The sequence below is a fragment of the Aedes albopictus genome, chromosome 2 (assembly GCF_035046485.1).
Source record: "Aedes albopictus strain Foshan chromosome 2, AalbF5, whole genome shotgun sequence".
NCBI classification, from domain to species: Eukaryota; Metazoa; Arthropoda; class Insecta; order Diptera; family Culicidae; genus Aedes; species Aedes albopictus.
Genome location: NC_085137.1, coordinates 157,181,815 through 157,253,903, shown reverse-complemented (window position 1 = coordinate 157,253,903; position 72,089 = coordinate 157,181,815). Strand labels below are relative to the sequence as shown.

At 39.7% G+C, this 72,089-nt stretch overlaps 3 protein-coding genes and 1 non-coding gene across 4 annotated transcripts; 2 read left to right on the top strand and 2 right to left on the bottom strand.

Annotated features, from left to right (window-relative positions):
- Positions 1-2,032: 2,032 nt before the first annotated feature.
- Positions 2,033-2,409, bottom strand: LOC109424200 (vitelline membrane protein 15a-1). Its single transcript, XM_019699288.3, has one exon. The coding sequence runs from the start codon at positions 2,330-2,332 to the stop codon at positions 2,033-2,035; it is 300 nt and encodes a 99-aa protein (XP_019554833.2). The 5' UTR covers positions 2,333-2,409.
- Positions 2,410-32,071: 29,662 nt separating this feature from the next.
- Positions 32,072-34,177, top strand: LOC109414339 (uncharacterized). The gene has a single exon (XM_019688156.3). The coding sequence runs from the start codon at positions 32,717-32,719 to the stop codon at positions 34,058-34,060; it is 1,344 nt and encodes a 447-aa protein (XP_019543701.3). The 5' UTR covers positions 32,072-32,716; the 3' UTR covers positions 34,061-34,177.
- Positions 34,178-43,257: 9,080 nt separating this feature from the next.
- LOC115258495 (uncharacterized) lies at positions 43,258-60,787 on the top strand. The gene is made up of 5 exons (XM_062847487.1): positions 43,258-43,408; positions 54,907-54,995; positions 55,064-55,270; positions 59,715-60,580; positions 60,641-60,787. The coding sequence occupies exons 1-4, from the start codon at positions 43,356-43,358 to the stop codon at positions 60,071-60,073; spliced, it is 708 nt and encodes a 235-aa protein (XP_062703471.1). The 5' UTR covers positions 43,258-43,355; the 3' UTR covers positions 60,074-60,580; positions 60,641-60,787.
- On the bottom strand, positions 43,410-50,156 carry LOC109414340 (uncharacterized). Its single transcript, XR_003893715.2, has 3 exons — positions 49,026-50,156; positions 44,077-44,213; positions 43,410-43,731 (listed from the first exon to the last, which is right to left on the bottom strand). It is a non-coding gene; the product is annotated as an uncharacterized LOC109414340 (transcript).
- Positions 60,788-72,089: the final 11,302 nt, after the last annotated feature.

The window sequence follows — 72,089 nt, the reverse complement described above, 5'->3', positions numbered from 1 at the left end:
AGTCCACTAATACGAGGTACGTTGGATCCCGACAGGGGGCATCTCGTACCAACCGTTCTGTGAAAAGGGAGAATTATATATCGCTTCGTTGGGAGTGACTTTGCTAAGAATGTTAATGTCACCACATGTCCTCTGGAATCCTGGGATGGGGCAACGGTATTTCCCCCGTATGCCCTGGCTCTCAAACCTAGGCTTAAGCGCCATTACTCGCTCTCTGAAACTAGATCAAAAGTTATGGTATCCATCCCTACCCAAATAAATATTTAGCCGTTATATTTGGATGTTACTGATACAGGATCAAATAAAAGAAAAACAAATCAGAAAATGAAGTAATCCTTGGAGAAATTCATACAATAATTCTTGGAAAAATTGATGAACGATTTTTTGGAGAAATTCCTAGACTAATACTTGGAAAATTTGCTAGAGGTACATATCTTGAAACAAATCCCAAAGGATTTCTTGGAGAATTTCCAGGATGACTGAAATTTCTGTGAAATCTTCGGAAGAATAATAAAATTACAAGGGAAATTCTCGGAGTAATCACAGCAATGTTTCCTTGGGGAAAGCCAAAGAAATGGTTCTGGTGGTTTCAAGGTAAACTTTTGGAAGGAATTTTTGAAGATTTTTTAGTAAAAATCTAAGAGTTTTTGAAGGAGCTCTTGGAGAATCAATGGAGGAAATCCCGAAGGAATGCTTGAAATATTTTCTGAAGGATTTTTTAGATAAATTCATAAATTGACAAATCGATGAGACTCTTCGGTTTTTTTTTCGTATTTTCCCCAAAGTTTGTTGTTTTCTTCTGAAAATTCCGTCATCCAGCAAAAGTTTAAATCCAAAATCACGGATGGCGTAGGATATCCCGAAAGTATGGAACAATATATATCATTCTTTATATGTCAAGTAATTTGAGTGGTTTTAATCATCTTACTTTCGCAACGTTACACCGTACAGCGAATATGATCGTATTTATCAAACTCGGCAACCCTCGTCGGATAAATGTACGACTCGTGTTGAAAAAAACATCTTTTAACTATTTTTGTCTTCGAATAGGTCCGGCAACCATTGTAGATTATGCAACGTTACTTTGTTAGTGGATATGGCTACTGTTATAAGTATAGATTTGAGGTTCCTAACTTTTAACTAGTCTGGACAAGCTGGATTATCATAATATTGTCAATGGGCGGCTTTCGAGTTTTCCAGAAACTCAAGAATTACAGCAGATTATTTAGTGTTATTATATGTTATTGAAATGAACAAAATTACTTCTGTAGATTGGAAGAATTTAATTTCAGGACAGTTTGCTCCATATATATGAATAAGACTATTGAAACACGTATGAATATGAAACACATCCTTAATCGGCATTCAAGGCTACTGGTGCATCGATTTTTTTTTTATTTATTTATTTTACCATACTTCTTGGTGTTCAGCGTTCGAGGTATCTGTAGGTTTAGTTAAATCAAGCGTTTTCATAATTCATTATATGGGTTAGAAATAATCAAAATTTCATATCATTCGGTTCATTGACTGCGAAGATATAACTGTTCAGATGAGGCTATCATGATAATATTAACGGCTACAACGGCTCTAACCTTATGCATAATAGCCCAATCTTGCCCAAATTTGAATCATTTATGATTTCGTGTTCGAATTTCTCACTACGGTCTTGCTGAGTAATCACGCATTCCTCGCATCGACAATATGGGCGCCCAAATCAACAAATTAGTGAAACCAACTTGAGTATAATTCTCGCAAATTATTACCATATTCGCCAAATTCCAATTCATGATTCTCAGCTGGCATCAAACTGTTAGTTTGAAAAAAAAAAGCAAACACTTGCAAATTACGCTCTGAAAAAAAGGTACTCAGTTTTGCCTCAAAAAGTAAAATTCGAAACATAACATATTCAGACGATTATTTTTATTTTTGCAAAACTAAATCAAACAACAAAAACAATAAATAGTTACTTTTGAAAACAACCCAAAGAACAAACATCACTTGAATCAAAATCATACGGAACCCAATAAATCAGTCAATGAGGGTAGTGTCCATGAGCCGGGGCATGGTGGTGTGCCGGAGCGTGATGATAAGCTGGAGCAGCGTGGTACGCTGGAGCCGGGGCAGCCTTGTTGCATGGCACAACGGAGTGGTGTGGGTTACAGTTGATCAACAGCTGGTGGCCACACTTCACTTCCGGTACCTTGACGGGGAAGGTGTACTCAACGGCCGGGGCAGCGTGGGCATGGCCATGATGGGCGTGGTATCCATCGGGAAGGGCCACCGCCACGGAGATGATCACGGCGACGAGTGCGGCAACAGCGACGGATTTCATTTTCGGTGAGTTTGCGTCGGAGTTTGGTTGGTGACAATTCAATGAGCCGGTCGTTGATTGAATGGCAGTACCTTCAAATTGCCTTGGATGATGACTAGAGCAAGAAGGTTGATGGGTGACTTGACCACTTCTGGCAACGGGTGCAGGTTTTATAGAATACAGTGAGCAGGAATGCTTCTTTGGCGGAATGGAAAGCAACTTAGATTGTGGCGCTCTACGTGCTGGTTGCCTGTTGAGTTAATAATTGCAACTTTTTTGGGTAGTTCAGATGTACGTTCAATGGTAATTTCAAATGATAACAAAATCAAATTGTTGGGTGTTGGGTCACGTCAATAATATTTTGTGTTTCATGTAAGTTTGAGTAAGTTTTACAACAATATATTATTAGTTAGGGAAGTGGAACCACTTCGGCAGGGGGTCCTATTTTAGCAATACATCGATTTGATCTAGCGTCACCCTATAAAAACTATAAGAAAATGCTACAAATTTGGTCAAACCAGTTTGAACGCTTTATCTTTTTTGTTTCAAATTTCTCATCAAAGTTGTCAAAGAACCATTTTTAGAGCTTTAATAAACGCACACTTTCGTGTGCTTAGAATATTGCTACGTCATTCCGTTCAAAAGATATTGAGGATTTTCTAGAAAAATTAGGCACTTTTCAAGTATTTTTCACTTGAGTTACAAAAATAGCACCCCTCTAATTTTTTGATATGTTTTATAACAATACTTCTTCTTTTGAATGCGAGCAAAAGACATTTTCTATGTTTGCCCCAACCCGTTAAAACACCTTTTTAAAAAAAACTATGTTTTTTTAAGAAAAACGCATGTAACTTTTCAACCAAAAGAGATAACGACCATCTCAGCGCTCGAAACGACGCGTCTTCAAATGCTCTACAAGTGTTTCTTGGGCGACTTTGATGAAAAATCGATACTGAAAAAGTTAACGCCAGAAAACCGGTTTTTATTGAACCACCCTAAGCTTATTCAGAAAAAATCCTCTAGATTGGTCAATTTTAAAGCTACATAAAAAGTGTCTTCAGCAAACTTACTCAAAATTGGTAGATCTACAACTTTTCCGAAGAATGTATATAGTTATTCTTGCAAATAAAAAAGTTTGGTTACCAATTTCTTTGAAAATATGGACCATCTTAATTTACATGTACATTAAAAAGAGGGCCTTATTTTTAGGAACAACTTTGTAGAAGGCCATATTAATCTTGAAAATCATTTGAAGGCGCTAAATGCATCTTTCCTCGTTAATCTGTTTCGTGGACCATTGTGCAGTGCGAGCTAACTCATCAGCCAATTCATTTCCAGCGATGGAAGAATGACCAGGCACCCATACAAGGTGAACAGCGTTTGCTGAATTCAGCTCCTTGATTTGATTTCGACAAGCGATAACTATCTTCGACCTGGAGTTGGCCGAAGCAAGTGCTTCAATAGCAGCCTGCCCGATTAGATGAACATTACAAAATTATAACAAGCTGTGTTATTTTGTTACAATATTTTTTTATAACAAAGGTTGTCATAAAACATGTACCGTTTCTATACAAAATTTCTATCAAAATGCCCACTGAAAAGAACAAAAATATATTAACTTTTATTATGATCATAACAAAAATATTACAAAACTTGTTTCATGAAACATGATAGAATTTAACAAAATTATAACAAATTGTGTTATAATTCCTTCGACACCTTTTAGGGTAAAAACTAATTTTTATACTTATTTTTTGAGTAAATATTTTTAAGTGTGTTATTCTATTTTTAGAAAAGTAAGAAACACAAAAAATAGTTTCAATACATATAAAATGTTCGGATCCGAACGGGATTCGAACCAAGATACCTACCATCTGTAGAAACCTGGCGCCTCTGCCAATGAGGCCATCGCAGCACTTGAAGAGGTTGGTGATAGAAGCTTTACTGGTTCTACGTATTGACAGTTTCCACAAAAGTGGTGACAAGACTCCCCCTTGGTGGCATCCACAAACACTCAATTTCCTAATCCCTGCTAAACGCAATGTCGAGAAGAGATATCGGTTTTTGAGCATTTGATGAATCCAATTGGAAATCATTGGAGATATACCATGACTCCGTGTGGCTTCCAATATGGCATAGAAAGGCACATTGTCAAAGGCACACTCGATATCTAAGAAAACACCCAAACAAGATTGTTTTTGAGCGAAGACTTTCTCGATATCGTAAACAACCTAGTGTAAAAGAGTCACAGTGGACTTACCAGATTGGTAGGCATGTTGGTTCACATGAAGAGGCACGTTGGCCAGATGAACATCACGGATGTGATGATCCACAATGCGTTCTAAGCATTTCAGAAGAAAAGAGGTCAAACTGATAGGTCTGCAGGGCTGGATCTAAGGGGGGGGGGGCGTTGGGCAGGGCCCCGGGCCCCTACATTTTAGGGGCCTCCACAAAAACCTTTTTGCTTGCTAAACATTAACAAAAACATAAAAAAAGCTTATTTGTACCTCCGAGGGGCCTCCACATACGCTCTGGCCCCGGGCCCCCACAATCCTTAATCCGGCCCTGTAGGTCTGAAACTCTTTGCTTCTTCATACGACGCACGACCCACTTTCGGAATTAACTTGACAGTAATATCTCGCCAGGATTTGGGAATACACCCTGTAGCAAAACTGCAAACAAGTATTTTTTTCAAAACATGTTTGAAATGATCAAATCCCTTCTGAAGCAAAATAGGATAAATCCCATCTGCCACAGGAGATTTGAAGATTTGAAGGAGAACTTTCCTGTAGGCCTTGCGAGCCGACCTGAAAGCCTTCAACCGTCGTCTGTTCCAACTCTTTCTACATTGTTTCCTGAGTTTCGCCAAATCAGAGTTCCACCAAGGGGTTCCTCTTGTAATCTTCACAGACCGTAGAGAGCTTCAAGAGCTTCCATGGTGAAGGTCGTTTTAGTATCACCGGCATCATCTAAATCACTTGGAGTGTCAATGGATGGTGAGTATCCATGAAATTTGGCCGCGACCAAATCAGTATAAAGATCCCAGTTTGTTGACCGGGGATTTCTGAAACGCAATGTTTGCGAATTAACATTTAAATGTCCAAAAAAGATGTGGCGATGGTCAGATAAAGATTCTTCATCTGACACATGCCAATTGGTCAGCTCGTGACTAATTCTGCTTGAGCAAAGCGTTATGTCTAACACTTCCTCTCTAGCAGATACCATGAAGGTTGGGCGGCTGCCTATGTTAAGTAATGCAAGATCTGTACTACTTAAGTAATCCATCAAACTGGAGCCTCTCAAGTTAAGGCTAAAATATAAACGACTCATAAGAAAGTGATCATTCTTCATAAATAATTACAAAAGTCCCAGTGAAGAAACAGGGGTGTAAGCAGTAATAAATAACAAAATTTCCATAAACAAATAAAAAAATGCATAAATAAATCAAAAGTTTCCATCAATAATTTACTTTTGATCAATTAAAAACGTCAAAAATGCAATGAATAATTCATCTGTTGCAATAATAAAAGCCAATTTTCCCACCAAAATACTCCGAATTTTCCATAAATAAATTCGATTTTTTTCATAATAAATTAGAAAATTCACAATAAAAAAATATCGCAAAAGCAATACATAATTCAAATAGTGCAATAACCAAAAAAATAAATCTATCTAAATATATCTATCTTCTAAATATATAAAAATGAATTTCTGTCTGTCTGTCTGTCTGTCTGTCTGACCGCTATGGAATTGGAAACTACTGAACCGATCGGTGTGAAATTTTGTATGTGGGTACTTTTGGGGCCGGGGAAGGTTCTTAGCTTGGTGCGGAACCTCTCCGGTCTCTGGAACGGGGGGCTCCTATACAAATGACCCTGCGGGGAACGTCCCTATCGAGCTGCACGTCAAAAATCACAGTAGGCAGGCAGTATGAAGTTTGCCGGGAAATACAAATGAGCGAACAGATATGTCAACAATGTGATCGTGTAGGGCTATTTTGGCATCGGAACCATCACCTCTGGATTACTGGATTACAGGTGGAAACCATACTCACGTAGGCACCGGAAAAGCATGTGCAGGATTCGGTTGTGTTCCGCGAGTGTTTTGATGTGCACCAGAATGTCGTCGAGGAAAACTTCAACGCCGCGTAGTCCGGCTAACATCTTCGCCATTAGCTGCTGCAACGCGCCGGGGGCTGATTTGACACCCGGTGCCAAACGGTTGAATCGGAATAAGCCTCAGTGAGTGTTGATGGTCACAAACTTTTCGGATTCGTCGTCGACCTCCACTTGCAGGCATGCGTCCGAGCCCATAAGGTCAATTCCGAAGGGGCGCGGAATGGCCGCGCTGGCATCCACCGACCGAGGAATTTAACAGAAACCTTTTTTTTTTTTAATATGATTTCTGCGAATCTATTCTATAAATAGTTGTTCTTAAACTTATCCTAAGCTTGCAAAATTTGCTTGAGAGCCGATTAAGCGAATGGAGAGCCTAGAAGTCAAGAGATGTGTTTCTATTGTGATGTGAAATGCCTCTCACTCTGCATATTTTAATATTTTCTTCGGTAATTCCTCCATAAGTTTTTCCAGGGATTCCTCCGGGAATTCTTCCAGGGTTTCCTTGAGGAATTTTTCCAGAAATTTCTCCTACAAGGATTCCTCCAGTGATTTCTCCAGGAATTGGTTCGAGTGATTCCTCCAGCAATCCCACCAGCATTTCCTCCAGGAATTCCTTCTGGGATTGGTCCAGGTATTTACCAGAAATTCCTTCAGGGATTCCTCCAAAGATTCTTCGGAGACTCCTCCAGGTATTCCTCCGATGATTCCTCCAATAATTCATCCAGATTTTCTTCAAATAATATTTCCTAGAATTTCTTTAGAAATTTTTCTGGAAATTCAAAAAGGAATTTCTGCAAGGATTCCTCCAGGAGTTCCTCTGGAGATTTCTCAAGGATTCCTCGAGGAATTCCTTCATGTATTTCTCTAGAGATACCTCATGAAATTCCACAAGGGATTCCTCGAGAAATTTCTCCAGAAAATCTTTAAAGGATTCATCCAGGGATTCGACCTGAAAGTTTTCCAGCGATTCTTCAAGAAAATCCTCCAGAAATTCCTCCTGGAGTTCCTCTGACAATTTCTCAAGGATTTTCTCTAGATATTCCTCCAGGAATTCACACAGACATTCCTTCAGGGGTTCCTCTAGGGATCGCTCTAGGAATTCCTCCAGGAAATCTTTTAGGAATACCTCCAGGCACTCCTCCAGGGAATTTTATAGGGATTCGTCCAGGTATTTCTTCAGGATTTAAATATGGGACTCCTCCAGAAATACCTTTATGAATTCCACCAGGTATTCCTCCGATGATTCCTCCAATAATTCATCCAGATTTTCTTCAAATAATATTTCCTAGAATTTCTTTAGAAATTTTTCTGGAAATTCAAAAAGGAATTTCTGCAAGGATTCCTCCAGGAGTTCCTCTGGAGATTTCTCAAGGATTCCTCGAGGAATTCCTTCATGTATTTCTCTAGAGATACCTCATGAAATTCCACAAGGGATTCCTCGAGAAATTTCTCCAGAAAATCTTTAAAGGATTCATCCAGGGATTCGACCTGAAAGTTTTCCAGCGATTCTTCAAGAAAATCCTCCAGAAATTCCTCCTGGAGTTCCTCTGACAATTTCTCAAGGATTTTCTCTAGATATTCCTCCAGGAATTCACACAGACATTCCTTCAGGGGTTCCTCTAGGGATCGCTCTAGGAATTCCTCCAGGAAATCTTTTAGGAATACCTCCAGGCACTCCTCCAGGGAATTTTATAGGGATTCGTCCAGGTATTTCTTCAGGATTTAAATATGGGACTCCTCCAGAAATACCTTTATGAATTCCACCAAGAATTACCCCAGGAACACCTAAGAAAATAATTTCGGGCTCTTGGATCTTCTCTAATTAGTAGCTGAATCTCAACTAACTCCTTGCTGCTTTTTACACGGTCTGGCATCTCCCCTAGCCGATTTCGTGTGCCGATGCTGCCTCTAATTCCTCCCACACTCAGTAGGAATTCAGTAGAGGTTGCCACCCACCATACTCGGGCACCAATTTTTACCATTTATACGTTGCGCTTCTCGGTCACCCTAGGTGTAGCGCTTTTAATTGACCGTTGGTAAATTACGCTATCTGGACAAATATTTCCCTGCTTTCCCGGACTCAAATATGGGTATCTTCAAGGGTTTCTCTAAGACAAAAAAAATGACAGCAACCAGATTATGGTAGTTGGTATAATAAAGAATGAGTAATTTTACGAAACACAGGTTAATAAACTGTGAGAGCGAACTGTTTTATTCCAGACATAAATATCTTGAAGTTAAGTCTATGTGAAAACCCTTCATCTTTTGGAACGGAGAGCTCCCATACAACATACATTTCTTCATTACTCGGGAATCAATCAAGGGTTCTCTTTGGCATATGGAGGTTTATGAAGGCAAGACATGTTTCTTAAATAGTGTGAGACCCCTCCCCAAGGAGACACAATACAAATGAAACAGACAAAACTACTAAAAATTACATCCGAAATGTTTACTTTATATCATCAAAGATGTATTTTTAGCGATCGAATTGTTAACGCCAAGGTTAACACTTTGGGAGATTTGTCACTTTAAGTTACATTATTGACGATTTTGCACCAAATACGACGCACAGGCAAATAAAATTGTCCTACCACAAAATGTACACGGTGGTTTCAAAATACATTGGTTGAAGTCGCCGCTACATTTTTTCTGTAGCGGATGCGTATTTTGGGGTGGTGTTTCGACTAATCGTTTTGATTACGCATTGTTTCCTTCGTTGTTGGATGTGAGAACATTGTGCTTTCAAAGATTGAACATTTGCACGATCGAACCAAAATCCTTGCAATGCTCAATACTAAAGAGTAAAGGTTGATAACCAAGCTGCTCATCCTAGATTTTCCTTCGTTTTTAAAAAAAGACCATTCTTACACATTACACTGTTATGAAAGGGTGGCCTTCTCTTAACAAAAATGAATCCAAACAACACAATAAAATTAATATTAAATGTGGTAGATAATTACGAAACAAAAAACTATAAGAAAACATTTTAAATGGGCAATACAAGGTTTGCCGGGTCAGCTAGTTATCAATAAATGTCAAAAAAAAAAAACGAGCAATACACGTAAATGCATTTTGAGCCTAAAAATTATGTATACCATGCGGCGAAGCCGCATAGAGGATTGAGGAACTGGGGCGGCAGAAGGCCGCCGAAGTTTCCGATATCCGATGCACCGGGACTGCATTGATTCGGTTCTTGGCAATCCACAGATCCAAGAATTTGCCCGGTATAATGTAAACATAGATGTTATCCCTTTTTTAGGTCCGACGAGCGATACCGAGTTCGGACAGCAAGCAATTGCTCGGTAAATTGCAATCATAGTTACGCAAGCTTTTCAGTCGTTTCAGTCATATAAGTGCGATTCAGCATTTCACTGTCTCATACTTTCCTGCATTTGTTTTTCATGGGTAATTTCGTCATTTTTTATTGCATTTTTTGAATTTTTTATTGCTTTTTCGATATTTTTTTATTGTGAATTTTCTAATTTATTATGGAAAAATCGGATTTAGGGGGATTAGGGGCATAATGGACACTCGGGGCGAAATGGACACCCCTGTTTTTGCCGAAATCGTTGACTTTTATGTAAAACTTTTAATGCATAAGTGTAAAGGGACAAGTCATTGTTCTATTTTTCAAAAGTACCATTTATATTTCTTCAAAACAACCAAAATATCATTGAAATTGAAATATGTTTTTCATATGGTAGATTTCTTATAATTCCGAAACAGTAGTAAATAAGGTATTACGAGTGTTTGAGTGTGTCCACCATAAAAACAAGTAAATTGTTAGCTTATCTACATGAATACGCAGATTTAGCAATGTATGAAGTATTATATTTTTTATTAGAACTTACTCAAAATAGCAATTTCAATGTTGTAGTCAATTCGGGGCGAAATGAACACTAGCAATTATGAATGGATGTACGCGCGTTGCATACTGTTAGGCGTTTTAAAGAGTTTGGAAAAAATCAATCTGATTATTTTAGCCTAAAATTTATTATATTAACTCTGATGTTATGTAAACTGGTCTAAGATGGAGTATGATATCTGTGGTATTGATCCCCGGAGGCAAATTACTTAACTGGTCGATATTTTCAAAGATACAGCATAAAATATGCAGGGGTGTCCATTATGCCCCGATGGGTGTCCATCAGACCTCTTCATAAAAAATGAAATTTCTCGTATTCAGCCAGTCACCCCCACATCTTAATTCTAATGCTGAAACAAGCTTCTGGTCAAATTTTCAGCTAAATTGGTGAAGATTTCGAGGTGCCTCAAGTCAAAATTGTGTTTTTTGGTCATTTTTCGCCTTTAAAAAATGCCCGTGGAGGCTAGAAGCCATATAAAATATCGTGGTAACCCTTAAATGAAAGATATATCTGTTCCTTACAACTTTTGTGAACATTATGTGCTGATAGGAGGATGTTTTGATCATGTTTATCCGTTTTTCAGACATGCAAGTATGCTAAAAAGTTATATTTTACAACAGTTTTTGTTCTACGAAATTCAAACACTCAATTTTTATCAAAAGTTTCAAACCATTATATGATTACCCACAATATTCTGAACAATATTGCCATACATCATTTTCATACCCGATCTACGGAAAAAATCACAAAAATCGAAAAGTAGAAGCTATCCTGAGTTTTTTGATACCTGGGGTTGACGCAACTGCTGGCAGGCGGTAAAGTCAAACAAAGTAGCTTTGCTTTTTCTTGATGATTGCAATGATTGATCATTGATTCAAGTGACAGGTTGGCACAAGTACACACTGAACTACAAATCAACCCAAATTTAAGTTGTTTTGACGCAATCCCAGTCTTCCGTGGAATAACTCAAATTTGCGTTAAACAGCGAAAGTGGTGAGTGAGTAGGTCTCGTTTGAGAGCGGCAAAAAAATTAACCCAGTGGTAAGTTATTTTTATTTATTTATTTATTTATTTAATGATAATTCAACTGACTTTTACAGTCTTATTGAATAATAATGCTTATACTAATATTACTAAATTCAGCACTAGTTACATTTCACTTATTACGGATAGGCAAATATTCTTACAAATTTCAACGACATAGTCTTCATAGTACTACCAGTGAATTAAATAACACACAACTTAAGCGTTAAAGATTAACCAAAATAACTATCGAAATACAAATTGTACGAAAACAAATAAAAACTTTTACAACAAATCTATTCATCTCCTGGTTTCCACGTACAATTTTTTCGAACGAATTCACGGTATTTGATATTTCTGGGCCACGTAGACGACGTTAAGGCTAAATTCTTCCATTTACTATCAAGAACGACTTTAAAAGATACATAGTCCAAGCTACTACTATCTACCCAACGCGGAACGAGTTTCCTCACATTACTACATTCAGTTTTATAGACACCTAAACATCGAGAAACCATGTGCTGAATTTCTCCTTCTGAAACCGTTCCATCAATATTCGACAACAACAACGCAAAGGTGCCATCAGTGTCCGCTGGATCGGATGAGTGTAACGAAACGTCAGGCGTAGATGATATTCCAACGCGAGAGAATGAGTTCTCTCTAGGTGCATTATCAAGACACGATGATGAGCATGGAGTCGAATGGCGTTCCATAGTCTTCGTCTTCAAAGTGTGGGTCACTACGGTCGAGGCAAGTGTAGACATAATTGAGGCCACTTTGATTTTCAACTCATCCACGTCTAGCTGCAGTGCAGACTTTGTTTCGGGAACGATCGGATCGGCTACTTTTTTCTGTTGATAAGCTCTCCACTTTACGAACTCGATCAAACATGCATCGCACATCCAACAGCTGTTTTTGTTCGGCGGAGATACTGCATCCAGTTTTACTTCATCCAGTCCTACACAATCGGCATGGTACACTCGGCTACACGGACCAGTACACACAATGTATGGCTGCTCTTCCATTGTGACGAGAAGACGGCACTTTTCACAGGTTTCACAGGTCATGGTTCAATCAAAAAAATCAATTTTGATACACAATACTTGCATAAATGAACTTGCCACACAATGTTATGGATAAAGCGTTATTAGAAACGACTTTTCTTAGTGATTCGGAAATTTAGCAGTAATACATCAACAGTATTTTCGTAAGTTCAAAAGCCAAGAATTTTACGCGTCTGAATCAGGCATCAACACACACACATATTATTTTCACCCAACGGAGGCCTCAAATGACGCAAATTTGGGTTAATTCAAGAAAACCCAAATTTGGCTTCTTCCACGGAAGAGCAGCGGATGCGTCGGTGCTTCTCTCTTTGTTTTCGACAACATTGCGGTGGGGCGAGGGAGAAAACAACCCAACTTTGAGTTAAAACTTTAAGCAGTTTAGCCAAATTTGAGTTTTTAAAACTTATTCTTTGGGTTATAATATTTTTCCGTGCACATTGCCTTAACAAAAGTGGCATATAATATACCGTGGGTACACAGTCATGGATCACTTAGTATTATTTTTGACCTTCAAAATTCAATTAAAAATAATAGAAAATCAAAACTACGACTTTAAAAGCACCGTTGGCTATGTTTTGATTCGAACTTTTCATTACCGATCCATTTGAAGTATAATCGCAAGTCATTTCCGCGTAAAAAAGGAATATTTCACTGTTTACAAAATGCCGTATTATGGATCAGCTCCACAGAGTCCCACATATTATGGATCAATTTTTGCCATATTATGGATCAGTGTAAAATTACTCAAAATTCCAACTCTAATAATAAATTTGCGTTTGTAAGGCTAAACTACGCAGTGTATTGATTATTTTACTGATGGAGTACCCGATTTTACAACAGGAATAAGAGAAAACATTAAAAAGTCCCGAATCTATTTACTTCGATAGAGGTGCGCCATTAGGTTTCAGTGATGCTCTCCATTTTAAGTGTTATTATTATAACTCTGTGTTTCAAGACTCTTGGTTTTCAAGGTTACATGTTTTTTAATGATACTTTTGATACTTTAAGGTAAGAATATTGTATCAAGAACGTTGAGTGGAGCAAAAATCTATATTTGTTTAAAGTGATCCATAATAGCGTCAAACGATCAGTTTTTGGGTCACATTATGGATCACTGCTGCAAATCACATTATTCTAGTATTTGAATCCCAGAATGAAATAAAACTTCTTTTAATAGATACATATATATATCTTATCCAACGTGTACGATCGATTTTTATATAAAAATTGATGGATTTCGACACTTTTAGAGCTTACCGCTGCAGGAGTAGCTTCTTATGGAATTCGGCTGTTTACTGGCAGGTGTGAGAGAACAACACTATCGTTGCATTAAAATACATTTTATTTTTAGATTGAACTCTTGTAAATGAATTTTTATCTCAGAAAACAAATAGGATCATGCTACAAAAATGAATTTCGTGCCGAAATATATGTTTTGTGCAAGATATTCGACTTTAAACATCAAAGTGATCCGTAACTGTGTAGGGACGGTACATCAGTAGAATATGAGAAATGGTTCAGATGGTAAGGCTTTGGACTGGCAAACCAAAGGTTCAGAGTTTGAATTTATGTCAAATGTGCTTTCCATTTTTTTTTTGCAATGGTTATCCTACAAATCTAAGCGTTAAACCTAACGTCGAAGCTCGCGTCGGAAGATGTCATCCGACGATGTGGTTTGATCCTTATGAGCGGATGTGATCGGCTACTCAGCCAACCAGTCCGACGTATGAACCGAAGTACGGATTAAGAAATAAATTAGTTATTTAGCATGTCCGATTTCAACTACGCACACAATGAAGGTTTTATCATTCTGTCATAATGATGCGTACATGCATGCGCTAGTTCATGCGGTTTCCCCTACGCTAGACATCATGCATGCAAAGTTTAGAACGATTGAAAGGGATAATAATGCAAGCAAAATGAAATGCTAGTTGATATTACCAGCTTGACAACAAAAAAACTAAACAAATGGTCTTATATTAAAACTTTGAACCTTTGGTTTGCCAGTCCAAAACCTTACCATCTGAACCATTTCTCATATTCTACTTATGTCCCAGATAACCACATATCGCATAAGGATATGCATTCGAAATCGCATTTACTTGCAGCGAAAATCAGGATCGCAGAATATACTAAATCTTGCGGCAAGAAAGTCAAACCAACTTGTATGTAAATCACAATTGCGATTTATTTACAACAATTAGAATTGGAAACACGACATGCCGTAAATAACACAACTCAAAGTCGCTGGAGCTGGTTATAACTAATGGATCGCATATTAGATCAAAAAATGTCGAATGCAGTCACAGGGACTTACAGAAAATTGTCACCGTCAAATTCCGGCTGCGCCTTCACCGCGGTACCAAATTATTGCGCAAGCTTTTTCATTAATGTAATAACAGTAGGTACTTACAGATACTTTTCGCTAAAAACGATGAAATCCCCAAATGCACCAGCAGTCGTTCTCAGCATTACTGGTAGCCTCGATCGTCTTCCCCGTTCCCATTAAAATCATTGAACCGGACACTCCCCCCACTGTCGTCTCAGAAATATACGTAACTGTAATTGCACTCGGCCAGTTGTTTGGCCACAAGCCCCACATCAGCACAAGCATATTAACACGGGATCACTACTTTTGCCCCGGATTTCCACTCTGCGAAACAGCTGGTTACAAAAGTGGGTGACGGCATCCGATCGACGTTTTCCTTCCGACCAAAACAAAGTTCTTCTCGGCAGGCGGGAGCAGTTTTTTCAGCTGGTATTCGGGATACATTCCGTGATTTTTCTGCCACCGATGCCCGCATCAAACGCAGCACTGATTGGAAGATTTTACCCGGTAAAAACTAGTTTGCGAGGCCATAATTTAATGATTTTTTCCGCGACGACGCGACGACGTGTACGCGATACGGATATTGAAAACAACACTACCGTGATTCGGATTCGCTAGCTGACGGATCATAATAAGGTACCTACATCAAATCATAAAAATGTTGAACGGAATCGTTTTCACTTAGGGAAAATTGTCCTCCAGGTTTCATATCCACGTCGATGGAAATATCACAAAGCATTGGTCACCGGTTACGAAGCTTAACTTTATATTTGTGGTAGACGGCTCAATCCGAAAGTATGCTCCACTCTTGATATATGCCGCATGTGTATTGGTGATACATTAATGCTGCCGACGGCTCGACTAACCGCATGCGAACATATGCATTCAGTTTGTTACTTAGACGCGTGAGCTACGGATCTCGGTACCACAAGTTGGCGACGAGGGTGAAAAAAACAAAATAATTGGGAGTGAAAAATATGTTTAAGTGGGAATAAAATTAAAAGCAAATACGAGAAAAAAATTGTGTGCGTCCGGGAAATGAATAATCGTGCTTATTCTGCGTGGCGTGTGAAAATAGGCCTGAATAAATGAAAGTGAATATGAAGAAAAATCCGGAGAAAAAAAAAAGTGATGCTGGTCGACCACACTCGCGACCGGCTATATTTCGGAATGTGTGAAATGATGAAAAAAAATAAAAATAAAATATCTATGTGAATGGAAAAAAAAAGTTATAGAAAATAAAAGAAAATGCTCGCTTGTTGCACTGTGAAGTGAATGGAAATAATGAAAAATGAAGCATATTCTGTGAAGTGAATAATAGAGTTGATGGCACAATGGCATATGCGGCTGCTCGGGAGCAGCGCACTTTTTTTTGATTATTTCTAATAATGGAAGTTCTGGTAAGCTTGTGGAAATATAAAGCGATGTTTGCGGTTTTTAAGGTATGTACCCTTTTATATTTTGTAATTGAAGGCGACACATAACGAAAGTTTTCTTTCGTGGCGTCATTCCTGATGAATGAGAAAAAATGGCATTATATTCTTTAGCTGTCGATCGAGACGCTAGACGATGTGTGCATAAGAATAAAAAGGAGTATTAGTGATCATCAACCTCTCTATCGGACTGCAAACGCACCTATTCAAGTGTAGGCGTCTAGACCACCACGTGACTGTGAAAATGTGCGCGCGCCCAGTTCGCGCCGCGTGCCAAGTGCACACAGTTAAGCGTGTTGGTATGCGGTGCTGCCAAACGCACCTCGGTAGCCACCTACTTGTATTACTGCTCGGTGGGCCAGAGGCCGACAGAGAAAGCAGAGACAGAATGAGAGATTTTTTTTTGTGAGAGTTTCAGGGGCTCGACGCTGCGATTGCCTACTACAGTAACATGCGTTTTTGAAGAACATCGTGTCGTGATTGAATTCACTGTGGAGAAGGGAGAAGATAGTGTTGCGTCGATGGCGTGATGCGTGTCAGGGTGTCAGCCTTGAATGTACTGTGTTCGCTAGTGTAGTATGTAAATCCTAAGTCTGTAAAGGAAGACGAACATCTGCTTTGCTTTTACCATTCTGTGCATTCATATTTTGCTCTGCGGTCACCAGGTCAGTCGAAGCGCTAAGGAGATTTTTCTGCTTCGGTTTATATGGAGTGATACGTGATACTCAAGTTGGCGTTTTCCATCAAAGAATAAATAGGGTTGACGTTCCTTAAGTACAACATGCTTACGTTGCACTTATCGAAAAAAATAAACCCCGAAGAGTTAACCGGTCATTAAGGTTTAGTCGTTTTCACTTTTGTAAGATATCCGTACGGTGAAAAATAAGCGTTGTAGTTAAATGTCTTGAGGCTGTTGACCGTTCACTATAGTGATTCAATTCACTGACGTACATATGTGAGGTGACGTGATTTAATTCACTGATGTGTATAAGAAAGATAATGTGATTTAATTCACTGAAGTATGTGGTTAAGTGATTTAATTCACTAAGCGTGCATTACAGGCTGAGATACTTGAGCAAGAAAGCGCAAACGTGATTGAATTCACTGGTTCTAGAAAGAAAGGAATCTATGGCGGTGCCTTGAGTTGAGGTATGAGATTGAATTTAAGTTTGCTCTTCTTTCGCTTTCTAAGATATTAAATGATTGAGTTATTTGGATGCAATGGTTTTTAAGTTTTTTTACGGAACTCGTGGAGCTTACATATGGAGTATAACAGTCATAGCTATAATCCATGCGGGCAGGCAAACAGAAACTTTCTGAAAATTTTTGTTTTCTCCAAGAAACAGGGTTTTTGAGCGATTTGAAACTTGGGTGGTGTCTGCAGCAAATGGTAAACTCATCGAAAGCTTTCTGTTGAGAGGGCAGCAGAGGGTTGATAATTTTTTTTGGTCGATAGGGCTATATGGTTGCAGTCATGGACGAGGTTATTCAGGGTTCTCGTCACAATCTGAAACGAGCGCGTCACATGAAGATCATCTACGCATGAACTGAGAATTTACATAATGCAGAGATAGCAGATCGGAATAGCAGGTCGGACTGGTGGTGAATGCCTCAAAAACAAAGTACATGCTGGTAGGCGGAACCGACAACGACCGGATCCGTCTGGGTAGTAATGTTACGATAGACGGGGATACTTTCGAGGTGGTGGAGGAATTCGTCTACCTCGGATCCTTACTGATGGCTGACAACAACGTGAGCCGTGAAATTCGGAGGCGCATCATCAGCGGAAGTCGGGCCTACTACGGGCTCCAGAAGAAACTGCGGTCGAAAAAGATTCACCCACGCACCAAATGCACCATGTACAAAACGCTAATAAGACCGGTGATCCTCTACGGGCACGAGACATGGACCATGCTCGACGAGGACCTGCAAGCACTCGGAGTTTTCGAGCGACGCGTGCTAAGGACGATCTTCGGCGGTGTGCAGGAGAACGGTGTGTGGCGGAGAAGAATGAACCACGAGCTCGCTGCACTTTACGGCGAACCCAGCATCCAGAAGGTGGCCAAAGCCGGAAGGATACGGTGGGCAGGGCATGTTGCAAGAATGCCGGACAACAACCCTACAAAGCTGGTGTTTGCAACTGATCCGGCTGGCACAAGAAGGCGTGGAGCGCAGAGAGCACGATGGGCGGACCAGGTGGAGCGTGACTTAGCGAGCATTGGGCGCGACCGAGGATGGAGAGTGGCAGCCACGAACCGTGTATTATGGAGAAATATTGTTGATTCAGTTTCATCTTGAATTTGATGTAATACTAAATAAATGAAATGAATGAGAGATAGCAGAATTGCTGAAAAGGAGGGAAGTTCTCTATGTGCTTGATTCTGATAGGTGTCCCGGTTTGGATAAAGCTTGCCATCGTTGTCACATATTCTTTTGCTCTGAAGTTTAGGGCGGCAGCGGGAGTCTTGCATCAAGAGATCGGGAACATTGAGATGTGTTGAAGCTCATGAGGACGCCGAGGCTAAAACGGACGAGGTGCTGGTTCACAACATTGCTGGGGATAGGGACGCTTTTAATTAATGTCCCGTAGGAGGAAGGGAAATCGAGATTCTTATCAGTTCTAGTTATAGCTACATTTTGATCGTCGATGCAACCTTGGAACCACAGACAAACTTCTACTTTTGCTTCTCTACTAACTTCCCACCGTTAATTTTTTTTTTTTTGATAGTTGGTTCAAGTATTCCGAGGTTTGCAGATCGCTCGCTCACAGCTCTCTCATCGCTGCTGCTCCTGTATTACGTTGCTCACTACTGTCAGTACTCTGGTAGGTGCTTTGTAAAAGAATGATTGACATTGGACGATTGTGTTTTCATGATGATGATTTTTGTCACTATTTGTTCTGAGTAATACTCCTGTGTATCTGTGTAGTAGCTGTTGAAGATGTCTGATTAAAACAGTGACAAGACGCCGTAGCGCAGTGTCTCTATCCTGTGGTTTCCATGGATGAGACTTGTAAGAGACGTGTAAGAATGGTGAAACATACACTGAACGTTGTGACTTGTGCGGGTTGTGTTTCTACGTCAGCAGATGCAAATATGACCGGCAGGAAGTACAGTACCATGAACATTGATTGTCTAGAAAAAAGGGATGCTTCATTCAATCAGAGTATCGATCACCGAGGATTAGGGAAGAACTATTCAATCGTTCATCACGTATGATTCTTGCGTCGTTACAAGCTTTGCAACCGGAGGCTGTAAGAGGATGTGTCGATCAATTTGCAATGGCTACTACAACATGACAGCTGTTTCGGGAAGCTAAATTCGCGGAACACAGACTTGGAACGTCTATTGCATCTAGGATATTGTGATCCACAGGATCAAACAACATTTGTAGCTGCTGATGCTTCAAGAATGGAACTTGGGGCGGTGCTGCTGCAGTTGAAGGACAGTCTGACTTGTGTCATCAGCAATGGTTGTAGGTTGGTTGGTTGCGCTGCAGGTGTTCGGATTCAGGGTTGTTTGTATAAAAGGTTCATCGAAAAATGCTCATGTAATGTCTTGTATTGCCTCTTCGGTCGTTGGATGTTGGAAATAGATACTGAGGCTAATGATGACCAGGACATCGAATATCCTGTTTGCTCTTGCCTAGAAGCTGCTGCACATTGATATTTATGAGGTGTCTGGGACCACTTGGAGTGAGCTCACCAAGGAGTTCACTGTATATTGCGTAAGAGCTGCTTTTATGTCTAGTGACTAGACGTCACTTCAGATGGAGTCTTGTTCTGCGTGTCCTCCGAGGTTAAACATTTTTTGTTCTGTTCACTTTTAAATGCATATGGCAGTGGTAGTAACATATAAAGAGATCTTTGCTAGACAGATGTTGGTGGCCAAGCATAAACCAGAAGACGGCGTGACTGTATGAGGGATGTAAAGGATTCGCAAAGGAAGGCTGGCAGCTGTTTTATTCTGGAGTGCAGGTAAACGTATTAAACTGATAAACACGATAAACGTGGCAACTGAGTGAGAGCCTATGGAAGGTTGAGCTGCAGATCTCAGAGACATCGTTCGTGATTCATGTGTTTTTCACATATGCAGCGGTGACACCTGAGTGTCTACTTGAATCTAGAACGTGTAATACGGGTGGAAGGTGCCAGTCAGCAAAGGGGGAAAAGAATTGAACAGCTCGAGATTTGTATGGTGGCACGATGGATTCTCTGTTGCTATGAACCCAGAAGAAGAGCATGGGTATCATGAATTGATTTGTAGTTTGAAGCTTTTGGATTCAGAGTAGGTAAGTGTGGCTGCGATGCGAAGTGGGTGCAGGTCAGCAAGTTGTCCATGCAGTTAGAGTTATTTTGCCTAAAACGTGATGGTGCCAAGTCTCGGATGAAGATGCTGTGGATTTCTTGTTATTCTCACGATCACCGTTAAAGCGACGAATGAACGGCTTGAAAGTTGTAAACATCGTATTAAGTTTCTATAGTTAGACGACTTTATACAGCAGTCCCTGCTACGCGTTTCGTTTACTGAAGGAAAGGTCGAGAGAAGAGCGCGTAAGTGGAACTGAGCAATTTTCCGGATCGTGAAATTATGCTTGTACTTCAATGGGAGGTTCCTTACAGACGTCCGTGATGGCTCTAGCATTAGAATTAAGTCATTGGATACGGAAGGATTGAACAAAATAAATGAACATTTCCTGAAGTCGATCAACATAAAAGAAACTGAGTTTTTCTCGTGAACCTTAGATTATGGGGCTCCTACACGTTTAAAGAGATTGCGAAAGTTGCTGAGTAGGTACTAAATTGGTAAATGGGAACGTGACAGGTTTCATTGAATTTTGGTGCGTTGTAGGAGTTGAGTTTACAATTGGTTTCATTTATTTCAAGTGTTCGATGCTTGATTTGAAATAGTAGTCTTTTGTTTATAAAAGGGGGGATGTGGTAGACGGCTCAATCCGAAAGTATGCTCCACTCTTGATATATGCCGCATGTGTATTGGTGATACATTAATGCTGCCGACGGCTCGACTAACCGCATGCGAACATATGCATTCAGTTTGTTACTTAGACGCGTGAGCTACGGATCTCGGTACCACAATATTGATTAAAATTCAATGTCATTTCAAGACAAGTAAGTTGGCACAGTGGTACGAAGTCAGACTCTTGATCTCGAGGTTGTGAGTACGAAACCGGATGTCGGTTTTTCTTTTATTTATTTTTTTATCAAATGGGGCGTCGCATTAAATATCATAGAAAGTCAATCATTATCCTTTTTATTGATAATTTGAAGCATCGTATTACTGATTAAATGGAATCGAAAACAGTCGTCAGAAGTACATATATGGCCTCCACCAAGGTTGCAACCATTCATTTGCGAAAATTTACATTCATTTGCAATTATCTCAGTTCAGAAGCATGCTATCAAAAAACAATGTATGGATGAATTTAACCTTGTAGTTTTATCTGAAAGTTTGCCGAATAACATTGGGGTCGCAAACGTATAACAAAGTCGTGAGCGAGCTGTGAAGGCAACTCTCCACGCGGTGAATGTAAATTTCATTCACGCTGTGGAAAGTTACCTTCACAGCTCGCTCACGACTTTGGTATACGTTTGCGACCCCAATGTTATTCGGCAAACTTTCAGATAAAACTACAAGGTTAAATTCATCCATACATTGTTTTTCGATAGCATGCTTCTGAACTGAGATAATAGCAAATGAATGTAAATTTTCGCAAATGAATGGTTGCAACCTTGGCCTCCACTTTGGTACGCATATGGTTGTTTCGTGCATCTTATGCGAGTGATTTGGCTCCTATATAGTGATGCATAACCTAAATTATATAGCACAAAATGTTGACTGGGGTATATTATATGCCACTTTTGTTAAGGCAATGTGTACTTGTGCCAGCAGTTGCGTCAACCCCAGGTATAAAAACCTCTGGATAGCTTCTACTTTTCGATTTTTGTGATTTTTTCCGTAGATTGGGTAAGAAAATGATGTATGGCAATATTGTACAGAATATTGTGGGTAATCATATAATGGTTTGAAACTTTTGATAAAAATTGAGTGTTTGAATTTCGTAGAACAAAAACTGTTGTAAAATATAACTTTTTGGCATACTTGCATGTCTGAAAAACGGATAAACATGATCAAAACATCCTCCTATCAGCACATAATGTTCACAAAAGTTGTAAGGAACAGACATATCTTTCATTTAAGGGTTACCACGATATTTTATATGGCTTCTAGCCTCCACGGGCATTTTTTAAAGGCGAAAAATGACCAAAAAACACAATTTTGACTTGAGGCACCTCGAAATCTTCACCAATTTAGCTGAAAATTTGACCAGAAGTTTGTTTCAGCATTAGAATTAAGATGTGGGGGTGACTGGCTGAATTCGAGAAATTTCATTTTTCATGAAGAGGTCTAGTGTCCATTTCGCCCCGTACCTTTCCTGCCAGCCCCAAAAAACACAGTTTACAATTCATTATTTCTTCACAATAATGACATTCTACCTGCTGTAAATGATTGAAATACTTAAGAAACAAGTTAAAGTTGTAAGCCAACTGATAATATGTTAAGTTTTTGTCTGTTATACAGGCCTAACATACTCATTTGCTTAGGGTGTCCATTATGCCCCTAATCCCCCTATTTATGGAAAATTCGAAGTTATTTGGCGGGAAAAATGGCTTTTATTATTGCAACAGTTGATTTATTCATTGCATTTTTAACGTTTTTATTTGCTCAAAAATCAATTATTTATGGAAACTTTTGATTTATTTATGCATTTTTTTATTTGTTTATGGAACTTTTGTTATTTATTACTGCTTACACACCTGTTTCTTCACTGGGACTTTTCGAATTATTTATGGAAAATTTTGTACTTATTATGGAACGTTTAATTGTCTGCCCTCAAGTTAATGTCTGAGCTGCCCCAGATGATATGGTGAACATTAGCATCACTGCCAACAGTTAGCGGAAGGCCTTTTGAAGTACAGTATGCGATGACTTGCTTTTAAGGGAACGACTGTCACTTTAACTGGAAACTTTAAGTGGCTACGCAGTCTTTATTCTTAAAACGGGTTTATTGTTTACCCAACGTTTCGGCACTTAGGGATGGTGCCTTCATCAGGGGGAACTGTAATTTAGTTAGTTGATTATATGTGTCTCAACTAATTTTGTTTCACTTACAATAATGTTCTCGTTTCGATGAGGAATCCCACGCACGAAACTGAGGTTGAACCGGCAAATCCACAATGGCAAAACCAAACGGCAAGTACAACACAGCAACCAATCTACCGAGCCATACCGTACATCCCATCACTCTCCGACCGCATCATAAAAATTTTAGCCATAGACTACCCGGATATAACAATCACCACACGACAACATAGTTCGGTAAAAACTCTCCACTCCAGAATCAAATACCCTGTAAAAAAAAAAGAGATTAGTAATGTTATTTATAAAGTACCTTGTAATGACTGTAATGCCTGCTACATAGGAATGACGAGGAACAATTTACGGAAAAGATTAACTGGACACAAAGCTAACGTAAACAAACTTGACAAAATGATGAACGATGATGAACACACACACACAAATGACGCAAAAATAGCTCTGATAGAAACCACAACAGCCCTAATAGAACATTGTATAACACACAACCACAGATTTCAACTAGACCACACTAATATTATAGACCATAGTCATAAACCATCTACACTTCCATTCCTTGAAATGTGTCACATCACTAACACAGATCAAACAGTGAACAAACGTGCAGATACTGATGGACTCAACACGACATATGCTGGTCTGTTGCACGACATCAAGAACATCTATAGACGTGACAAATCTAGTAAGAAATCGCGGACCACAGAAGAATGACAATATGCAGATAGGGCACCAAGACCACCATTTAAAAATAGACTAATTAATAACAAGAAGATTTGCGCCATTAGTAAAAAGTCCACGTAGGTTCACGAAGTGTTACCCAGTGTAAGAATTGATTAATTTAGTTTGAAGACGGACATGTAAAATTCAAAATAACTAATCAGGCAAAAACAAAATCTACCCCACAGCATGTACCAAAAAACTAAAATCAGGACTGTTAAAGTTAGCCGAAACACTAGAGACAAAACGAGAACATTATTGTAAGTGAAACAAAACTAGTTAAGACACATATAACCAACTAACTAAATTACAGTTCCCCCTGATGAAGGCACCATCCCTAAGTGCCAAAACGTTGGGTAAACAATAAACCCGTTTGATGTTATTATTGTTTTAATCGCCGCGATTTGATGTGCGGTAGTTCATCGATTGGTTTTCGGCGAGAAATAATTAAAAACTTATTTGCCAGACTGTCCGGACGTTTCGGTCGATTAGTCCGCAGAAGATGGTCGAAGGCCAGTAAAATCGGCCACTTGGGCTGAACCATTTTGCATAAGTCTGCAAACATTGATTGTTGCTGTTCTTTTATGCTGAAGATTGATCTGAGCTACCCTAACCGTAGCCACTACCCAGCAGGTAGCTTTGGATTCTTATACATAAATGACGTTTATTTATGTTCTATCTCATTCATAGCCTACTACATCTCTCCTGATCTTTAATGAAATTTAAATTAATTAAAAATTACATGTTTTCATTCTGATCATAATAATGTATGTATCTACAGATATTGTTTTTATGCAATTCTCTTTTCAATATGGTTGACTAAGTTCCAGAAGGTTATCTCACGGGATTGTTGATTCTTTGGAGTATTCGACATCATATTTATCCTGCTATGAGGCTCGCTAAAGATGAAGATGAGAGTTCTTGAACCTGGTTAAAAGAGGTATTGATGAATATTTGAACACCAATATATATATATATATATATATATATATATATATATATATATATATATATATATATATATATATATATATATATATATATATATATATATATATATATATATATATATATATATATATATATATATATATATATATATATATATATATATATATATATATATATATATATATATATATATATATATATATATTCATTTTTGTCATTATACTTAGACACTATCATATATTCCCTATTTTTCCCAAATAAATTGATTATTATCATGAATAATTCTTCTTGTTTTCGTCAACTTCTGTTCAATAGATGGCTGAAATTAGACTATGAATTTTAACTGTTATAATATATTCAAGAGTCACATGAGCCGAATTAATAATTTGAATATTATAGTAGACTACTGGTTTGCTAAATCCATTGATATAAGTATTGATTCATTTTCATAATCAATATAGTGTTGTTTTCTCTATTTAGTAGATCGTCGTCTGTGTGTCAAAATTGGAACAGCTCAGTCCAGATACTTCTCAAATCCCTCTGGTGTTTGCCAAGGCAGCAACCTTGGCCCACTTCTTTTTTCTTAGTTTTTCAACGATGTGTATGCTGTACTGCCTCGAGGATGTCAGCTATTATATGCGTATGATCTGAAAATTTACCTGATCGTGAACTCGACTTAGGATTGTCGGGAGCTTCAAAGACTCGTCAACGTGTTCGCTGAATGGTGTGGGATCAATGAATTGACGATCAGTACGAGTAAATGCTCGGTAATCTCCTTCACGCACAAAAAAGATCCAATCAATTGGAGTTACAACATTGGTGGTGAACCTGGTGAACAGCTGAAAAGAGTTTTGGTGGTAAAGGATCTTGGAGTTCACTTGGACTCGAAACTCTCGTTTAGAGAGCACTATTCCATGATTATTGCAAAGGCGAATCGAAATCTGGGATTTATCTTCAGGATCTCCAAGGAATTCAGAGATCCATACTGTCTACGTGCGTTGTACTACTCGCTGGTGCGATACGTTCTTGAGTATGCGGCTGTGAGTCCGTATACTGGCACCTGGATATCGAGAATAGAAACCGTCTAATCTCGTTTCATTCGTTACGCGTTGAGGTTTCTTCCCTGTCGTGATCCTATAGAATTACCCCCATATCAGAATCGCTGCCGATTTCTCGGAATGGACACACTTTCCAGGTGGCGTCAGCTGGAGAGAGTATTATTTGTGCAAAAAGTGCTTGTCGGTAGTATAGATGCACCTAACATTCTTTCCAAGATCAATATCAATGTAACATCTCGTAGCTTAAGACGCTCTAATTTTATTAGATTACATTTAGGACGCACCAATTATGGTCAGAATGAACCAATTCGTGTAATGTGTTGTTGGTTTAATCATCAAACACACGATAGCTTGATTTTTCTGTTAGTTTGTTTCAAGCAACGTTTGTTAATTTCAAATGCGTTAATGTAATTTTAATTTAAGTTTTATTCATGTAGACACTGTTGTCAGATGAATGATGGGGGATAAATAAATAAATAAATAAATATGACACAAGCTTTTCAATAATCGTCTGCTCAATGTTATTTATTTAAAGATACTTTTCAAGAAACGGGCCGGATGATTCGTTTTATTCCTTCGATTCATTCTTTAGCCGGGCCGAATTCCAACGATCCCCCTGCGTTTTTTTTTTTCAGAAATGGACCAGGAACATTTTCCTCTTCATTTCATATGGAGAAGTAGACCGGAATCAGTATTCCCTTCACTCTCTCCTTTTTACCAAGGAGCGGACCGGACGATCTGTTTTATTCCTTTATTCTATACATACCCAAGTAACCAGAAAGCATTTAAAATAGCATTCCTTCAGCATTATAGTAGCCTTTACGACAAGGCGTTTAATGCTAATTAGCCGTATATGCGCCTATAGTGCTACCTCACAGCAGGTTTTGGCAAAATAACGGGCTGTCTTAGTGCTATCCCTTCAGGAACGTCGTGACTAAATGTCAAAAAAGCGTAACGCCTCGTCGAGCAAAAAAAAAAACAAAAATAGATTGACGTCTGATTCTCGTTCTCTCAGCCTGTTTCCCCGCTTCATCGTCCTTCTATATTCCAGCCGGTGGTAGGTGGTACTTTTTTGCTGATTTTTGTAGTGATGTAGGTTTGAACTCACGATCCGGAGATTGATGAATCATATCTGCTTCTGATTCTGTTGCTCCTGATCCACGATGCTAAAGCTGTTCCGGTGGCGTGCGTTGATTCAATCGCCAATATAAAGAATGATTCGATAACAACTTCAGATTCAACATCCAAAACTTGTTTTCATTGAGATATTTCATTATGGTAGAGCGTAGAGCATTACGATCCCTTCTTTCAAATATCTGTGAAATATGATTCTTTCTTCCCTCTTTCATACAATCCTATGATCCATCAAAGCATCCACCTATTCGGCACATTTTCCGACGAAATGATAAATAATTGGTGATTTTTTATCGACAAGTTCCCAATCCAATCCAGTTGCAGTAATGTTTTCTTTGGTGCATTTGGATGAGTAGGGGAAAATGAAGGAACAAATAAGATGTACAAATTTGTAAACAGAAGCATAGGCTCTGTAAGAGAGAGACAATATGTGTTGCCAAATGCGTAACATATCTCCCAACCTTTTTGCTCCTAGCATTTAAAGAGCAGTTGAAAAGCATTCTGATTGCTCCCAAGTGAAAACACTTTAAGCAGTTGAAATGCTTATTAAAGCCAAAAGCTTTTTAACAGCACAGCTTATGCTAACTCAAGGCAGTTATGCATTCGAACAGCTTATGTAGGGCAGCAAGCAGTGTAAATGCATAATACGGGCTGATACACGGCTTATTCAAATGCTTAGTGGTTACCTGGGTAGAATGGATCGAATTTCAACAATCTTCGTTCCTTGTACAGAAACGGACCGGGATTTACAAATCCCCTTCGTTTCATACGAAGAAGTAGACCTGAATCAATGTTCCCTTTACTCTATACTGATCAACCAAAAGCGGAACTGAAGGATTGTGCTATTCCTTCATTTCATCATAGAAATGGACCGAATTTTCCAATCATTGTAAATTCCTTTTACAGGAACCGACCAGGGTTTATAAATCCCTTTGTTTAAGATGTTGACCGGAAGCACTTATAGTGTTCCCTTTACATTCATTGTTCACCAGATTTTTTCCTCATTTCCTTTTAGAAATGGGGCGAGTTTTCACAAATTTCCTAAATTCGTTCTACAGAACCAGACAAGATTCCTTTTTATCTTCTATGATTTGTTTTTCTATGGGAAAATAGACCAGAATAGCTGTAGTATTTTTTTAACTTCTAGCAGGAATTGAAAAGCAGATGGTATTGCTAGTAGCGCTATTTCAATTCACAATAAAAATGCTTTTAATATGTATTTTTTTTTTCTATGAATCATGATCCTCACAACCTTTTCATTTCTAGTTAGTAGTAGAGATGGGCAATCAGATCCGGACCCGTTCAAAAGATTCGTATCCGCAAAGTGAGTGAGTGAACCGTGGATCTTTTACAGAGAGAACCGGATCACTAGTTTACATGCTTTTGTGCGAAAGAACCTAAAAGAAACGATATTTTCTCATTGTTTTGCTCTGGTTCATTCCCAAAACACAGCTCTACGAAACACGCCAAGCACACACAACCAACAGCGGTGGTCCAGTATCCTCCCCCTGATCGGCAGCCGCAAACAACGCACACGATCTCTCGCTCTCAGCTCAAGCGGGAGAGCAGTACCCGCAGTCCGCAGAAATCTGATCCGAACAACACGAACTCACACATTATCATCCCTTCGTTCGGTTCTTCAGCAGTATCCAGTATGTTGTGTAGTACTGACGCTGGGAGAGAGATAATGCGGGTATTTCAAAGCAGATCAAGAGAATGAGTGTCGCTTGCTGTGTGTGAGAGAATAAATTGGAAGCAAGAAATCCCATTTGGTTCGGTTAAGGTGAAACGGGACGCCGTGTTATTTTTCCTATCTTGCCTCTCTTTCTAACAATTTGCCTCGCGATTTTGAAGATGGTAATCTCGAGTTCTATCGCACTGAAGATGCTGAAAAACAATCAGCATATGCACTGCAAGTGAGCATACACAGTGATAGGTTTTTGTTGCAAAATATGAAGTAGAATCTGAGATTACCATCTTAGTAGCAACAGAGCAATGGCGGATATTTCCCCGACCGTCCCGTCGCCCTTAAGCTTGATCATTCATTCCATCCATAACTGAGCCGCTGATCTGCTCAAAGATCCGGTTCACTAATGTGATGGATACGGTTCGGATCCGATCACTGAAGTGAGCCGTTTTTCCCACCTCTCACCAACATGAGCAACAATTATCGTATTATTTTTACGATATTTTTTTACACAGTAGTACATCTGAGAACCAGACCATATCTGTAGCGGAGGCTAATTCATGATCCTTTCATTTGCAAGATTACCAATCTCAACCGTTAGTGAACAAACGCACATGTTCTGGATTATTTTTAACTTTACGAAAGCCAACAATGCTAGAATAAATGAATGAACTGTGGGGACTTGTAAATCAGATTTGTGTAGATACTTTTAATATTCAAATGAATAGACAAAACGCCGCTTACTTGAATAAGTAAATACATATAAGTCTTATTTATATTATCTCCCATTTCAAAACAACTGGTTGTATGAAAAGTATTTCGATCATTTGCCTTTACATGTAAATGCAATGTAACTTCCCTAATTTGCACCATGCTCAATAAAGCGAATGCACATATTTTTTTACTAATCATTCCTCAAGGATCTATATTATATTGTAACAAATGGATTAAAACACATGATAGTGGAATTCAATTATTACTTTTGATTTAAACGTAATTGCTTCCAACTTCAATAATTTTTATTGTGCTTGTTTTTGGTGTAGGAATGTGAGCAAAATAAATAGATGAAATTAATCTTCCGTAACTTACGCGGTTGGCCACCACCACCAGCGCCATGCTAATGCTGAAACAAAAAGCGAGATTTTTTCAACATGTTGTACAAAACACAACAGCAAGATCACTGGAGGTTTAGAATACCTAACGACACAGTATTTTCTTGAACGGTAAGTTTTGTGTGTCTGGCTCCTAATAAAATGCAACTGTCTAATAGAGCGCATGGCTATGGAACATCGGAATCATAATGCCACGTCAACTTCACATAGCTCCCAACACAAATTCATATAATCCAATAACGGGGCCGGATCACAACGTCCGAGGCCATACTGTCCCGGTCGTTAAGTCGCGTTTTTTTGCGAAATAACGTCCAAAAGATTGGATGCGTCATAATATCCTATGTGCCTTCTTTCCTTGGACTTCGTGGCGTATCTGCATGTTCGGACGTTATGCCCCGAAAAAATGCGCCATAAAGTCCTGGGACATTATGGCCTCGGACGTTATGATACTGCGCCTCCAATAACACTCGTTTACAGCATTTTTGAACTCGGTATGGTGATGATCATTTTTGGTATAGAATCATGTCCTGAATTCGAAAACGCTAAGGAAAAAAAATACAGTAGAGCGGAATGTTTTTCGACTTTCTATACAAGGTTGATAATTTGAAATCGATGTTTGTGATATTTTTAAGTAACGTCGCTCACTTCACACATCTCATTCTCCGTAATCAATGCTCTGATTGAGCTGAATTTTTTACTGTAACTCGCCTACACATGATATGACAAATGAACGTTGAGAAATAATTTTTGGATTGTTTTTTTCTTGTTGAAAAAAAATCATTTCTTCATATATTTTTGGAAACTTGGCTTAAATTTAAGGAGATCGTCCCTAAAACTCGCCAATATCTTGAACTTCATCAATCTGCGCAAAACCTGCAATCAGATGATCGAATGGTATTGTATTCAGCTTTTAATTAATGGAAAAAGATTTGAAATTGATTGAACAAAACGTAAGACATTTGAGTTTTAGTAAATTCCGTATTTTTAAAAGCTGTAAAACTCGATATTGAGCTAAAACTCAAAAACCGCTCTACTTAAATTTTTTTGAAGCACGGTTTCGAAATCAGTGCTAAATTGAACTTCAAAAATGTTGGTGGTAGACAGAAGTTCACGACTTTCGTTTTATTTTGTAAACAAGTGTAATAGCTATCCTTCAACGAGTTCTGATGATTTTTTTTTTCAATAGGATACTCGTCAATCATGGAGGTAAAAGTAGCTTCATGTAGTAAATTAATCAAAAGTAAAAGTAAAAGAGACGTTTATTTATGTCCTATCTCATTCATAGCCTACTACCCATACAACTTTTAAGCTTAAATGATTGAATGAAAGTCATGCTTGCACAGCCTCATGCAACTATGTGCTAAGTAATTAGTTCAATGTGTGTTTAAGAATCTCTAAGAGCTCTCTTGAGTATAGGTCATTGGATATACAAGCGTAATCAGTCTGGAACAAGATCTAGAATGTCTTGAATCCCTTCTGTAAACGCTTTAAAGCACCCCACACCACCCCCCCCCCCTCCCGAAAACACCTGCATAACGCCTCTGAAACCCTCCAGAAATCTTCTGGAGCTTCCTGAAATACCTTCAAAATCCCTTAAAACTCCTTCGGTCGAACCCCATGTAACGCACCTGAGACCCTTCGAAATCCCCTGAAACCTCACATGCGCCTTCATCAGGGAAGGCCAAAAGAAAAATTGCTTCGTTATAATTGTTGCTAAAATATTCGATTCATCATTTATCAATGAATGAAATCAAAGTTGGTATTCGACTGAGCATCAATAATGGTGATAATTTAAACTTGTAATCAGGAAACACCATTTTCATTATTGTACTAGCAAAAGCAAGCGGATACAATTTCAATTCAACTTGAAGCGCATCCAAAAGCAATTAGGCACACAAAACACCTTGCCTACATGTACGTAATTTGAAACTTCTGGGTCAAAAGTTAGGCCACATGACGCAAGCTGACTGAATTTTATATCTCTAGAATACTTCTACAACAGTTTTGAAACTTGATGAACCGGTTAAGACAAAACATTGGCATGTAGTCGGAAACCATAGATCTGATTACAGACTTCTCTACTTTTTGTAACATCATCCTGGCCCGCTTTGCTGATAAACATTGAGACCCCAGAACCACGTTTGTCTAGCACGCGACTGTTTTCTGCAAAGTACATACATTAGTCCAAAACAGGAAAAACAGTATTGAATTCCCACGGATTTACAGAGTCATTCGAAGAGTGGATGTCTCAAATTTTCAACTGGCCCACCAACACCGCACCGGGTGACAAAGTTGCATCATTGGCAAAATACTGCAGCGAGCAGTTCACTGTGCTTGGCTTCGATTTTTTCCTCCTGTGTTTGTAGCACTTTGAGCTCGAACCAAAACCAGCTCAACGCGGCGCGGGTCCCGTTCGAGGAATTGAAGCCCTGCATTGGAGTTTGAATTGAGACGCGCACTCGAAAGGGCGGACAAACGAACGGATCGTGATCTGGTTTAGAACTGTGCCAGAAAAATCCAAGGTCTTGTTGATCTTTGCGGGAAACTGTTGGATGTGTGAGAAGTTTTGTCGACCTAGATTAGAATCTAGATCCAAGTGTTTGGGGTTTTGGGGAATTGCAAGAAAATTGTGAATGGACTGGACACTGTTGGGATTGAATGAACTGCTTAAAAGCAATTATCTTGGTTGAGGATCGATCAGTTTAGTGTTGACCAAGTGAGAAGTTGAGGAAATAATGAAGACTCTTTTGGTGGTGATTGTCGTTTGCTTGGTGATTTGTGAAGGATACATTCCTGAGTATCGAAGATCTAAGAGTAAGCGAGGAAGATACGTGGAAGAAGACTCATATGAAGATGACTATGGTGAAATAAGTATGGAGGAAACGGATGAAGACATTGCGCCTCGAATTGAGCGCAAGATGAGAGCCAGTGTGAACGAGCCATCCTATGGTTACTCGAAGTCTTACAAGCGAAGGGAAGATCGTGATTATGGAGTGAAGATGCGGAAGCCCAGCTACTCGGATAAGAAAAGCCGATCCAAATACCAAGTGTATGAGAAAAGTCCTCACAGAACATTGAAAAAGGATATCGTTTCAAGGCTGCCAAACTCTGCGGCGGCAGTACGAGGTCGTAAGAAGGATCATAGGTCAGCTCCCGTATACGAATCAATGCATCCTTACCCATCACCCCCGGCACCATACTCATCGCCGCCATCAGCGGTCCCATATCATAAGCCAGCCCCCGTCAAACCTCAATGTGGCCAACAATTGCTGATTTCGTGTACGCCTACAGTAACCAGAGTTCCATGTTCGGCACATCCTGGCGGGCATCATCCAACTCCAGCTCCTCACGTCCCTGAGCCAGCATACCATGAACAACCAGCCTATAATGCACCTCCACCACCATACACGGCTCCCGTCTACACGCCACCGAAGTATACACCACCAAGCTATAGTCCACCAGCCCATCATAGCCAACCAGTGTACACTCCACCAGTCCACACTCCTCCAGCCGCACAATACCTTCCACAACCGAAGCCTCTGTACCACCACCACACAGTTCAACCACAACCGGAGCAGCCAGTTCATCAACCCCTGTACCACAAACCAGGTCAGCACCCATACTACCATCAACCGAAGCCGGCACCACAGTTAGCAGCCCCTCCGGCTTACCACCAGCCCTACCAGCCAACGTACAAGTCAATGGAGCCCGCCCCGTCCTTCGCCGCTCCCGTAAGCGAAGACAACCAAGAGCCTGCCCATCATCCGATCATCTCGGCATTTCCAGCGACCACAACCTCCACGACGACCACTCAGCATGTCCCCACGGTACCGGCCGTCCCAGACAAGAGCCCACAGAGCGCCGACAGCCACACTCCTCGTCCAGCGGCTGGTAATGAGGAGACCTCAAACCCAAGGGAAACTTCCGGCGACGAACCCGTGGGTAGCGGAAGGGTAATCACCGAGCCAACTACTACCACCAGTGCGCCGACTCTGACAACGACGGCAGCGGCGGTGCCGACTCCGCAACCAAAACCAAGCGCCGCCACCACGGAGAGCGAAGACTATGCGCAGCGCTAGCCCCCTTTTCCCCATTACCTCCTTCATCACCCATCCATGTTCCATCCCGTCCACAAGTGGACAACACCTGCGGTTTAATTTATTGTCATTTGTGAAGGAAATAAATAAAGCGAGTTTTGCTTTGGAAATAAACCCAAAAGTGGTCGATAGATCTTTTTTTGCTGACATGTTACAATTTTACTTCGAATGGACTTCTACAATGAAGTGTTCGCCTTGGTTAAGCTCGGATGTTTTGTAATTGAACCTTATGAACTTTGATTCTTGGTGGATAGAAGGTACATTTCAGAAGGTAGTGCACAGCTTATGAAGCAAATCAGGTAAATATGTACCTGTTGCTAGAATTGGATTGATCACCGGCCGCTCTTTAAACCGAATATCGTTTTTCTTTTTGAATCTGTGTAGTAATTGGGTCTGGAGAGATATAACAACAAACAAGGTTGATTTTAAACATGTCCTCGAAATATTAATCTGTGATAGCTATCTCATAACATTGTTTGATTTATGTATGTGCAAACATCAGTATATTACACCAAAAATACACATACTCAATGTTATAGCCAGAACACGCTCTAATCCGCCCATCGTACTCTTTGCGCTCCACGCCTTCTTGTGCCAACCGGATCTTTCGCGAACATCAACTTTGCAGGGTTGTTGTCCGGCATTCTTGCAACATGCCCTGCCCACCGTATCCTTCCAGCTTTGGCCAGCTTCTAGATGCTGGGTTCGCCGTAAAGTGCAGCAAGCTCATGGTTCATGCTTCTCCGCCACACACCGTTCTCCTGCACACCGTCGAAGATCGTTCTTAGCACGCGTCGCTCGAAAACTCCGAGTGCTTGTAGGTCCTCCTCGAGCATGGTCCATGTCTCGTGCCCGTAGAGGATCACCGGTCTTATTAGCGTTTTGTACATGGTGCATTTGGTGCGTGGGTGAATCTTTTTCGACCGCAGTTTCATCTGGAGCCCTTAGTAGGCCCGACTTCCGCTGATGATGCGCCTCCGAATTTCACGGCTCACGTTGTTGTCAGCCGTCAGTAAGGATCCGAGGTAGACGAATTCCTCCACCACCTCGAAAGTATCCCCGTCTATCGTCACATTACTACCCAGACGGATCCGATCCTGTTCGGTTCCGCCTACCAGCGTGTACTTTGTTTTTGAGGCATTCACCACCAGTCCGACCTTTGCTGCTTCGCGTTTCAGGCGGATGTACAGCTCTGCCACCGTTCCTAATGTTTTGGCGATAATGTCCATGTCGTTCGTAAAGCACACAAATTGACCAAATTTTGTGAAAATCGTTCCCCGGCTGTTGAGCCCGGCTCGTCGCATCACACCTTCCAGAGCGATGTTGAAGAGTAGGCATGAGAGTCCGTCACCTTGTCTCAGTCCCCGGCGAGATTCGAATGAACTGTATAGTTCACCTGAAACCCTTACGCAGTTTTGCACACCGTTCATCGTTGCTTTAATCAGTCCAGTCTGCTTCCCGGGAGAGCCGTTTTCGTTCATGATTCTCCATGGCTTTGCGCGGTCGATACTGTCATATGCCGCTTTGAATTCGATGAACAAGTGATGCATTGGGACCTTGTATTCACGACATTTCTTGAGAATTTGCCGTAAAGATCTGGTCCATTGTCTATCGGCCGTCGATGAAGCCGGTTGATAACTTCTCACGAGCTCATTCGTTTGAGGTGACAGACGACGGAAGATAATCTGGGATAGCACTTTGTAGGCAGCATTCAAAATAGTGATCGCCCTGAAGTTCTCACATTCCAAATGGTTGCCTTTCTTGTGAATGGGGCAGATCACCCCTTCCTTCCACTCCTCCGGTAGCTGTTCGGTTACCCAGATCCTGACTATCAGCCGATGCAGACAGGTGGCACACTTTTCTAGGCCCATCTTGATGAGTTCAGCTGCGATACCATCCTTACCAGCTGCTTTGTTGGTTTTGAGCTGGTGAATGGCATCCTTAACTTCCCTCAGCGTGGGAGTTGGTTTATTTCCGTCCTCCGCTGCACTGCCGTCGTCGTTTCCTCCGTTGCCTACGTTCTCACCGCCGTTCAGGTGCTGATCGAAGTGCTGCTTCCACCTTTCGATCACCTCACGTCCGTCCGTCAAGAAGCCTCCGTCTTCATCCCTGCATATTTCGGCTCGCGGCACGAAGCCGTTGTGGGATGCGTTGAGCTTCTGATAGAACTTCCGTGTTTCTTGGGAACGGCAAAGCAGTTCCATTTCTTCACACTCCGCTTCTTCCAGGCGGCGCTTTTTCTGCCGAAAGAGACGGGTTTGCTGTTTCCGCTTCTGTTTGTAACGTTCCACGTTCTGTCGAATCCCTTGCTGCAGCATTACCGCCCTCGCTGCGTTCTTCTCCTCCAAAACCGTTCTGCACTCTTCGTCGAACCTTTCGTTCGGTCGATTCCGTTCCACGTACCCGATGGTGCTCTCTGCTGCGTCGTTGATGGCTGCTTTTACTGTTCTGAAGAAGTACTTTAGAGGGGCCACATCGAGCTCTTCCTTTTCTGACAACGCTGCCTCGAGATTCTACGCGTATGCTGAGGCGAAATTCGGTTGTTTCAGTCGCTCAAGGTTACGATACAACGGTGAGGACACCCGCACCGTACATTACTGATGACGGAAAGTTTCTGGCGCAGTTTGACCATCGCCAGATAGTGGTCGGAGTCAATGTTAGCGCCACGATAGGTCCTGACACCGATAATGTCGGAGATGTGCTGATCGTTATTCAGGACGTGGTCGACTTACAATTCCGTCTGCTGTCGTGTTTTCCAGGTGGGAGGCTGTGTTGGAAAAAGGTGATACGTATAGCCATATTTTTGGAGGCGACGAAATCAATGAGTCGTAGGCCGTTTTCATTCGTCAGCTGGTGGGCGCTGAATTTTCCAATCGTCGATCTGAATTCTTCTTCCTGGGCTAATTGAGCGTTTATGTCTCCTATGATAATCTTGACGTCGTGACTTGGGCAGCGATCGTACTCATGTTCGAACTGCGTGTAAAATTCATCTTTGTCATCATCAGTGCTTCCAGAGTGAGGGCTGTGAACGTTTATTATGCTGAAGTTGAAGAATCGGCCCTTGACCCTCATCCAGCGCATGCTTCCGTCGATCGGCCACCAAACGATCACGTGTCTCTGCATCTCGCTCATCACTATAAAAGCTGTTTCCAGCTCACGTGTGTTGCTGTAACTCTGGCAGATGGTATGATTATCTCTGACGTTTGCACTATAAATCCTGTTCAACACATCTCCTACGATGCCGAACCCGCAGTCCTTCATTAGATCGACAAGTATACGGGTGCTCCCAATGAAGTTGGGAGATCAGCAGTTCCATGTACCGAGTTTCCAATCACGAACTCGGTTTTATTCGCTGGGCAGTGGCTAGTAACCTCAATGGGATCTGTATTGTGTGAATTACTCAGACTTTACCGTGCCGTCTCAGGGAGTTACATGTGGTTTCAGAGCACTCATGGGATAATTTGAGAAAGACGTTTCGGGATGTTTCGAGATTTCCAAAACCACCAACCCCCCGAAATCACCTAAAATGCCATAAAACCTCTGCAACCTGAATAAAGAGATAAAAAAAAACCTCTTTTGAATCCCCTTGAAACTGTTTTAAACCTCCCTAAATCCCTCTAAACCCCTCCTAAAATCCTCTGAGAAGCCTTAAAACACCTTGAAGTTCCTCTTGGCAGACCCCTGGGACCGTCGCGAATCCCTTCGAAACCCTCCTGAAATTCCCATGAAATTTGAAATTGAAAACCTGACAAATTTGTTGCAAATAATTTGAAATTTCGACTACCGCAGTGAACCGTTCATCAATTACAGTATGCGACAGGCAAAAATGCGAAATGATTTTTTCAACTTCAAACCTCATGTTCGTCCATTTGACGTTAACCAATCTATGTTTCAACATTCCATGATCTCCAACAGGCTAGTTTTCTTATTCTTCTTCTTCTTCTTTGTGGCTCTACATCCCCACTGGGACTTGGACTGCCTCGCTTCAACTAAGTGTTCTTCGAGCACTTCCACAGTTATAAATTGAAGGGCTTTCTTTGCCTGCCATGGCAGGCATGCATTGCATGAATTCGTACATTGTGTGGCAAGTACAATGATAATTAGCAAGTGCCTTCTAATTACAAGTTTTTCCAGTATGTTTCAGACATGCCAGCAAATCTGGTAAAGTGCCAGTAAAATGTGCAATATGTTTCATTGTACTCTTTCACTATGGGGGATTCCCATACAAGCAGGCGGACAAAAATATTTTCGTCATATTTTCGAGGATTTGTTGGAATTATGTAGTTGGTTCGTTTAAAATATATTGTTTATGAACATTTTTAAACATCACGACCAAGTTTTGAAAAGGGCGTATTTTCAATATGGTCAAATAACTGATAATATATATAAAGTTTGAATTTGTTTAATTTTTTTTATATTTTTATTTTGTTTTTTTTTGTACTTAGAATGAGTAGCTACATTCCAAAATGAATTCCAATGGAATTTGCTTAGAATGTTTGAGAATCGTCGTTTAATCTCAAAGGTGCGCCCAGGCGGTCCCGTGCGTAAAAAACGCTGAATCTCCCAAGATCATTAGTGTAGACCTAAAGCTTGACCATAAACTGATTTTGAGCCTGGGAATGTTTGGGAAAAAAAAGATGCCGATTAACAAAATTTTAGTCCCATGCCTTTTTCAACTTCTTCTTCTTCTTCTTCTTCTTCTTGTACCTTTTTTTTCTTACAATTGTTCAACTATTTCACAAACGCAACTGTTTGTTGGAAAGCTTGCTTCATTACCTTATCAATGATGTTTTGAAACCAATAGATAACGATGATATTAATTAAAAATATCGATTTGAAATTATGTGTTGTTTTTTTTGCGAAAATTACATTTTTTTTTTGCTTTATTCAACTTTGATACTGCAGAGCGGACCTTTGTGATGGTTAGAACACTTGACTATCACGCCGAGGACCTGGGATCGAATCCCACTCCCGACAAACTCGCAAAATGTGAGTTCTTCCTTCGGAAGGGAAGTAAAGCGTGGGTCCCGAGATGAACTAGCCCAGGGCTAAAAATCTCGTTAATACAGATAAAAAAAAAACTTTGATACTCAATATCTTTGTAACTACATCAGCTAGAAACTTGAAATTCTAAATTTCTCTTAGTTTATATGTTTATTATTGATAGAAAATTACAGAACAAGCATTGGTGGAAGTCACTTTTCTGATTTTTGTCCGCCTGATATCCTATAGTGCCTTTGTTGCGTCACATGGCGCAGTTCGGTCGGCTGAGCGGCCGACCGCGCCGAGCTCTCGACGCATACTAATTAGACACCAGCAGAACAAACTGCCTGGTGGCTAGGTATGCGGAGTACGAGAGTAAGTCTCGGCTTCATAAAAATAATTCGCTCTCACTTGTAGTTAGTGGGAGGAGTGTGTTGTGGATTGGCATCTAAGCCGAAAAGAGAGATGAGTTTGTGATTAGAACACTCTCACAGTGCGGCTTCGGAGGCTTTCTATTCCGCAGAACGTTAAAGCACCGGTCTAGCGAATACGGAGACGTGGGTTCGAATCCCACCAGAACGCGATTTTTTTCACAAATTTCCAGTGAATCAAAATTCAACAATCGCGCAACAATAATGGTAATGTCGCAATCTGTATTTGTTGCGACAATCCACCCTATGCGACATAAGTTTGTCTCAACTTGAAAATATTAGGATAAACATCGTACACCACGAGTTTAGAGATGTTTAAGCCTTGCATTGCGATTTTCGAACGGTAACTTCGAGTCGGTATACACTGCAGCTCTGGTGAAGCTCTATCATCAAACAGTTTCGACTTTGGGTTAGTAATTATTGATTATTCTCGAGTTGAAAAGTACGCAACAAATTCAGCTTCCGTTTTGTCTGCAACAAAAAATTTCGAGATCATGTCATTATCTGTTACCAACAGGGATAAAGAGTAATCGTGGCGCCTTCTTTGTTGCTTGTTTTGTGCCTCTTTTGGCTGACAATTCTTTTCACTGCAAATTTCATCTCTCAATTTGTCAATTAGCAACATTTCGTGCCTTCTAATTACAAGCGCTTAGATGCATTCACTTTTGTTTTCATTACTTAGCGTAGTACAAGTGACTCAGTTGTTCGACTTAGAATATTTTCGTGCAGGGAATATTTCTAGAAATTTTCGGACAAGATTCTTCTGAATGCTGGGCAGAATTGTGAGCAGACTTATTTTGAAACTTGTACCACATTAGTGTTAATTTTTTGGTAGATTAATAAAGAGAACCTGGCTGAATTCCTGCGTTGACCCCTGTATCATTACTAGTACGGTTTTTGATAGACTTTTTTCCAGGACGATTCCAGGATTTCTGGAGAAATCTGTGAAAAAATGCATGCAAAATCCTTAAAAGTTGTACTTTTAGAACAACGGCATATTACTAACATGATAAACTTGAATTCATAAACACGTTTTTAGCTGACAGACAGAGAGGAGACAGCTCACTGACAGGTATGGTGTTTACAGTTCTTCTTTTCACAATTTTGTACGGCGAAAATGTTCTAAAATGATTTGCATATTGAGTTCGCTGCAACAAAACATGGATTAATGGATTCGTTGCGCTGCTTGAGGAAAATTGATTATCATTATTTAATCTTTTTCAATTACAACAAATGGACCAAATTTTTAATAAGAATTTTCGGATATTTGGTCACTTTGAATTCTCTTTTAAATCCGTCTTGAATCATGTGTAATTATTTTCTCTCGTCCCCTGGAGCCTCTTCTAATAATTCAACACCGTCGGGCTTCCTTTTTCTTATTTATTCAATTGATTTTCCATTAAACAGAGGAATTTTGAAGTAAAGGCAGCATTTTTTTTTAAATCGCGGTGCACTTATCAAGGCTTTACGGTGCATCAAGTGCACCTCAATGCACGATTTGAGCACCCCTGTTATAGAGACTTTAACCGTCCGGAACAACCATTCACTTCTTTTCGTGAATCGCTGTCCTTGGCAAGTTCATCCATCCGAGCAATCCATGTGTACAGTTTTTCAGAGTATCAGGTTCCATTATTACGTAAGATTCACCTAAAACCTTTACAGTATTTGCACCAAATAAGTGCTTCATGGGTTCCTTGTTGGAAACTGGACTTTTTCGGAACTTTGAAAGAAAAAACTTCTAAATACGCAATGTCGGTTAAATTTGTCACGAAATTAAGTCCCTGAAACTCAAAACGATAGTCATGATTCAAGCTTTTCCCATACATATAGGACCGCACAAAAAAGCTGTCCATAAACTACGTAGACTGGTAGAAAGGAGGGGGGTTTTCCAAAGTATACGAGCCATACCAATCAAAGTTTTATATGAACGGCAGTCTACGAGGGGGAGGGGGTGCCTGAGATGGCCAAAAATGAATCTATGTGCGTAGTATAAAAACAGCGCCATTATTACCATTGCAAGATTACCATACTTCTCGCGACAATTTTGTACTGTGGACAGTTCAAAATAAATATATGTGAACATACACTTTCTCCCCCAAACATTATTATACACCTGTACAAGCTAACGAAAACTGTTGATATAGGTTGTCATAAATATATTAATGGCATTTGAGTAAATATTGACTCTCATTGATCAACAAAGTATAAATTCCAGCAAATTCCATTTCCGTCATCATTCAGTGTCATCCTACCTGAAGTTTGAAGTTGCATAGAGAAAAATGCATCTCTACAAGATCTTGGCCGCCGTAGCCGTGGCGTTGGCTCTCGTTGGATCATCGATGGCTGTTAAGGACGGCGCAAAGGGGCATCCCTCTGGAAAGCTGATTAAGAAACCCTTGATTAAGGTGCATGTCATCAAACCTTTTGTAAAGAAGGCCCCAACAACGGCCTAAAAGGTTTTCAATAAAAGATAAATGTGAGAACTGCGTGATACCTTACATGTGGTAAGAATATTATTTGTTGAAAAAAATCCCTAATGGTTAACAATTCCAGAACAAGTTTTTGTGTAGAATCACTTACGTCGATATTAACGATGCATCCCCCCTGGCAGGGCACTAGAATAGGGCAAGGCAAAACAAGTCAGACAAAATGCGAGCAATTAAGGGACCTATAACCTTAGCCACACGTATAAAAAGGCAGTATTCATGTCCTAGGGAGAGCCGTAGCATGCGGTTGGCTCCCGTTAAGGGGCTGTCCATTAATTACGTAAGGGTTTATGGGGGGAAGGGGGATTTGAGAAATCTTACGCGCCATACAAAATATTTGAATTATCTTACAAAAAATCTTACAAGATGGGGTGCGGGCTTCGAAAAATTGTAAAAATCCCCTTACATAATAAATTAACAGCCTCTAAGGAGCCTCATAAAGGCTCTTAAAAATTCTAATGCTAGAAAGGTAAAGCATGCTGCTGTTGTACTCATGCAGGTTACTAATTAGGATTCAACTATCAATTGTACATAAAATTAATCATATATGGTAAAACACATCGTTTTGACTTCACACCGCTAGTTCGATGCCTTCCTTTTTCCCCCAGAAATACGAACTCATTTGGTTGAACATTTAAGCGCAGTTTTGAGTTCGAAAGGAATCGCTCAAGAAACTTCTTGAGTGATTCCTGGCAGAAACTTTCTTCGGTGACTGCCATTTGAACTGTCATTTCTTCGCTACTGCGTACTGCGATCGAAGAAAAACCGGTTTCTTGAGCGATTCAGGCAAGGAATTTCCCATGCATCAAGATAGGCTGAGAAATTCCTTCTGATCTGCAAACAGCGCTTTAGACTGAACAAGCCCTTCAACGTTAATATGGAGCTTGCTGAGAAAACGATGTTTTTCATTCAATCGACCGTAACATTTTTCCACATATGTTAGAGAGTTTGCTTAGTTCTGGTATTCCTGAACCATAAATACTATAAATCACAACTCAACTGTAGACTGCATTCAAAATGGGCCAATGAAATTATCGGGATTTTATATCCAACTTGAGGATTTTTAGCGTAATACTTGGGAAAACGATGCGGTCGATTTTATGAAAACACCGTTTCCTATAGAATTTCTCATATCAATTTTCGTGAGCCTATTTCAACCAAACCAGCTCAAATTCAAAGAACTGGTATGCGATATATGTAGTAACAAATCTTATAGGTATTTAACCGACGTGACGGTGTTGAAAAAAAAACGATTTCTAGAATTGGACCGTCCATCTGGGATTCTAAATGAAATTATCCAAGTAGTCGTTGCTCATCACCGTCCCACCCTGGTTGCATCAGTTGTGTTTGTGTCTAAATTCAAAACAATAATGGTCAATGTCACCAGTGTGGAACCAATTGCGAAAAAGGTTGAAGCTGTACAAGAAAAAGTAAGTCAACAATCCTACAACTTATATTTGAAACGTACATATAAAATAGAGGAAACAGCTCTCCCCCATCAAGAGTGTAAACAGCCACAGGTGCATCCACTCTGTAAACAACAGTCGCTGCATCTTCCGCAGGTACGACACAGGGGAGCATGTTTCCGCTGGCAGGCCGTACATTGCGGGAAACGTAACAGGTTCATGTTGTGCGCATCCCAGTTGTGCGGGTTGTAGATCGAGGCCATCCCTGTGTGGTATCTCGGACGGGCTCGGCCGCGTTCCATGGAATGGTCAAAGCGCGGTGGCGGCGGGAACATGAGGGGGCATCCCTGGAAAGAGAAATTAAATTTACATTAAAACTTCAATTAATATTTGGTAACAATTTCTTTGCATGAAGTTGATGAAATATGGAAGATATAAAATATAAAATACATACACTTTTATTTAAACTCTAGAACCTTTAAGTATGTATTTTAAAATATACTGTAAAGTAGTTAAAAAATGATAAAGTAATCGTGCAATAAACTGTTTAATGATTCAATTACTTCAGCAGTATATAATAAAAGTTTAAGAGTTTATAAGCGCAACGGTTTCCTAAAAAGTTTTAGGTGAAACTAAATTAAATAATGACCAAAACCGTTCAACAGTGTTACTGTCTTCTAGTAACTACTCACCGGCTCCCGGTACTCGTCCTCAATATGAGGCATTATTGGTGCCCGATTCAGTACGATAGTGTCGGGGTGACCCACGGCAGCCCTCTGTTTTCGTTCTAGTGGGCGGCTGCTAATACTCGAACTAGCCGGTGACAAATCTAGGAGAAAAAAAGTTAAATTAGCAGACTACGGTTAGGATAGCTACGATACGGTGACTACGGTTAGGTTAGCTCAGATCAATCTTCAGCCCAAAAGAACAGCAACGATCAATCTTTGTAGACTTTTGCAAAATAGTACAGCCCAAGTAGCGTTAGTACAAGAACCTTACTTTCGTAAGAAGAATTTCTATCTAGGAAACCTTGTGAACCCGGTGTTTGCTACTTTCAGTAAACATGAAATGACAAACTGGGGCGTGTCATGCCTCGAGCATGTGTGCTTGTCAACAACGCAATCGTTGCTACACTCATCTCTTAATTAACAACTATTAATGTATGTGCTATCACAATCGATGTATCTGTTGGAAACCTCAACAAGAAATACGTTCATTGTTCGGTTTATTTACCACATGATGAACCATCCCCTACGGATGCTTTCAAGCAAGTCATTGCATACTGCACTTCAAAAGACATTCCGCTAATTGTTGGTAGTGATGCTAATGCTCACCATATAATCTGGGGCAGCTCAAACATCAACTTGAGAGGCTCAAATTTAATGGAATACTTAAGTAGTACAGATCTTGGATTACTTAACATAGGCAACCGCCCAACCTTCATGGTATCTGCTCGAGAGGAAGTATTAGACATAACGCTTTGCTCTAGCAGAAATCATCACGAGCTGACCAATTGGCATGTTTCAGATGAAGAATCTTTATCTGACCATCGCTACATCTTGTTTGAACATGTGAATGTTACTTCTCAAACTTTGCGTTTCAGGAAACCCCGGTCAACCAATTGGGGGGATCTCTTTACCGATTTGGTTGCAGCCAAATTTCATGGATACTCACCATCCATTCTCACTCCAAGTGATTAAGATGATGCCGTTGATACTACAGTTTTGAAGAAGCTTGGCATCAAAGAGCAAGTGCCTTCATCATGGAAGCTTTTGAAGAAGCATGCCCTCTACGGTCTGTAAAGATCACAAGAGGAACCCCTTGGTGGAACTCTGATCTGACGAAACTCAGGAAACAATGTAGAAAGAGTTGGAACAGTCGACGTTCGGCTGGTTCGGAGGATTTCAGGTCGGCTCTCAAGGCCTACAGGAAAGCTCTTCGGTCTGCTGAACGGTCCGGCTGGAAAAACCTTTGTACAAATGTTTCCAGTTTGAGTGAAGTCAGTCGGTTAAATAAAATCCTTGCGAAATCTAAGGATTTTCAAGCGAACGAACTTCGTTTTCCAAATGGTGATTTCACTTCCTGTTTTGGAATGTTTATTCAGTACACACTTCCCCGGATGTATGGATATTACATCTTCAGATGAACCCGATGTCTTTTTTTGTAGTTATGATTCTTTAGCTTCGGCTCGGAGTATCATAACTTTAGAATCGATTGAATGGGCACTTGATAGCTTTGCTCCTTTCAAATCTCATGGGGCAGATGGGATTTACCCTATTTTGCTTCAGAAGGGATTTGATCATTTCAAACATATTTTGAAACAACTACTTTTTTGCAGTTTTGCTACAGGGTATATTCCCAAATCCTGGCGGGATATTACTGTTGAGGTTATTCCGAAAGTCACGATCCACTTCCACGTCGTATGAAGAAGCAAAGCGCTTCAGGCCTTTGACCTATTTTCGTCTGAAATGCTTAGAACGCATTGTCGATCATCACATCCGTGCCTCTTCATGTGAACCAAAATGCTTACCAATCTAGAAAGTCCACTGTGACTCTTTTACACAAAGTTGTTTACGATATCGAGAAAGCATTCGCTCAAAAGCAATCTTGCTTGGGTGTTTTCTTAGATATCGAGGGTGCCTTTGACAACGTGCCTTTCGATGCCATATTGGAAGCCGCACGGGGTCATGGAATATATCCAATGATTTCCAATTAGATTCACCGAATGCTCAAAAACCGATATTTCTTCGCGACATTGCGTCAAGCGGTGATTAGGAAATTGATTGTTTGTGGATGCCCCCAAGGGGGAGTCTTATCACCACTTTTGTGGAATCTCGTGGCAAATACGCTATTGAAGCAACTCAATAATAGCGGTTTCCTACTTATGCTTTTGCCGATGACTACCTAACATCGTTAGTTGGTATGTGCATCAGCACCCTTTTCGACCTGATGCAAAGCGCTCTTCAGGTAGTTGAGGGGTGGTGTCGCCAATATGGCCTTTCGGTAAATCCGAGTAAACATCTATTGTTCTGTTCACGGAAAAGCGAAACCGTAATGGTGTTCGACCTTTACGTCTCTTTAATTCTGAAATCAATGTGACTGAACAGGTAAGGTACGTTGGAGTCATTCTTGATTTCAAGCTTTCCTGGACACCTCATTTTGAGATCAGAATCAAGAAAGCTTGTATGGCTTTCGGGCAATGCCGGCGAACCTTTGGTACAACTTGGGGTCTGAAACCCAAGTTTATCCAATGAATTTACACTGTTCTTCGTCCAATATTGGCCTATGGATGTCTTGTGTGGTGGCAAAAGGGCCATCTCCAAAGGATGTGCTTAATGGCGATGTCTGGAGCGTTCTCTTCAACTCCTACGGTAGCGCTCGAAGTTCTCTTTGACATTGCCCCACTACACATTCATCTCAAACAAGAAGCACTTTTTTGCACTTACCGCCTATGGGTACTTGGTTTACTAGAGGAAACTCCTGTGAACTGTAGTTCAACACACACCTCGTTGTTCCCACTTTTGGTGAATTGTCCTTGCTCCAAGTGATCTTACAATTGCTTGTAATTTTCCATACATGTAGGACATTTTCCACGAAATTCTCTTCCCGAGAAGAGTGGACATCTGGTAATCTGGATAGAAGTATTTCAGACGGCATCGTATGTTACACTGATGGCTCCCTTCTAGAAGGTCGAGCAGGTGCTGCTGTTTATTCTCATGAGCTAAGGCTGCATCAGTCTTATTCACTTGGTAGACACTGCACCGTTTTTCAGGCCGAAATCTTTGCTCGTATGTGCGGAGTGCAATCAGCACTTAAGCAGCACGTAATGGGCAAGGTAATATACTTCTGTTAAGATAGCCAGGCAGCTATTAAGCTACTTTGAAAATTTTGGCTGGAAGTAAGCTTTCCACAGAAAAATAAATCAAAGGGTAAGGTTTTTGGAAAATTGAAATTATATGAAACCTAACATAGATCCGCGTTGCACTATATATACTATTTAAACGTCCTTTGAATATCCTTAAACATCTTCGAAGATATCATTTCAATCCAACAAGTTGTTTTCGAGTTATAACACAGCGCAACATTTGAACATTCTATAAATAAAGGTACAGCTCAAGACTGTGAAGTGCTGAAGCAAATATGAGCCGGTATTTGGATTCAGCAGCCCAAAATGTGTCAGAGACACATAAGTTTGCTCTTGAGACAGACTAATAGTTATTTTCTCTTTTGCTGTGTAATTTATTGGAGAAAAGAAAATGTTTCTTTTTCACACGTTTTTCAAAAGTTTTTTTTTTCAAAAGTTGGAGGAAGCGTATAGTATTCTTTTTCTTCTTTATGGCTCTACGTCCGCACTCGGACTTGGCCTGCCTCGCTTCAACTTAGTGTTCTTTGAGCACTTCCACAGTTATTAATTGAAGGGCTTTCTTTGCCTGCCATTGCATGAATTTGTATATTGTGAGGCAAGTAAAATTTTCCCGATCGGAACGGGAATCGAACCCGCCGTCTCCGGATAAGCGATCAATAGCCTTAACCACTAGGCTAACTGGGGAAGAGTATTGCATGTTACAAATATGTAACATGAAAAACACTTTCAGATAGCATATAAAAATTTGCCCATTTTTTATTTGAATTGAAACAGGTCGCGTCTAAGCTTTTCGAGCGTTGGCCTGAAAATGTTTGTTATCTGAAACAGAACTCAAAATATGAACTTAAGTCGTAGGGGGATTAGGGGCATAATGGGCACCCTAAGCAAATGAGTATGTTAAGCCTGTATAACAGACAAAAACTTAACATATTATCAGTTGGCTTACAACTTCAACTTGTTTCCTACGTATTTCAATCATTTACAGCAGGTAGAATGTCATTATTGCAAAGAAATAATGAATTGTAAACCGTGTGTTTTTTGGGGCTGGCAGGAAAGGTACGGGGCGAAATGGACACCCATCGGGGCATAATGGACACCCAGCCATATTTTATGCTGTATCTTTGATAATATCGACCAGTTAAGTAATTTGCCTACGGAGATCAATACCACAGATATAATACTCCATCTTGGACGAGTTTACATAACATCAACGTTAAATAAATAAACTTTAGGCTAAAATAATCGGATTGATTTTTTCCACACTCTCTAAAACGCCTAACAGTATGCAACGCGCATACATCCATTCATAATTGCCAGTGTTCATTTCGCCTCGAATCGACTACAACATTGAAATTGCTATTTTGAGTAAGTTCTGATAAAAAATATAATACTTCAACCATTGCTAAATCTGCGTATACATGTAGATATGCTAACATTTTATTTGTTTTATGGTGGACACACTCAAACACGTGTAGTACCTTATTTGCTGCTGCTTCGAAATTATAAGAAATTCACCATATGAAAAACATATTTCAATTTCAATGATATTTTCATTATTTTTAAGGAATATTAATGATACTTTTGAGAAATAGAACAATGACTTGTTCCTTTACACTTATGCATTAAAAGTTTTACATAAAAGTCAACGGTTTCGACAAAAACAGGGGTGTCCATTTCGCCCCGGGTGTCCATTATGCCCCTAATCCCCCTACAACCGTTTTATCACCTAAAGAAATGCATAATATAGATTTCTCAATACAAATTTTAAAGACTCACCATCCTTTCCAGCGAATGTTTCTTCCAGTTCAGCTTTCTTCGAGTTGAACATGTCCTCGTCCACAACTATGTAGCTGTCTGGTTCGTATCCCAGCGGAGTCTGCCGTTCGGTGGCTGGTGAAGTTCTCCGACTGCTCCACTGATTTTCCTTAGACCGAGCTTTGATGTCATTCACTGTTTTGGACTCGAGATATCTCTCTTCCGGTTGTAGTTCCTCTTCCTGCTCCTGCTTCTCAACATTTACTTCAGCTGGAGCATCTTCCACATAGTAATCACCCTCCGTGGTCGGAACTGGAGTGGTATGAGACCGATTCGTAGCTTGTTCAAAAACTTCAGTACTCTTGGCGTCTACAACCACTTCTTCAGAGTAAACTACATCGTCGTACATCTGAACGGGATTGATGTTGTGTCTCTCATGGAGGACTACAATTTCTTCTTCCTCTTCGTTCTCGATCGGTAGCTCCGATTCAGCCTGGATGGTTTCAACCTGACTGCTTGCATCCAAAGCTTCTTCGTCGGTTGCTACTCCCGCCTTCCTAATTGCGTTAATCAACGTACTGCTCTCGGAGTTTTTCACACTATCCGAAAGCGAATCCTCAAACTGTAAGGTCTTTCGTTCCTCCTCAGGATTGAGACCCATCCTCTCGTCTTCTTCTTCATACGACCCACCAGTAATCACTTTCAGTTCCATCTCATCCACCTGAACCCCTCCGTCGCCATCGTTTCCATTAATCGTCACTTCACTTCGAACGTGCCTCGAGTTGGCGTTAATCACAACAATCGACACTAGGACAACCGTAATCAGGAGAACCGTTGCTACGATGGCCCGCATGATGATCATTACAGACCACTGGAGCTACCTCAGTCAACAGAAAACTGCCCTCTTCCACTTCACTTGCAAACCTGGTGCTATAGAGTCAAACGGCACGCCACAAAAGTGCTGATTTTATACAATGCTTCCCCGGGTACGTGATAATGACCGCGGGATGAAAGCAAAGAAATGCCATGTTTTGGCGTTGCCCTCCACTGTTATGCTTTGGGTAAACTTGGATAGAGCACGACGGCTGGGGCTGGTGATGTTTATGAGTCAAGCAGTAGCTAATCACCTTGAACGTTGGGTGGTGATTGAGACCTGTTGTTAGAGGTTCTAAAACAACACTTTTTTGTGAATGTATCGTCACAAATGAATAGGATTTTACACTAGCATGTTATGAAGTGAATACATAGAGAGGCACACTACCTACCAAGAGTATGAAATCGCATACTTTAGCAATAATGACATTACGTGAAACACCAACGGATCTGAACTATTTGGAGGGATGTAATGTTTTGCAAAAAGTTTCTTTCTGTTTTGGATTTCAAAAGAGATTCTTAAGAGAATGATTACTTTGGCACAGTTGCAATTTTTTGCATTTAAATATTGAATATACTTAATGTCCGGAATTTTCCATTACGAAAGACTGATGGATCAAACGACCTCAAAGGCATTTTCCGGATGGGTATATTATTTTTAATGCATCAGGGCATGTTGGACAAGAACCATGGTGCAAACGTTTGGAAGTGATACCATCATCTACCAAAGCTGCAGCCACATACGCGATCTGGGAACAGCTTCCATTGTGATGGGTGATATGCACAGGTGCTTGTTCAGTTAGATTCCGATTGATAAAAGAAGGGCCGAGTTGAGTTTTCAACTCATTAATGATGATAAAGATGCGTTCAACGCGCAGCTCAAACGCGAGCAAAATCTCTGCCCAAGCATCGACGTTGAGATCAGGTGCCCTAAGCGCTCTGGATTCTTCCATGATTATTCCAGGAAATCAGTAATTTATTGAGGGATTCCTCTAAGAATTCTACCAGGAATTCCCCAAGGAATTTATCCAGGAATTTTTCAAGGGGTTTCATCAAGGATTTTTCCTGAGACTTTTACAGGAATTCCTCCAAAGATTTTTCCAGGAATTACTTCAGAAATTCCTCCAAGAATTCCACCAGAAATTCTCTAAGGCATTCTTCTTCACGGAGTTCCACCTGAGATTGCTTCAGGAATTCTACCTGGAGCTAATCCAGGAATTCATGCAGGCATTCCTCCAGGATTTCATCCCCGAGTTTTTGTCCATGATCTCCTTGAGGAATTCCTTCAGAAATTACCCCAATTTTTTTTTATGGATTCCTCAAGGAATTTCACCAGCAATTATACTAGTAATGCCTTCATAAATTCTGTCAACAGTTCATCCAGGAATTTCCCCAGGAAATACTTCAGGGATTTCTTGAGAAATTCTTCCAGGATTTTCTCTAGGCATACCTTTCTGATTTAGTCCAGAGATTCCTCCTGGAATTCTTCCGGATTTTCCTCCAAGAATTTGTTGTAGAGGCTCCACCAGGAATTCCTTCAGGGATTTTTTCCAGGGATTTCTCCACGAATTTCTCCAAGGATTCCTTTGGAAATTTCTTCAGGAATTCTTTCAGAAATTCCTTCAGAAATTCCTCCAGGAATTTCTCAAGGGATTTTTTTCAGAAATTTCTTCCAGAGTTCCTCTAGAGACTCCTCCGGAAATTCATCCAGTAATTGCTTCAAGAACTCCTCTAGAGATTTCTCTAGAAATTCCTTCAGGGATTACTCTACCAATTCCCACAGGAATATCTCCAGGAATTCTTCCAGGCATTACTCCAAGATTTTATCCAGGAATTTCTCCAGGAACTCATCCTTGAAATTCTCCAGGAATTGATCCAGAAATTGCTCCTTGACATCCTACAAAACTCATGTCAGCAATTTCGCCAAGTATTTCTCCAAGAAATCCTCTAGGAATTTCATCTGAAGTTCTTCCAGGAGATTTTCCAGGAATACCTTCAGGAATTTTTCAGGGAATTCTTCAGGAATTTCTCCAGGAATTTCTCCATAGATTCCTTCAGAAATTGCTTCAGGGATTCCTGCAGGGATTTCTCCACGAATTTCCCAGGAATTTCTCCAGGAAATCCTTCGAAGATTTCTCCAGGAATTCCTCCAGGAATTCATCCAAGGATTCTTCCAGGAAATCCTCCTGGAACTTCTCAAAGAAATTTTTCAAAAATATCTCCAGAAATTCATCCCAGAATTACTCTGGAGAAATCTCCAGGAATTGCTCCGGAATTCTTCCAGAGATTGCTCCAAGAATTCATCCAGTTCCTCCAGGTATTCCTCCAGGATTCTCTCTCGAGATTTTTCCAGGAATTTCTCCAGGAATAACTCTAGGAATTCCTCCAGGAAATTCTCCAAGAATTCCTCTAATGATTCCTTCAGAAATTTCTTCAAGATTGCCTCTGGGAATTTTTCAAGCGATTTCACAGAAATTTCTCTTTAGATTTCTTCCAGAACTCCTCCAGGCATTTCTCTTGAAATTTATCTAGGAATTATCCATGAATTGCTCCAGGATTTTCTCCGGGGATTGTTCCAAAAATTTCTGAAGTGATTTCTTCAGATATTCCGCTCAGTTTCTGTTCAAAAATTCATTCATGAGTTCCTTAAGAAATTTCAGAAATCCTGCAATCATCTTTTCCAGGGATGTACCCAAGAATTTCTTCAGGATTACCACATGTTTTTTTTTTATTACTTCAAGAATTTCTGAAGGAATCCCTCCAGTGAATAGTATTTGAAGATAATTTAAAAAGGATGTATACAGAAACCAGGAAATTATCCAAGGATTCCTTCAGCAAACCTTCCAGCAGTTTTTTCAGAAATTTATTCAGGGATATTATTAGGAATTTTTATGATAAATGTGACAAGTCCTCCAGGAATTCTTCCAAGCAACACACATGCCACAATAGAGTTATGGTAGCGTAGGTTTTGGTTTCGTAGAAGTCACTGAGCCACTGTGACTTGCTTTAAACATATAAGTACTTACATGCTATAAATGCTTTCAGACGTTTCTCCAGGGACGACTCTTTCGAAATTCTCACAGAGATTCCTCCCGCAATTTCTCTAGGAAAAGCACCAGGAATTCTTCTAGTATTTTTTTCTTAAATTCCTCCAAACATTTCTTTTTGAAAAAAATCCAGATTTTTTCCAAAAATTCCATTATTTGAGTTTTCCAGAGGTACCTGCAGGAAAATCTTCAAGAATTTCTCCAAACATTCGCTTCAGTCATAACTCGAGGGTTTCCTCCAGTGATAGTTTCATGGCTTTTATGAGAATACCTTCAAAGATTCTTCCAAGGATTTTTTTTTTAAATACGTCAAAAGACATTTCTATAGGGTTATGCTCTGAGATGAATATATACAGTATATGAGTGTATAAAATCTTAAGGGAGATTCTGGCAAGGATGTTCTCTGAACAATTCAACTGAAGGATCTTAGAGAAATAGAGATCTGGGGCATTCCAAGATTGGTAATAAGTAGAGAAAAACTGGATGCTTAATTACTGAAAGAACATCAGTTAGTCATGGAAGACATTGTATAGACATTTCCAAAAAATCTTGGACGGATTTCCATTATGTTATGCCGAAAAAAAAACATGTTGAAGGAAATCATGAAGAAAATTCGGGATTAGTCCTCAAAAGAGTTCCTATCTTTCAAAGAGTTAAGCTATAATTTCTTAAGACTGTTTTGTAGATATTAACAAAAAATATTCTGAGCTCCATAAGAAATAATGCACGAGTAAATGAATCTTCCATAAATTGTCCACCGCTACCAGCACCAAGTTGCGTTGGTTTGTGTAGAACAGGCGAGCTTTTTTCAACGTAAAGTACAAAATACAACAGCGGTTTAAATAATCCTTTAAGAATATAGTTTTAATAGCTAGTAGGTACAAATTTGCTAAAAGTGCCTAAAAAACCACCCCCCCCCCCCCACCTAACTGGAAAAACAAGCCGGAGTCTTTGTTTGTGCTTTTAGCACCCTGTGGACATTCCAAGTAACACGCATTTCTTATAAGGATTACGGCAGCGCACGTTTTGGTTATATTAAAGTAAATTTGACGTTATTAAAACATAGTGTTAGAAAAACGTCAAAATAACTTCTATGCAACCAAATTTGCGTTGCTTTCACTGTTATAAGACATGTGTATTGCTTGGGAAACATGATTACGGGTTTTCACGGGTGGTTGGGGAATACTTGTGAGTAAAAGCAAATCAAGCCGAGTCACAGTGGTCCAAATTTAAAAATATCTGGCAAAATGGCCTAATCATAGCAGTCCATTACTTTTATTCTAAATGAATGTATTGGAGCATGATTCAGCTCTTAATTTCATTTCAATAATATTTTCATTATTTGTCGATTCGAACAAAATGGATGTTTTCCATGCAATTTTGCTATACACATATCATTATGGCGCTATTGTTTTGGCAGCTGTTGGCAGTTGCATTTTTCCGTAATCAAACCTGCAAACATAAAGGAGAATTTGAACGGAATATCCCCGCGGAATATGGAGCGATATCTTGCTCCATTTCAGATGTCTGATGTACGTGCCTCTGGAGCCGACCTACTGATACTGATGTACCCTAGACCTTACGAATACAATTTTGAAAGCAATTGAATTGTCTATATTAACAGACTTTTATGGTGGTTGAGCTCGTTAGTCTACTTCACCTGAAATTCAGTAATATTTCCATCAGCACATATTCAGTGCTGTAACAAGATACGAAATCAATATTTCCGAACTCTTTAAATGCCAATCAGTGCTTTTGGTATTGTGGATGAATGATCGATTCATTCTGTTTTGCCAGGTTTTCTAAAAATTGGACCTCTGTGCGAATCAAGTAGAGACACTGAAGGCTGCAGTTGAGGTCAAAATTCTTAAAAATCTTAGTGGAATTAGAAGGAACTGTACTTATCCCGATTATCTATGGAATTGATTGCTCGTCCTTTTCTGCATGCTGCATGCTGTAATTTCGTTTTCTTACTTTTTCAGAAAATCAATTTTGGAAACGCTTGGGCATAAGGCCATCAAAGAAAAACAAGCCCGTGCACTTTTGCAATGTGTTAGCTACCTGACAGACAGTAAAATATAAATGTTACTGTTAAACAACAAAAAACGTTTTTATCAAAGTTTCCCCAACTATTCACAGATATCTCCTTCTTCGGCCTGTTCCTATCCACCGGCAGCCTGGAACATCTCGACCGGATCTACAACAAAATCGAATCCGGCCATGTGCAAATGTACGACTACCTCGAGCAGCAATCCGCTCCACGGGAATGTGCCATGGCCATGCACCGGTTCATCCGAACGCACAAGATATCCATCCTACCGGAGAGAGCACTTAATTTGTTGTGTGGTAGGTATGCAGCATGCACTGCGCCCGTACAATCTAGAGTGGGTAGCTAAGTTATTGCGCCCATTAATAGGAAACTGTAGACACACTCAATTTTCAGTTTTTCTGTGACATAGTGGGATAATATTGAGTTCTCGAATTGTGCTCATTAAAAACGTTAGTGTTGGTTCTCTTTGCAATTAAGATTATTTTGGTCAATCAAGTACGATGTAAGACAATTAGTAGTAGGTACAGTAGTTTTTGTTATGCAAATGGTTCCTTTGTAGATCAAAATTAAAGTATTTTTGATTGCAATATGGTGCATACCGTACTGTCCCTGGGCTTGGATTATATCTTCCAGGAAGCTTTGATTTCAGGCATGTGGTCGATGTGCTTTGCAGTAATGATTGGAATAGCTGAATTTATAATCAATGGCAAACAATTCTGTAAAATCTGATCTTCAAGTCATCTGATATAGTTACACTGATCATGATGCTGCATAGTAGGGTATGTGTGCCATCAGTAATCTCACGCTCCCATACTCATCCTATCCGAAAACAAGCGAATACGGCACCGATTGATTCCGTTCTTTTTGTTTTCATGGGTGCTCACTTCTAATAAAAAATACAAAAATAAGAAACAAAACAAACAACGCTTCAATCCTTTGATTTTCGTAGGATGAAAGTGGGAGCCACATGCTTAATAAGGGAACCAATATCCTATATCGAATATTTGTCGAAGTCATTTATGTGCCGGGAAAATATAATTCCAAGTTGGTGAGAATATTACAAACTGAGGGAGGATAATAGGCCCAGTCAGACCCCTGAATGGGCAATGTGGGTTAGTGTATGGGAATGCCATTGAAGGTTTGTATTATTCTTCGAGGCTTTCGAAATCCAACAGGGCGCGTCCCCGGGTTGCGGATTGGGGGAAAAGGAAGATATTTCGCATTTGTACTGTAATCAGCCAATGTGATATTATCTTCTATGGTGTTGTAGTGCGAATGAATGATCTCATTCTATGGGAATTCGAACCTTGTAATGTATTGTTTATTAACTTTAATATTCTATGCTAGACAAGGTTTTGAAGACAAACATGAGATGAGAGAATTGCCTAATAGGAAAGTCACATCAGCAAAGATTTTACATATGCAAATGCTATCCATGGGGTCATGTCTAGCATTTAATATGTATGGCAATGAATGATTCTTACCTAGAAGGGGTACTACAAGACCACGCGGACAATTCGATTAAAGGCTTAATTGAATCGTTTGTTTGAGAAACCGCATAAGTGACATTTTTATCAAAAATGACTTTTTGACGGTTTTCATATCTTTGAGGGTAAATACACTTTCCCTGAAAATTTCAGAAAAAGTTAGTTCCACAAACCCTTTCAAATTAAGGTTCAAAATATTTGTTTGTTTGAGAAACCACCTAAGTGCATGTTTCCGATTATCACCACGCGCGGCGCTTCAATAGCTTTGAATTTTTCATTGCTTGTTTACATTCGGTGGCAGGGCCCATATAGCCGAGGCGGTAAACGCACGGGTATTCAGCATGACCATGCTGAGGGTGACGGGTTCGATTCCCGGTCGGTCCAGGATCTTTTCGTAAAGGAAATTTCCTTGACTCCCTTGGGCATAGAGTATCTTCGTACCTGCCACACGATATACACATGCAAAATGGTCATTGGCAGAGGAAGCTCTCAGTTAATAACTGTGGAAGTGCTCATAGAACACTAAGCTGAGAAGCAGGCTGTGTCCCAGTGAGGACGTTACGCCAAGAAGAGAGAGAGAGAGAGAGAGACAGAGGCAGCGCGCGTGTTGCTTCTTCAAATCTTGGTGGCCAAAGTACTACAAGAAAGCAGCGATATCATTGGAAACTAGTGGCAGAAGTACCCCAAAGGACCAGAAGGTTCACTTCAAGGTGTCGCAGTTCAACCATTTTTCTCACTCGGAAGAAAATAAGGACCTAGTGGTGGCGAAAGACTACATTCGTGGTGCTAAAAATAACACTTTCCGGCTATTGTCCAAGCCAGGACAACTAAAACTCCCAACAAATCCAGCATATCCAGCAGGAAAAGTACCGATAAATATAAAGAAAATTGATGACATCAAGAAGCTCAAATCGTACATTCCGGTTGATGATGATATTACTGAGTTTTATGACGAAATTTTGACGAATTGGCCTACATGCGAAACTGACGCTCAAGAAGAAAGTGGCCAGTGATGTACCCAAGCGGAGAAATCCAAGTTTTGTATTGTTCAATTAAATAAAGATGAAATGAACCAAAATTGAAACATTACTCATTATTCACTCAAAATTGTTGAAAATACATCAATTTTAGGGGAGATGGGAGGGGGGGGGTTTGGCCAAAGTCTCTGCTCCATACAAATTTCGAAATTTTCATATGGGTGTAAGTCAACGAGAGGGGATTATGGTGGGATGGGGGGTCTGAGATTCCTAAACTTTGGTATTCGTAGTTTATGGACAACCCCTTATATAACCATATGCAACGAGTCAATCATTGATACATTTCACTAATCAAATAACGCTAGGCGAGACGGTGTTACAAAAATCACCAACCCGATTCTACTATTCCAACGCTTTCGTAATTCAAACATACTCCCCTAAGTTTTTGTTAATTTCGTAATATAATGAAGGGGGGGGAGCTAAAGGGAGGAGGGGGCGAGCGCTAGGGATGCGATAGGTTCAATTTTGAAAAACGAGTTTTTTTAGTTCATTACATATTACAAAAGTTAATCTTTAATCCCCCATTTCCTCTTTTCCAACTTTGTTCATCAGCTCTTTGAAACCATAGGGGCTATCCATAAACCACGTACACCAAATTTTAGGAATCTCAGACCTCACCCTCCTCTCCCCGTAAACTTTCGCCTATATACAATTTTGAACATTTCTGTAGAGCAACTTGAACCAGACCCCCTTTAAGTCTACGTGGTTTATGGACAGCCACATAGTAAGGAAAGGTTCAATATAGAAATGTTCTTTACGATCCCTAATTACATATCGCGTCTAGTTCTTTATAGAGCGCTAATATTTCAATTTTATAACTTGAGTAATAAAATTTTTCTAAACTCAAGCATGACCACGTGGTATTTGGACGACCCCAAAAAGCAAATCTGCTTCATTACGATGTCTATTTATGTGTTTATGCGTATTTTGAAATAATGGGCACATGCATTTAATAAAATAAGATGATAAAGTGTCCAAAACGCATAATTATCGTAATTGATTTTTCGTTTGTTTGAGAAACAACCTAAGTGCATGATTTTCAAAGTACTGTACTGCCGTTCTAAGCATATCTGTACCATGTTCGAAAATGTGCAACTGAGAAAACTGCGATTACAGTTAATGACGTATTTTTCTAATTGACCAACAACTGCAATACCATAGCGGCACATGCAGCCGTATTTCTATTGAAATGGATTATATCTGAAGTGGAATCAGTCAAATTGCCTTTTTTAACGCAAAAACAACATTTCATTTTTGAATAAATACTTTCCAGTGGGACAGTTACGCTGTGAAACACAACGCAAATTTGAAATTTCTACGCATACTTTTCGCAGTTTTTGACTGTATTTCTTTTAGTGGGACAGGTATGCTTAGAAATGCAACAATGGGACAATATAGCGTGGTATTTATTTTCGAAATTTTAGAACAAACCAAGGACTTTTACAAGTTTACACAAAAATACACATTCAATTATACTGATAGGAGGAAAAAAGTGAAAAATGCTGAAAATCAACATATGCTTGGAACAGCAGTGTAGTTATTGTTTAAAGCATTATTATGATCGAATGATGGACTCAGATACCTTGTTTTGTGCATTTCTAAAGATCCTCATACTAAAATCGCAATGCTCCAGGTCAAAATTTCGAGGAAATCAGTTTTTTGTTGTTTTCCAACAATTGTGTCGAATGCACTTATGCGGTTTCTCAAACAAACGATTCAATTGGGAATAATATATTTTCCAGAACTTAAGGGACATTTTTTCCGGGGTGACTGGCGAGTCGGAGAGGGTAGAAGTGTCCGTTTGTTATAATTGACAAAATAAACAATCGGGCGCTTTTTCTTTCTGTGACTTGCTTGGCATTTTGTGGATTATTGTTTTTTTTTTTGGTTTTGGAAGGTATGCGATTCACTATTGAGCCTTGAAATTATTTTGCATATGAGTAGCATTGATATTGTCAAGTCTGTATCAACACCCTAATCCCACACCAAAACACCCTTTTCCTATCCCATGGCGTTTATGTGGTCAGCAAAGACTATTCAGCCATTACCCCTCCTTATCATCGGCTTTGGACTGACTTGCGCTCTCATTGCTCCACCGAATGCTGCAAAATGAAAATGAAAATAGAAAAAAAGTGCATACCATACTGTCAGTGTCGCAAAAACATTTCCTCAACTCAGAAGTGCTATTTAATCATTCCCCTATCCTCTCCCTACAGCGCGAAACTTTGGAATTCCTCAACGCTTGGTAGCCCTGGATGCACTCAATCTCCTCCAGCATGAATCGTCCGGCATGAGGTGGCAGTTTGCCCGAGCGTACCTTCTGATGATGCAGCAACTAACTCTGCGGGGATATCTCACTCCGCACGAGATCCGAATCGTTATCAGCCCATACCTGGCGGTCCCAGCAATGTTTCCCGGTCGGAGCTCACTGCATAACGTTGCATCCAAATCGGCAGCCCTGCTGGAGATGTTCCTCAATGCACATCTGCTGGACGATCCCCAGACCCTTTCCGCGGAGCTGGCCAAGGAAACCGTCAAATTCAGACTGCGGTGGCGAAGGATGAATCCGCCGTGATTTGCATGCGATGACAAATGATTCAAGCGGGTGGGAGAATGTTATCTAATTGTGCTATCTATGATATGAAGTGATGATAAAATCATTCCCGTGCACATTCGTGAGTGACATTCTTCTGCCTTGACACATTTGAAAATGAGTCACACGATAAGACGTATGTATACCACCAATCTGCTTTGAAGGTGTCTTAACACGATGATGGGAAACACCTTCACCTTCTCCAGTCCAATGAACGGTTTATTGAAGTTCGCAAACAATATATGGATCGGTCCAAGCTGATAAGCGCGCATTGTTGAGTAAACCCACTTTCAATGGTGTTTTAAGTAGGTAACTATCTCCATACTTAACGGAATCCACTCATTTCGAAGGCAGTTGTTCGATCGGTTGTAGTTCAGAGGAAAGTATTTTTTCCGCATCGGCGCGTCGTAAATCATGGTGTTCAAATTGTGCTGTGGAGGCAAGAGTTACGATATGGAGAGTGTCTCGGCAGGAACTACGCAAAAAACGGTAAGGAATTGTGATTATCCTTAAGAATATGCAATAGTAATGAACTGTCTTCACTACCAGACTTCTACAAGCAGCGCAACAGTGATATCACAGCCGGGTTTTAAAGCGAAGAATCCAGATGACGCTACCGTTGGATCTTCTGGAAGGGATAACCAAGAAAGCTGAATTCGTTTTTAGTGGTCACCTAGCAATAATTGAATAGCTTTAAGATATCTAATTAATTATTTAACAGTATTACTTTCGCATATATTATAAAGAGATGCAGTAAGATAGTTAAGTGAAGTGCACTGTTGAATCTTTATACTTTTGAAATAAATAAAGCAACTTTGTACATTACTTGGATTTTAATTGGTAAGGTAAAGGCTGGATATTCTGCTCAATTCAGATCCCATTGGGTTCACTAGCCTCTTCCCAGCAAGTCATATCCCTACCACCTCGAAGTACCGGCCAGAAACTGCGAACAACTTTAGGGAAGGTCGGGTACACAACTCTGGTAAGAACACGTGGAGAGACAGTACGGGGGTGGTGTTTGGCCCTGTGGGCCAGCCGAAAAAAAAGTATTTGGGAGTATATTTTTTACGTGTTTTTTTTTAATTTTCGTTTTAATCAAGTAGTTTATTTAATTTTTAAGTTCAAGATCAGCAGATTTCCCCTGGGCTTGGATTATATCTTCCAGGAACCTTTGATTTCAGGCATGTTAGCCGATGTGCTTTGCAGTAATGATTGGAATAGCTGAATGTGTAATCAATGGCAAACAATAAAAATCAGATCTTCAAGTCATCTGATATAGTTATAATGATCATGATGCTGCATAGTATATCGAACATTTGTCGAAGTCATTTATGTGACAGGAAAATATAATTCCAAGTTGGTGAGAATATTACAAACTGGGGGAGGGTAATAGGCCCAGTCAGACCCCTGAATGGGCAATGTGGGTTAGTGTATGGGAATGCCATTGAAGGTTTGTATTATTCTTCGAGGCTTTCGAAATCCAACAGGGCGCGTCCCCGGGTTGCGGATTGGGGGAAAAGGGAGATTTTTCGCATTTGTACTGTAATCAGCCAATGTGATATTATCTCCTATGGTGTTGTAGTGCGAATGAATGATCTCATTTTATGGGAATTCGAACCTTGTAATGTATTATTTATTACTTCATTTTTCTAAGCTTGACAAGGTTTTGAAGACAAACATGAGATGAGAGAATTGCCTAATAGGAAAGTCACATCAGCAAATCTTTTACATATGCAAATGCTATCCATGGGGTCATGTCTAGCATTTAATATGTATGGCAATGACTGGTTCTTACCTAGAAGGAGTACTACAAGACCACGCGGACAATTCGATTACAGACTTAATTGGGGATAATATATTTTTTGCAATTTCTCATCGTAATAGGCTGTTTTACCTCACGCAAATCTGACAGGAAAAGGCCTAATTTCCCGCACCAAATAAACAGTGCTGTAATGGTTCATTACAGCACTGATTTGCGTTGCGTAATGAACCATTACAGCACTGTTTTCAGTTTTGATCAACTTCTTGATGCTTTCTGGACGCAGTTTTGAAGAATAGTGACAACTACACAGTATTAATCAGATTTTCTTAAATAAGGCTATGAACATCAGTGTGCAGTTTGATGGAAAAGTTTTGTTAAAAACTAACCTCAAGCGGTAATTTATGAAATTGCAAAAAACGTTGTACGCAACTCGGTACAGAACTCGATTTTTGCAACACTCGTCGTAATTATCCTGGATAAATGTACGACTCGTGCCGTAAAAATCCTCATTCTGCACCTTGTTGCGTAAACTACTATTCCAGAACTGAAGGGTATTTCCGGGGTGACTGGCGAGTCGGAGAGGGTAGAAGTTTCCGTTTGTTATAATTGACAAAATAAGCAATCGGGCACTTTTTCTTTCTATGACTTGCTTGGCATTTTGTGGATTATTGTTTTTTTGGTTTTGGAAGGTATGCGATTCACTATTGAGCCTTAAAATTATTTTGCATCTGAATAGCATTGATATTGTCAAGTCTGTACCAACACCCTAATCCCACACCAAAATACCCTTTTCCTATCCCATGGCGTTTATGTGGTCAGCAAAGACTATTCAGCCATTAGGTACCCCTCCTTATCATCGGCTTTGGACTGACTTGCGCTCTCATTGCCCCCATTTCCGTTACATGCAGAAATACGCTAATTGCTGTAGAACAACACTCTGTTCATTTTACCGACAATTTCCCTACGACTGAATATTAGCAACAGCAGTAGACAGTAGGGTTGGAGGATTAGGATAGGGCGTAGAGTAGAAGGTTTGGGTAGAAGATAGTAAAGACAGTAAGGTAGATGGTAGAGTGTAGGATAGGGTGAGGGTAGGGTGAAGAAATTAAATGAAATGAGATGATATGAGTTGAGATTAGATTTTCTCGGGATACCTTCAGGAATTCTTTCTGGGATTATTTCAGGAATTCCTCTCATGACTCTTTCCGGGATGTCTGCCAGGATTACTCCAGATGTTCTTTACATCTATATACCTATATTGCTAAATCTTAGATGGATTTTTTAGGTACTGTAGTCAGCATTCCTTCAGGGATGCTTGCTGAAATTCTTTCAAAGGTTGCTTCCGGGATTTCATAAAGATTGCTGCTGGGATTCCTTTCGAAAAGGTATATAAAAGATTATAGATTTCTGCCGAGTTTTCTATAGGTATTCGTGCCGTAATTCCTGATGCGATTCCTTCTAAACAATTTTTTATCTATATTAACGAGATTTCTAGCCCTAGGCTAGTTCATTTTGGGACCCACACCCCCCTTCCGAAAGAAAAACTCACATTATGTGAGTTTGTCGAAAGTGGGATACGATCACAGGTCCACGGCGTGACAGTCACGTGCTTTACCCATCACTCCAGATCCGTTCCACGCCTTCGAAAGTTGTTTCAGATTTTCTCAGGGTTTTTTTTTAATAATTCCTTCCGGGATTTCTACCACAATTTTATCCTATCATGTATTCTCTACTGCCCTTGAGGAATGACTTCAAGGATTTGCACCAGGATCGATCAAGAAAATTCTGCAAGAAATCTTTCAGATATTCTAGCCGGCATCCTTTCGTGGATTCCTTCTAGTAATCTCTCAAAGATTTCTGCCGAGATATATTCAGGGAATTCTTTTAGGCATACGTATCGGAATTCTTGACGATATTCCTTGAAAGATTCTTCGCGGGATTTTTTCGCGGTTTCATTTCGGGATTTCTACAGAAATCACTATCGGGATTTTTTCTGAGATTCTTTCATGGATTCTGCTGTGCTTCCAGCCGAGATTACTCTCATGGTTCTTCCAAATATTCCATCACAAATTCCTTTGGAAAAACCTCCCAGGATTTATAAGGATTTTCTGCCGGGGTTGTTTTTGAGTTCATTCACGTATTCTAATCGGCATTCTGTCAGGGATTAATGCTGGAATTTCTCCAAAGAGCCCTTCCGTGGTTTCGTAGAGGATTCCTCCATGGGTTCCTACTGATTTTTTTTTGTTTGTATTTATGTGTATTTTAATCATTTGCTAATTCTACACTACACTTTCCTACTGATGTTTCTTCAGGGATTCCTCCTGCTGGTAATCTTTCAAAGTTTCCTTCAGGGATTCTTTTAGGAAAGCGTGCAAGTATTCCTGCTGGGGTTGCTTCAAAAATTCTTTCCGGATTTTCTGGCATTCCTCAAGTAAATTTCCCAATAATTCCTCTCGGGAAGTCTTCAATTATTCTTCCAAGGATTCCTGCCGAGCTTCCAGTTGGAATTGCTTTAGTGATTTTTTTTTTTTTTTTTTTTTTTTTTTTTTTTTTTTTTTTTTTTTTTTTTTTTTTTTTTTAATAATCTTTATTAGTATCTCAATCAATTTTTACATTCTTCAACTTAATCTAGGTGTTCTGTGTATTATAACATCCTAATTTGGTGAAATAAATTTAAGCTATTATCAATACTAATTAATAACATATTACATTTCATTTGCTGTAGCAGTTAAGATGTTTTGCAGGCTTTATTTTTCACCTGCGTGTCAGAAATACATTTTTTTTCAATTTATCCTAACCCTAACCCACCTTAAACTAATTATACAAAGAGCTAATCGTAGCAATAGAAGACTGCAACGATTTTTGGCGAAAGTTGGCAATGATTTTAGTTGACATCTGTTCCAATGTTTCAATACTAGAAATTTGATGCAACTCATTAGTGCTATACCAGGGAGGCAACTTCAGAATCATTTTCAAAATTTTATTTTGAATCCTCTGAAGTTGCTTCTTTCTGGTATTGCAACAGCTCGACCATATTGGGACAGCGTACAACATGGCCGGTCTGAAAATTTGTTTATAAATCAAAAATTTGTTTTTGCGACAAAGTTTTGATTTTCTATTAATAAGTGGGTATAAACACTTAATGTATTTATTGCACTTAGTTTGAATGCTTTCTATGTGGTTTTTAAAAGTTAAGTTTTTATCTAGTAAGAGCCCTAGATACTTAACTTCTTCCGACCAATTTATTGGAGTTCCCCTCATAGTGACAACATGTCTACTTGAGGGTTTCAAATAAAGAGCTCTTGGCTTATGTGGGAATATGATAAGTTGAGTTTTGGAAGCATTTGGAGAAATCTTCCATTTTTGCAAATAAGAAGAAAAAATATCTAAACTTTTTTGCAATCTACTACAAATGACACGCAAACTTCGCCCCTTGGCTGAGAGTCCTGTGTCATCTGCAAATAACGATTTTTGACATCCCTGTGGCAAATCAGGTAAGTCGGAGGTAAAAATATTGTATAAGATTGGTCCCAGTATGCTGCCTTGTGGAACACCAGCTCTTACAGGTAATCTATCTGACTTGGAATTTTGATAATTTACCTGAAGTGTTCGATCCGATAAATAGTTTTGAATAATTTTAATAATATATAGTGGAAAATTAAAATGTTTCAATTTTACGATCAAGCCTTCGTGCCAAACACTATCGAATGCTTTTTCTATGTCAAGAAGTGCTACACCAGTGGAGTAACCTTCAGATTTATTGGAACGAATGAAATTCGTTACCCGTAAAAGTTGATGAGTAGTCGAATGACCATGGCGGAATCCGAACTGCTCATTGGCAAAAATAGAATTTTCATCAATATGAATCATCATTCTATTTAAAATAAGTTTTTCAAAAAGTTTACTGATAGATGACAGTAAGCTAATTGGACGATAACTAGAAGCTTCGGCAGGATTTTTGTCAGGCTTCAAAATTGGAACAACTTTAGCATTTTTCCATTTTTCAGGAAAATATGCTAACTGAAAACATTTGTTAAATATATTAACCAAAAATGATAAGCAACTTTCTGGAAGTTTTTTGATGAGAATATAGAAAATTCCGTCATCACCCGGAGCTTTCATATTCTTAAACTTCTTTATAATAGATCTCACTTCGTCCAAATCAGTGCCCAATGAATTGTCGAAAATGTTCTCATGATTGAGAATGTTTTCGAATTCGCGGGCAACCTGATGTTCTATTGGACTAGTGAGACCTATACTGAAATTATGCGCACTTTCAAACTGTTTGGCAAGTTTTTGTGCTTTTTCAGAATTAGTTAATAATATTTTGTTATCCTCTTTCAGCGCAGGAATAGGTTTCTGAGGTTTTTTCAAAATTTTTGTCAATTTCCAAAACGGCTTAGAGCCGGGGTTTAATTGAGAAACTTTATTTGCAAAATTTTTGTTTCTCAATTCGGTGAAACGTTTTTTAATTTCCTTCTGAAGATCCTGCCAAATTACTTTCAAAGCAGGATCTCGAGTTCGTTGGAATTGTCTTCTTCTCACGTTTTTAAGACGGATCAGAAGTTTCAGATCGTCGTCAATAATAACTGAGTCGAATTTGACTTCACACTTTGGTATTGATGCGCTTCTAGCTTCGACTATAGTACTAGTCAAAGTTTCAAGGGCATTGTCAATATCAAAATGTGTTTCCAATGAAACATTAACATCTAAATGGCTATCGATGTATGTTTTATATGTATCCCAGTCAGCTCTGTGATAATTGAAAGTAGAGCTGATGGGATTAAAAATCGCTTCATGGGAAATTTGAAATGTTACAGGAAGATGGTCAGAATCAAAGTCAGCATGAGTAATCAATTGACTACAATGCTGACTTGAGTCAGTTAAGACCAAATCAATTGTTGAGGGATTTCTAGCAGAAGAAAAACAAGTGGGGCTATCGGGATATAGAATAGAAAAATATCCTGAAGAGCACTGATCAAATAAAATCCTGCCGTTTGAATTGGACTGAAGATTATTCCACGAACGGTGTTTCGCATTAAAATCACCAATTATGAAAAATTTGGACCTGTTGCGAGTTAATTTTCGCAAATCAGATTTAAGAAAATCTATTTGCTGGCCAGTGCATTGAAAAGGCAAGTAGGCCGCAATGAAAGTATGTTTACCAAAGTTTGTTTCAACAGAAACACCCAAAGTTTCAAAAACTTTGGTTTCGAATGATGAAAAAATTTGGTGCTTGATGCGCCTGTCAACGATGATAGCAACTCCACCACATGCTCCATCTAGGCGATCATTTCTATAAATAAAATAGTTTGGGTTTCGTTTGATTGAAGACCCAGGTTTTAGATAAGTTTCAGTAATAACTGCAATATGCACATTATTAACTGTTAAAAAATGGAATAGCTCATCCTCTTTGCCATTTAGAGAACGAGCATTCCAATTTAAAATGTTCAAAAATTTATTTGGATCCATTACCGAAACGTAATCCAATTACTATTTTATTTGTAAATTTAACTCCAACTTGGACTGCTTCAGCCATAGTTTGAGTTTTGAACATTGCATCAATCATTTGTTGCAATTGTTCAGATAAAAAGTCAAAATCGGAAGCAGACATGCCTGAATCACGTGCATTTTCCGAATTTGGTGTTTGGTGATAGGAATTATTTGAATTTTGCTTACCCGCAGCCACATGGGCATAGGTAGCTCGATTCGTTTGAACAAAATTAGAAATATTACTCACTCCACTGCTGGAGGGTAGATTATTCGCTCGAAGGATTGTTTGGTGGTTAACTACCTCCGGCGAATAGGTACGAGCGGTATGAAAATTATTCAACCGATCGTTGATGGAAGAACTTGTGTTGTTAGAAATTCTACCTGCAGAGTTTCGGGTATGACTAGCGTTCCCATTCATCTGCCGGGCACGTGATTCGACAACTTTTTTGCGGATAGGGCAATCCCAAAAGTTTGACTTATGGTTGCCACCGCAATTCGTACATTTAAACTTCCTGGTATCTTCCCTTACCGGACAGTTGTCCTTGGCGTGAGAAGAACCTCCACAAATCATGCATTTAGCATCCATGTGGCAATGTTTCGTTCCGTGCCCCCAACCTTGGCACTGACGGCACTGAGTTGGGTTCTGGAAATTTCCCCCAGGCTTACGAAAATGTTCCCATGTCACTTGGACAAGAAACATTTTCTTCGCCTTTTCCAAATATTTCAAGTTATTCAGATCACTTTTTTTGAAGTGAACTAAATAAAATTCTTGAGAGATACCCTGCCGAGGATTCTCAGAGCGGGTTCTCTTTTTCATTTTTATTACTTGGACTGGAGTGAATCCAAGTAATAAGTTGAGTTCAGTTTTGATCTCATCAGGTGATTTGTCATCACTAGAGAGACCTTTTAATACGACTTTGAACAAGCGTGCAGACCTGTCGTCATATGTGAAAAATTTATGCTTCTTCTCAGTAAGGTACTTGAGAAGAAGATCCCGATCTTTCAGGGTTTCCGGCAATACGCGGCAGTCTCCTTTCCTGGTAATTTGGAAGGAAACCTTGATTCCCCTTATGGAGTTCAAGATCTCCTGCCTAAAACCAGCAAATTCACAGACGCTGACCACGATTGGCGGCACCCGTTGTTTTTTAGCAGAAATTGAAGTACCTGGGCTAGAGGCATCCTCAATTTGCTGTTCCGAAAAATTGTTCAGCGTTTCATAAGGATTACTCATTTCAACGAAATTTTCATCCGAAACAATTGTTTTAGTAGAAGGAAGCGGAGAAGCTGAAAGTTCTCTTTTCCTTCTAACTTTGCCGCGTTTAGCGACAGTTTTGAAACCGACTTTTTTGGAAGGAAGCGGTGAATTCAAGGATTCACCCTTCCTTTTGTTCGATGATGCAACCATGATTTAATTTGAAGCGACCTTCCAGGAGGTTTTTTCCCTAATCGGTGTCCAAGTAGGATTACCACCGTTTAACGGAATTTGACTTCCGTAAACGGGTCCAACGAATAATCGAAGGCACGGGTCCAGGCAAGGATCGAAAAGGAATCAGTAGGTATAAATTTAGCGCTGAAAAGTGCTATTGTGGGTAGTACTGAGAAGTACTGTTGAATTGCTTTAGGTAGTAAAACTTCCTGCAGCAGAGAGAGCTTACGTCCGCACAGCACAAGAGTACGATGCGAACTGAGCTTTCGTGATTTATTTAAGGTTCCTATCTGGGATTCTGTGCGGGATTTCTTTCAGGATTAATTCATTCAGGGATTTTTTCCGGGAATTCTGTAGGGAAGCGCGAGTTGAAGCTAAAGAGTGTGAGAGACCAAGACAAAGATATAGAAATAGATAGAAATATGCTTTTTGACTCACGTAGATATCTTTAGTAAACCATGATATCACCTGACAGTCGTTTTCTTATTCTTCTTGAGTAGTTATCCTCTCTTTCACTCGAGAACCCATTGTTTTTAACTACACCATAGACTTCCTTTTTTTCATAATATCATGTTTATTTTATTGAAACATGATTGTTGATTTAAAGAAAATGTATGTATGTGAGACACCTTGGGCGTTAAGGGGTTAAGGCGATTTCATCACTAATGTATAAGACTTCACCAAATACTTCGCTTTATCTGCTTCCCAATCACTATACTGATGCTCACGAAGCATCAGCACAGAAAGTGATGGAAATTAAAAAATGTTACCATGTTTTTGGTGAAATCTGTGATGTGCGACGTTCCCATCTCTGCACTTGCCTATGCAATTCACACCCGTAGAGACCGGAAGGCAATCATATTTGGCATTTTCAAACTGAGGAATCTCACACACCTTCGCTTATTAGGCTAACAGGAAACCAGAAATATAACACAATGTTGTGAAAAGCTCGAAACTGATCGATTAGACTTTTTCCAGCGTTGGTCAACGTTTGAATGCTAATTATGTTTTAAAACATGGTAAATTCACATAATCAGTATATTTCTAAACGAGACGTGTAAAAACTAAAGAACGACTAAACATGTTTTCTCGTGCATTATTACATTACTTGAATAGAATGCAAGTATGTATGTCATCGAAAGCATTTCCTAAATTTTACTAACATCAATTTACAAAATGCAATATTACTATTTATTATTCATAAACTATTCCACCTTTGCAAGCTTAAAATATAACACAATTAAATATGAGTTTATTGATCGACACTTTGAAAAGTTTAAGAGAGCTTATAAGCAAACTAAAAATAGATTAATTAAAATATATACCTACATATAGGTACAAATCATCAAATGTTTACGATTTTGCGACATTCTCCTTTATGATCCAACTTATAGCCCGGTGGGCATACCTTGGGTGCCGTAATTACATGAAACGCTTGAGGTACCTACAAACGCAAATGTGCTAATTACTCAACCCGTCCAAGCGCCGCATGCGCAATTGACTCACCTGTTTGGCTTGGATAACTTCTTCTACGACTTCCTGCCCCAAATTCGACTGTGGAACCGATTCCGCCTGCGAACTGATAACATTCTCTGACTTGATGCTAGGTATCTCTTGCCGGCTCAGTCTACCTCCCATTCTTACAAAGCACTGGATCTCCCTTCGTTCGGTGCAGCTGCAGCAGTGATTTCACCGATTAGGTACCTACTGGGAATAGTTTGCACAAGCCGAGATGAGTCGGTTATTGTTCGTCGTAAAATGTAATGTTTATTTCATCGATGTTTACCTTTACGAACGCCGTGTTCGCTAACTTACGATCGGTCTGGCTAGTTTCAATTTCGGCGAGTAACTGTCTGTCCACGGCCGTCCACGAAAATCACTGGTCAATGTTGTTCTGATTACCTCAGCCAGTTATCACCATTTAGTATGGAGGTGGTGATAAAACATTTACCTGTGAGAGGCACCATCGCGATACACATGAGCGATATGAGGCGCTTTGATCTACAAAGTGTCGTTGTCGTACACATGCACGAGCTGTTATCGTTATTATCAAACTTCCGCCTGGTCGGCCGATTGACCCTAGTCATAGTATCGATATGCATTCGACACATACCAATCGTTTGGTTTACATTCCCGCCAATAAATCAATGCACAATGCGCCATTTCATTTATTGATGATGATGGTCTGAATCGGAAGGGTGGGCGGTTACGTCAGAACTCATCGGCCGGTTGAGTTTTGGGAAAAGCGTTATGACTGACATACCTTTTGCTACTGAAACCTGGGAATTCCAACCAACCAGTCACTTACTGGCGGTTCTATGACACTTCCCGGAAACACATTCAGGTAAGCTTAGGTTATACTGACTGTACATTAACATATTAACGCCCAAGCTATCCCACAATTTGAAGCTTCAAATAAGAGAGTTATCAATAAAAGAAGCATGATTTCACGAAAAAAAAAATAGAAAGCTATGGCGTAGTTCAAAAAAATCTTCAACCGTAACATACTTATAATACTTTTTGCAATTACGTTGCTTACTACCCTACTTTTCATTCGTGATTTACACGATAAAACGGCCTTACTTTTCTCCACTAAAACAAAAGTGCCGAAAAGTACTACTTTCCGGCAATTTTAAGAGTACTGTAAAGTTGCACTTTTCGGCACTTTTTCCAGCACATACATTTTGCTCACTACCGCGTTTTCCTGTTGCTCCTACATCCAATTGGCAGCTTGAATCCAAATCAGGACTATTAACGTTCGGATTCGGACCGCCGATCAAGTGCAGAAACAGCAGCTGAAGCTACTTTTGCTCTTTCTCATGTTGCTGATTGACGACGACGACGACGACGAATTGCAAGAAAACGATAAGAGGTCGAAGTTTGGTATCAAACAACGAATTGTAGAGTGGAACGGGGGTACAACTTTGCCTAAGAGAGAAGTTTAATTTATTACGCGTTTCCAAGATAATTGACAAAAACAAAATAAAACACCCTAGTTTTGAGCGATTTTACTGTAAAAACTTGATTATAATATATTGAACTAAACCAATCGATTCAAGGATGTCATTTGATAGAAAATTCAATACCGTAAAATGGGGTATTAAGAACTCATGGGGTGTTGAGGGATTCATCTTCACACACTACTTTGAAAAATCGCTAAACCGTGTACAAATTGATTTACTAATTCCAAATTCGTTTGAAATGTGTGTTGGAAATAAAGGCATACTATAAGGATTACCACTCATGAAAATACGTTTTCAATTGGACACTAGATATCAAAAATAGAACGGCATTGCTTTTTCTCAATTTCGCTATCA

Coding starts and splice junctions, on each gene's coding strand:
- LOC109424200 (XM_019699288.3), bottom strand. CDS start 2,332: ATGAAATCCGTCGCTGTTGCCGCACTCGTCGCCGTGATCATCTCCGTG.
- LOC115258495 (XM_062847487.1), top strand. CDS start 43,356: ATGTCACCAGTGTGGAACCAATTGCGAAAAAGGTTGAAGCTGTACAAG. Junction 43,409..54,906: donor TTGAAGCTGTACAAGAAAAA/GTAAGTCAACAA, acceptor TTACTTTTTCAG/AAAATCAATTTTGGAAACGC. Junction 55,271..59,714: donor AGCACTTAATTTGTTGTGTG/GTAGGTATGCAG, acceptor CTCTCCCTACAG/CGCGAAACTTTGGAATTCCT.
- LOC109414339 (XM_019688156.3), top strand. CDS start 32,717: ATGAAGACTCTTTTGGTGGTGATTGTCGTTTGCTTGGTGATTTGTGAA.